Source organism: Phaseolus vulgaris, chromosome 11, assembly GCF_051622355.1.
Source record: "Phaseolus vulgaris cultivar YP4 chromosome 11, ASM5162235v1, whole genome shotgun sequence".
Classification (NCBI taxonomy): Eukaryota; Viridiplantae; Streptophyta; class Magnoliopsida; order Fabales; family Fabaceae; genus Phaseolus; species Phaseolus vulgaris.
The window spans coordinates 1,507,778-1,565,829 of NC_143508.1; the positions used below are offsets into that span (position 1 = coordinate 1,507,778).

General features: G+C 31.0%; 8 protein-coding genes across 14 annotated transcripts; 6 read left to right on the top strand and 2 right to left on the bottom strand.

The window, feature by feature from the left end:
* Nucleotides 1-578: 578 nt before the first annotated feature.
* Nucleotides 579-3,074, top strand: LOC137819255 (protein RGF1 INDUCIBLE TRANSCRIPTION FACTOR 1). Its single transcript, XM_068623050.2, has 4 exons — nt 579-986; nt 1,133-1,351; nt 1,780-1,995; nt 2,348-3,074. The coding sequence occupies exons 1-4, from the start codon at nt 984-986 to the stop codon at nt 2,585-2,587; spliced, it is 678 nt and encodes a 225-aa protein (XP_068479151.1). The 5' UTR covers nt 579-983; the 3' UTR covers nt 2,588-3,074.
* Nucleotides 3,075-10,652: 7,578 nt separating this feature from the next.
* Nucleotides 10,653-15,693, top strand: LOC137824381 (Zinc finger C-x8-C-x5-C-x3-H type family protein). Of its 2 annotated transcripts, none has more exons than XM_090297502.1 (10): nt 10,653-11,254; nt 11,564-11,804; nt 12,010-12,095; nt 12,669-12,764; nt 12,873-12,966; nt 13,214-13,434; nt 14,033-14,088; nt 14,186-14,336; nt 15,228-15,300; nt 15,453-15,693. In XM_090297502.1, the coding sequence occupies exons 5-10, from the start codon at nt 12,949-12,951 to the stop codon at nt 15,489-15,491; spliced, it is 558 nt and encodes a 185-aa protein (XP_090153628.1). In that variant the 5' UTR covers nt 10,653-11,254; nt 11,564-11,804; nt 12,010-12,095; nt 12,669-12,764; nt 12,873-12,948; the 3' UTR covers nt 15,492-15,693. The 2 variants fall into 2 exon arrangements, with proteins under 2 accessions (XP_090153628.1, XP_068486120.1); XM_068630019.2 differs by having other exon boundaries at nt 10,988-11,258.
* Nucleotides 15,694-16,165: 472 nt separating this feature from the next.
* On the bottom strand, nt 16,166-19,479 carry NARA5 (pfkB-like carbohydrate kinase family protein). The gene is made up of 5 exons (XM_068630008.2): nt 18,909-19,479; nt 18,140-18,402; nt 17,663-17,780; nt 16,959-17,167; nt 16,166-16,822 (listed from the first exon to the last, which is right to left on the bottom strand). Exons 1-5 carry the CDS (start codon nt 19,239-19,241, stop codon nt 16,369-16,371), a joined length of 1,377 nt encoding a protein of 458 aa, XP_068486109.2. The 5' UTR covers nt 19,242-19,479; the 3' UTR covers nt 16,166-16,368.
* An 858-nt stretch (nt 19,480-20,337) lies between these two features.
* ISI1 (binding protein) lies at nt 20,338-25,865 on the top strand. 3 transcript variants are annotated; one of them, XR_011083250.2, is made up of 6 exons: nt 20,360-20,882; nt 21,523-21,740; nt 22,431-22,529; nt 22,928-23,001; nt 24,107-24,398; nt 25,515-25,865. XR_011083250.2 is itself a non-coding variant. In XM_068630030.2 (5 exons), the coding sequence occupies exons 1-5, from the start codon at nt 20,549-20,551 to the stop codon at nt 24,330-24,332; spliced, it is 951 nt and encodes a 316-aa protein (XP_068486131.1). In that variant the 5' UTR covers nt 20,338-20,548; the 3' UTR covers nt 24,333-24,445. The 3 variants fall into 3 exon arrangements, 2 of the variants coding, with proteins under 2 accessions (XP_068486131.1, XP_068486142.1); XM_068630030.2 differs by lacking the exon at nt 25,515-25,865 and having other exon boundaries at nt 20,338-20,882; nt 24,107-24,445; XM_068630041.2 differs by lacking the exon at nt 24,107-24,398.
* A 1,511-nt stretch (nt 25,866-27,376) lies between these two features.
* On the top strand, nt 27,377-30,450 carry LOC137824411 (uncharacterized). The gene is made up of 5 exons (XM_068630053.2): nt 27,377-27,729; nt 27,939-27,989; nt 28,625-28,758; nt 29,408-29,508; nt 29,972-30,450. Exons 1-5 carry the CDS (start codon nt 27,436-27,438, stop codon nt 30,136-30,138), a joined length of 747 nt encoding a protein of 248 aa, XP_068486154.2. The 5' UTR covers nt 27,377-27,435; the 3' UTR covers nt 30,139-30,450.
* Nucleotides 30,451-32,249: 1,799 nt separating this feature from the next.
* On the top strand, nt 32,250-36,296 carry LOC137829892 (F-box only protein). Of its 2 annotated transcripts, XM_068636924.2 has the most exons (3): nt 32,250-32,515; nt 34,823-34,947; nt 36,098-36,296. In XM_068636924.2, the coding sequence occupies exons 1-2, from the start codon at nt 32,358-32,360 to the stop codon at nt 34,944-34,946; spliced, it is 282 nt and encodes a 93-aa protein (XP_068493025.1). In that variant the 5' UTR covers nt 32,250-32,357; the 3' UTR covers nt 34,947; nt 36,098-36,296. The 2 variants fall into 2 exon arrangements, with proteins under 2 accessions (XP_068493025.1, XP_068493018.1); XM_068636917.2 differs by lacking the exon at nt 36,098-36,296 and having other exon boundaries at nt 34,823-35,093.
* Nucleotides 36,297-42,184: 5,888 nt separating this feature from the next.
* Nucleotides 42,185-46,243, top strand: LOC137823780 (WEB family protein At3g02930, chloroplastic). The gene is made up of 3 exons (XM_068629087.2): nt 42,185-42,545; nt 43,103-43,307; nt 43,633-46,243. Exons 1-3 carry the CDS (start codon nt 42,529-42,531, stop codon nt 45,931-45,933), a joined length of 2,523 nt encoding a protein of 840 aa, XP_068485188.2. The 5' UTR covers nt 42,185-42,528; the 3' UTR covers nt 45,934-46,243.
* Nucleotides 46,244-50,317: 4,074 nt separating this feature from the next.
* MYB107 (myb domain protein 107) lies at nt 50,318-51,914 on the bottom strand. 3 transcript variants are annotated; one of them, XM_068629289.2, is made up of 4 exons: nt 51,864-51,914; nt 51,475-51,759; nt 50,626-51,327; nt 50,318-50,520 (listed from the first exon to the last, which is right to left on the bottom strand). In XM_068629289.2, the coding sequence occupies exons 2-4, from the start codon at nt 51,735-51,737 to the stop codon at nt 50,514-50,516; spliced, it is 972 nt and encodes a 323-aa protein (XP_068485390.2). In that variant the 5' UTR covers nt 51,738-51,759; nt 51,864-51,914; the 3' UTR covers nt 50,318-50,513. The 3 variants fall into 3 exon arrangements, with proteins under 3 accessions (XP_068485390.2, XP_068485307.2, XP_090154006.1); XM_068629206.2 differs by having other exon boundaries at nt 51,838-51,898; XM_090297880.1 differs by lacking the exon at nt 50,318-50,520 and having other exon boundaries at nt 50,622-51,327; nt 51,838-51,898.
* Nucleotides 51,915-58,052: the final 6,138 nt, after the last annotated feature.

The window sequence follows — 58,052 nt, forward strand, 5'->3', positions numbered from 1 at the left end:
AAATCATATATTAACAAAATCATAGATAAATAATTTATACATATTAATAAATAACTTTAAGAAAAGATTAGATGAAAGTTTATTATACTAATAAAAATACATTATATGAATAAAGTCTAGGTTAACAAGTTTATAAACACATGCATTCACTTCACGAAAAATGTGAGAAACCTATAAATATATATCTATTAATAGTTAATAAAGTTTATCAACACATATATTTTCTAAAAAAACTATAAATATAAATATATGTTTTAAGATAAGATAAATCACGTATTTTAAATTTTAATAATATTTAATATTTTAACCACGAATAATCGATAATTAACTTAAATGTTGAGTATTTTATGCAGAAACTCTCCCACTAAGACAAAAACCAAAATCTAAAAGACTAAAGATTAAGACATGAGAAAAATCAAAAATTCACAGAAAAAAAAAAATATCCACACAGCAGCAAGGAGAGTTTTTTTTTTTTCAAGTAATATAAGAACGATTTTAAATATTAATAAATAGGAAAATAATTTGATCACAAAAAAAAATTAAAGGAAGATATTAAGAAAAATGGTAATAATAAAATTAACGAATAAAACAGAAGGTCAGGTCACCACATGAAGCCGGGTGAGTTCCTTGAAGAAGACGCATCCTCGTAGGTTTGGGTTCGGAGGGAGGTTCGGTTTGGTTTGGTTTGGAGTTTGAAGAAGAAGAAGAAGAAGAAAAGAAAGATAATAAGCACTTGGCACTTGCTTAGCTTTACCTTCATCATCTGCCACTACAAAAGCATAACCCCACTTCCTTCTTTCAACCTTTTCCCTTCTCTTTCTCTCTCTCTCTCTCTCAACTCTTCAAAACTTCTCTTTTTCTCTTCTTCTTTTTACCTCCAAATTGTCACTTACTTCCCATGCTATGATTTGGGAACTCCTTCAAATCACCCCACCATAAGAGAAATCAACACAAACCCAAAGGGTCATCCACAACAATTATATATGGTTAGTGCAACACCACTCAATCAATGCAAAGATCAAATTTCCAACTACCCCTTTGGTGATTTTTTGTTATTCTGATGTTTTTTTCTTGAATTGTCCACCAATTTACAATCTTGCTTGTGTTTTTGCTTCTGGGTCTGTGGGATCAGAGAGGTTTCAATGAAGAACATGGTGTTGTGGGGGGAAAGGAAGGAGAGAACATGTGGCCTTCATGGCTGCGGCCACTTCTCAAGACGAGTTTTTTTGTTCAATGCAAAGTCCACGCAGATTCCCACAAGAATGAATGCAATATGTATTGCTTGGACTGTGTGAATGGAGCTCTTTGCTCTGCATGTCTTGCTTCCCATAAAGAACACAGAACAATCCAGGTACCATGTTCAACCTCAATTTGATCAAATTATGTTGGGGTTCATAGTCAAAATTCAAGGATTTGGGTGTGTTTAATCTGATTTTTGTAATTTGTTCCTGCATTTTTAGGACTTTGAATCCAACCCCTTTTGATCGGTCCAAAAAATATCTTTCTCATGTGCTGGTTTTGTATTGGTTTTATCGGTTACACGTGCCATTTAATGCTGAATTTGCAAACTTCCCAAGTCATTAAATCGCCATTTTCTTTCTCATGGAAAAATGGTTTATTATCACTCAATTATGTGGTCCGTTTATTCTGTTTAGATAGATAATTGTATCTATTTTATGAATTTTGGTCTTTTCTTTCAGCTAGAGTAATTCACTTGGTTATCATCATCTGATGAAGATTTTTTTCTTCTTTTCTTTTAAATTTTATTAATTTGCAAAGATAAGGAGGTCTTCATACCATGATGTGATAAGGGTATCTGAGATACAGAAATTTCTGGACATAACAGCCGTCCAAACTTACATTATTAACAGTGCCAAGATTGTGTTCTTGAATGAAAGGCCCCAACCAAGGCCTGGAAAAGGTGTCACCAATACCTGCCAAGTCTGTGACCGCAGCCTCCTTGATTCCTTCAGCTTCTGCTCTCTTGGTTGTAAGGTATACATACATATATATATATATATACATATCTATATATATATATATATACACACACAGATAAGTCCAAATTTTCATGTATTGAAATGGAACTCATAATCCTAATTACATCTTTGAGTTGCATTAGTTGTAATGAAGTATGATGAGTTGATTTCAAAAAAATGTAAGAAATGTTGTGTGTAAAGTAGTATAAACTTTGTAATTGTAACTACCTCCTACTTTTTTGCTGCATAAAGTATGTAACATTATAGATGTACCTTTTTATGCTTGCTTTGAAAAAGTAAGAAAAATGATGATGAGAACAGGTGGAGATGAATGAATGATCTCTTCAACTTTTGAATTTTCTTCTCAGATTGTTGGAACCTCCAAAAAGTTCCGGAAGAAGAAAATGTTAGGTGAGACAGATGGGTCTGATGGTGAAGAATCAGTGAACGGCATAAGCAATGTAAATGCTAGAAACAAAATCCATAGCTTTACACCTTCAACACCACCACCAACAGTGGCTAATTACAGAACTGCCAAGAGAAGGAAAGGAATTCCACATAGAGCTCCAATGGGTGGAGGGCTCATTATAGAATACAATGTTGTATAGTGGTTTTTGTGTCCATCACCAATCAATATTTATACCAAAAAGATACTGCAGTTGTTACCACTTCCTTAGTTGCCTCCATCACAAAAATATGTTCCATATCTTACTTAGTTAAGTGGGTGCAAACCTCATCTTATAAAACCACTGATTTTATAAAGTTGAGTTAGGCTTAAAGTCCACTTCTTGATATAGTTACTCGCAATACCTGATATAGTTACTCGCAATACCTGTGCCCTGTCACTGAGGCCGGTGTTGGAAACTACTGCTCTATCTTGTATAGGACAAAAAAAAAATAGGAAGAAAAAGTTATGTGAAAAAGCAAGTAATAATATAACATAGAGTGGAGAGTACTTTATGTTGGTGTAAGAATGGCATTTGGGTCTGGTATGTGATGCTAAATGTACATAGTGGCTTGTAAAAAGGAATTGTGTATAGCATCAAATTAGACAATAAAAAAATATTATGAACTCATGATGGTGGGTATTAATTATATTCTCTTGGTTTGGTGCATGGCCTTGTCCATGTCCTCTCAAAGTTCAAAGTTTATGTCTTGTTTGGCAGAGTGGCTAAAACTTTAAAAGTGCTGAACTTGGTTGCTTTTTGCTTCTCTTTTAGTATGATTTTGGTGCTTGGCTTCTTCTCAAAACAGTATTCTGCTGAACTGTGTTTGTTGCTTCACGGCTTCTCATTCTTAATTTTCAGATTTTCTACAATGGTATTTTTTTATGTCACTTTCTTCTTAAGATGCTAAAAATACACTCAGCATATTTTACTGTCAGAGGAAAAAGAAGCTCAGAATCAGCTGCATGTGTTGTCTTTTTCTGTACATAAATGCTCAATATCAGTTCACAAAATTTAAGATTGATCAATTCTTTAACACAAAGTTACTTTAGTCATATAAAAACTATTTGCCTTGTAATGTAGTTGTTCCCTTTGTAATAAAGACCCTTTATGATTATGGTTACTTTAAAAAAATATAAGTATTAAATTTGTTTTTTGTCCCAGTAATTTTAGTAATTTTATCTTTTCTGCTAATTTTACCTGAAATTGTTAGTATTCATCTTTAGTCTAAATTTTACTTTTATTTATAGGAATGAGTATTTGTCAAAAAAATTAATAAAAAATAATTTTTCATGTTGATGTTTCACTTACGTAAATATTATAATATTATAATAATTCACATTAAAAAATTGTTTATTATTTAAAAAATATTAGTAAAAATTTATTTCATTAGTAATCAGAAAAAAAAAATTACATTCGGAAACGAAAAATATATGTCAATCTCTTCTTCCCTTTTGATCGATTCACTACTTTGTGATATTCCCTAATCAAAATAGCAAGATGCTCGGATCTAAACTGCTTCAGAATACATCACATGGTTCATAAAGTGACACGTGGGGAATAGTACAGCATTTACGAATTCAGCACTGGAGAAAAATCTAAAGATTTTTCTAGAATGAGGATGAATTTAGAAAGGTAAAATGAGTTTATGTAAAATGTAATTACGTATTTAAAAGGCTTTGTGTATGATTCATCCTATTATTTCTCAATAAAGGATTATTAAAATTATATATCTTAAATGAAATTTAACTATAATATGTCTTTAGTTCATTAAAATTAAATAAGTTAGAAGTAAATATGTTTTCAATTGTTCAACCTAAACTCGCGTTAATTTCTTATGAAAATTTTCATTTTTTTCTTATCTCAAATTATTTTAGTATAAATTTGAATTTGCTCTTAATGTTTTTAATTTTTTTTTTGGATATGTAGCGTCACTTTTCCTCAGTGAAATATTGATGTAATTTTTATTTATATTGTATTTCTTCAAAAAAAACATTATTTAAATATTAATTTCTTAAATTTAACTGATTTTAAACTTTGTATTAGATTTACTAAATAACATGTATTATTGAATTAAGTGGAATAATGTATCTAAATTGGAATTAGTGTGTTGAAAATAATATTAAATGTCACTTTTAAATACTAGGTTGAAAGATAATTGATTAAAAAATGTAATATATATATTTTCAGATACGCGGTTTATGAGACATGTCAGTGAAATAAGTCTGCACTTCTCGTGTGGAATGAGCCAAATGCAAAACGGATCTATGCGAGACAGGTTAGCCTGCATTGCCACCTCTAATGAAATTTTTAACCATTTATTACATTTGAAGTTATTTGTTATTATATGATTTGAACAAGACCCAAACTATGGAAGATTTTATATTTAAATGATTTATGATAAGATAAAATTATATATATTTTATTCAATGATATTCTAGTAGTATTCATTGTTCCAATAGTAAGTTGAATAAGAATAAAAAGTTTACCAAAAAAGAGTTTGAATTCATAGCCAAAATCAATTATAGAGTAGCAAAACTCTTATACTAACCTCAATACTAGATAACTAATAGTGTAGATAACATCACATAATGCTTCCAAAGGATTGAACCAACAAAATTTATTTACTAAATATAGTAAACACCAAGCACAAATAGTAGGATTTGGTAGTGACCACCTTCTTTTTTTTTGACAATTTACTAACATCAATCATAGAGAAACAAATGAGTTGAGCTTAGAATTATTTTAGCAAGTAGGCATTGAATTCTTTTGCCCCAAGTGAGCAACAAAAAACCATTGGATTGATACTTGACTTCAAAAACCAAAAAGTAGTTTAGTGACCCCAACTGTTTGGGGGAAAATAAATACAATAAAGTTAACAAATTGTTGAACCATTTGAAAGGATCTCTCTATCATGATGATGTGATCCATCTATACCAAGAAATACATTACCTCTACCTTTACAAGTAATCAAACAGTGTTGCCCAATTGGATAAGAACATTATATCAAATCATTAAATAACTTTATTCAACTTACACTCTTTCTAGATAAGAAAATAATGTCACCGATGAAAACTTTTTTTTTCTTCAATTATTTGAATATAATTCAAATAATTCATCTGATTGTATATATTTTACGGTTTAAGGTTTAGGGTTCAAAATCTCAACGGTAAATAAAGATATTATATAGTATATAAGTGAATGCAAATCTCATTCTATAAGTCGATTTTATAAGTTGGTTTTATAAGTTTGAATTAGGTTTAAAGTAAACTTTTAGTATGGTATCAAAGTCATTTAGAGCATATCCTAATAAAAATTTGTTATTGGGTTTATCAAGTCACCTGCTATCGGACCACCAATAATATATAGTCTCACACACCAATTGACAAGACTCAGCATAAGAGACCAAAAATAAAGACATCGACGTAAGAGACTAAAATAAAGACATCGACATAAGAGACTAAAAATAAAAACATTGACATAAAAGACTAAAAATAAAAACATTATTATAAGTAAATGCAAATCTCACCTTATAAAATTTAGTTATACTTAAATACATTTCGTAGTAAAATTTGAAATAAATAAACTGTTGGAGATCTCACATCGACTAGAGATAAGAATATTTCATGGTATATAAGTGGGTGCAAACCTCATCCCAAGAGCCGGTTTTATGGGGTTGAGTTATGCTTAAAGTTCACTTTGTAATGTGGTATCAGAGTCATTTAAAATCCATCATAGCTAGTTTTTGTTGGGCCTATTGTGTCACCTGCTATTGAACCGTTATCAGACCACCCATAATATGTTGTCCTACGCACGAACTGTCACTCTCGGCGTGAGTTGGAGATCTCACGAACTGTCACTCTCGGTGTGACTTGGAGATCTCACATCGACTAAAGATAAGAATAGTTCATTATATATAAGTAGGTGTAAACCTCATCCCAATAGTCAATTTTATGGAGTTGAGTTACACTTAAAATTCACTTTGTAATCTCACATTATTATCAAAGAATAAGAATATTAGTATAATTGAGTGATAATATATTTTATTTTTATTATATTAGATTTGATGAAGATGTTGACATGAGACACATGATTTTTTTATATTGGTATTTAAACTAATACCTTCAATCTAGCATCCATGTTTTAACACCTACGTGGAATGTTACCCTATGTATGCACATGTCGACTAGTGTTATAATTTCTCATTTCTTATTAATTTTTGAATATTATAATACCCCATAAATATCACATTTAAGATGCCATGTGATGATTTATCGACACCAATAAATTAAAACATGAAATAAAATAATTCTTCATACTCTATAATTTGGTTGTTTTAAAAAAATGCAATATATGAAATCAATGCACATTTTAGATTCTGTAAAATGATCAACTTTTTTTTTTTTTTCACATAAGAAGTTCTCTTTACTTTAATCTTGTAAAATTATAAATAATTGTTTTGAACCTATATAGTAGAAAAGTGTTTGTTATTTTAGTTTTTATAAAATATTTTGAATCTTTACCTTTTAATTTCTTTCTCAAGTTGTTGTTTTTGTTAATAACATTGATTTTAAGATAAAGAAACGACATTTATTTTATAAAAAAATCTTTTTAAAATATAACAATAAATTTTCGATTTTATTTTCCATAAATTTCCTAAGAATTTAACAAGTTATTCAATTCATTATATTTAACAATACTTATATTGCTTATTTCAAAACATGTCTTAACACTTATTTGATTAATTTAAAATTATTTACTAATTTTAAAAATTGATTAAAATTAACTAAAACATATCTTCCATCAATTATCTATGCTAACAAAGTATTAAAGTCAATATTTCAATTCTTAAAATAAAATACTCTAACATTAATTTATTATATTTCATTTATTTATTTTAAAAAGAAGAAAAAACTAAATTAAAAAGAATTGGACTTTCTGGAAACTAAATTCTGACTGCAACAAAAATAGAACAAAGGTACAAATTCGGTCACATATTAATTGCAGCAAAATAAATGTACTATTTAGGTAATTGTAACTCTCGTAGTTACTAACTTTTTTTTAATTAATGGAGAATGTATTATTTTTTTATTGACAGATGTTGTTGGTATAGAAATAATTTTGTAATGTTTTTATTGGTTTAGTTTTTTTTTTAAATTACGAAACTTAGAAAAAAATAGCTAAATTTAAAAATAGAGTACACAATTAAAAATAAATGATTTTCATATTAAAAAATATTAAATATAACAAATTTTCTCGTTAATGATAAAACGGTTTTAAGAACAATAGAAATACTACTATTAGAAAAAAAGTAAATAGTTATAAAAAATATAAATATGTGAAATTATAAATGAGGTTATACTTCATCTAAAATAATTTAAAATTTTGAAAAGAAATTAAATAAACTTTTCATAGCTAATATGAAATTGTGAGGAGAAAAATATGAAGATAGAGGAGAATTTGGATAAGTGAAAATGTGAAATTGGGGTATTATTTATTGGGTGAGTGGTTTTGAAAAGAGAAAAAAGAAAAACACTTTCCTTTGTGCTTCTGAATTTAACATCAAATTAATTTGTACCACGTGCCTCCAATTATTGCACATTCCTTTGTTTTTTCAACCATAAATTCATTTCTAAATGAATCAAAACAACATTTGCGCCGTACTTACTTCAAGACAAAATCAAACATCAATTATAATCATATGGATTATGGAATATGATGCGAGTCAAAGGATTAGGTTCTATGCTACTTTCTCTCTTTTATTTCAAATATTTTACAAAATTTAAGATAACAATTTTTTAATTATACTTTTTATTCTAGTTTTATTATGTATTAAAAATTGTTTAGAAATAAAAATATGAGAAAAGTATAATAAATAAATTACTTAAACTTATATTATCAATAAACAAATTAAATATTTAGGTCACCTTAGTCTAGTCTACACTACAAGAAAATCATGAAATAGAAACCAATTTTTAGAGACCAAAATAATTAGTTGCAATAGTAACTAAATTAGAGACCATTTTAAAAATTAAAAAAAAAGTTAGTTTCTAAATTAATTTCTATTATTGTTAAATAGTTTATCAATTGGTATCTAATTAGCCACTAAAGTTTTTCTACCAAATTTAGAAATTAAATAATTGGTAGTTAAAACATTGATTGCTAATTAGATACCAATTTAGAAACTACTTAACAATAATATAAACTAATTTAAAAACCAAAATTGTTTTTAGTTTCTAAAATGATATATAATTCAGTTACTATTGCAACTAATTATTTTGGTCTCTAAAAATTTGTTTCTATTTCATGATTTTCATGTCGTTTTATAGATTTTCTAACTTTTCAAATTCAATCTATTTTCACAATTCTAAGTAAAATATATTAATAAAAATATAGAATCTGAAAATACAAAATTATTTTTCCATAGCCAGCCTCTTAATCAAGTTTTTTTTATTTTTTATAAGTTTCTAAAGTTCATGGTTTATACGAATATCCACAAAAATACTTCCAATTTTTTATATCCCTTTACACAATAATAATAATTTTGTAAGTTTTAGACTATACTTATTTTAGAGGTAATTCATAATCCATAAATCCTATAAATAAAGCTCCTTTAAATTAAAGATTATACCTACTAAATATAAAAAAAAATCATATTCAAAATTTTAGCAAGAAAAAATATAAACCCCTACTTGCAAGGTACAGCGTGGCATACCTAAGGTATAGTATGTGTGGAATATCAAATCTAAATTAAAAAAATCAAAAATTTAATTACGTTTTAAAATCTATGTAAATTTCAATATTTTTAATTGAATTCTTATTAATTTTTTTATATATAAATTAAGCATTTTTTTTAATATTCTTTAATTGAGTATCTATTAGCTATTTTTAAAAAAAATATAAAATATGGGTTTGTTATCTTGCTCTATATTTTTTTAAATAAATATGAGATTTTATAGTTAATATGATATGATATTGAAATTAATGTAAAATAACGAGTAATTTTTATTATTTTTGTTAAAAAATTATTGGATAACAAAAACAATAGTGAAGTAAGATTGTAGAACAAGATAACATTTACGTCACATAATTATTAGAAAAATTAAACTACAATAACTAATTAAAGAATATATTTTAATAACAATTTTTTTAATAAAAACTTAATTAAAAATATTATTGTAAACTCGAAAGTTAATTAAACTAAGATTAATAACGAAACCTATCTACCAAAAATAAAGGGGCGCGAAAAATGACCAAAATAACATCACTTGTATGGTAAGAGACAAACTTGAAAAGGATAATTTAATGTACATTTTTTCCATTATTGTTGCATTCATCTTTCGATAATCTCTAGTATATGATTGTGATAGTAATATATTTACAGGTAGATGTAGACATTTACCTAACAAAATTACTAAAAGCTTCTCAAAAATTACATGAAGTGAAATTATCTACTCCAAGATTTGGTTGATAAATATTTTGAAGAAATTTGTCTCAACTTTTATCTTTCAATATTTGTTTAATTTCAATAATACATTTTTGAGTATGAACAAAAATATGGTCATTTTTAATTAATGATGGTGGTTTGCGGTGGTTATTTATGGTGGTTGTCTATAGTGATTGTTTGTGGTGGCTGGTGATAAAAGTTGATGGTTGAGATAAATTTTGTAATATTTTTCCTGATAGTGAGTGTGTTTTCATTTGTTTATTTATTTTTTAGAAGTTCAAAATCTAACAAAAATGAACAACGATGTAAAAGCAGAGTATAAAACTAAAATAAAAATTATCTTTCGCACTGAGAAACATCAAACACAACGAATTTTTTCACCGCATGTTCAAATGATGAAATTACTTTCTCAATCACCGAGAAGAATGAAAATGTTGCACAATTAGAAGGGAGCTATGGAGTGTGAGGATGCAATTGAAGTTATTTAAAAATATGATATTATACTTCATTTAAAATTACAGACTAAACACAAATTATTTTTAATATTTTTCACACTTGAGTGGTGCAAGAAGAAAGAGCCCAAGTTAGACCCTAAAGTTAATACGAAGGCCCAAAACTTCAAGTTTTGAGCCCAAAAGGCATGGTTTTTAGTCCAAAGAACGGGTTTTCGAAGGCAATTACTTTCTGCATGATGCACCCAATTTCAGTGTAGAAAGACTAAAATGCCCTTTATTAGAAAAATGAGGATACATTTACACTTACATTCCGAACCCCTTTTCAGAATATATTTCTGGATTTTTTTAAACGAATTTTTGTATTGCGAATTTTTTCTTCAGAATAGGATTATGATTTAAAATTTTTATTTTCGAAATACAATAATCTTTTACGAATCTACTTTCTTGAAAGGTATTGTTTCCAATTTTAGATTTTTATATCTAGAATAAAAGGTATTTTGAAAAAGAAAAATATTTTTTTTACACATTTTCACTCTACACTTCCAATAAATATTAATATTTTAATTATTTATAATTTTTTTAATTTTGAAACTATTTAGGATTTAAGGTAGAATTTAGGGGTCATGGTTATAAAAGATTAAAGAATTTGCCGTTTTCGAAAGGGAAAAACATGTGATTACGGATCAAAGGAATAAAAACAAAACCCACCAATTTTCATGTATTATTTGTTTTTGCAAGTTTCAACAATAGAGTGGAACGAGAAGTGAATGAGAAATTGAATTTCCATGAGCGGAGCGTTGATTGGGAGAGAAGAGAAGCGATTTTGACGAATCGAAGTTAGGGTTTGTGTTTTCTTCAGAATCGTGAGAGTTTAACGATATCAAAGCTCCAAAACGATGAGAGATATTTGTCGAAACTTCCAGCGAGGCAGGTTATTGTTCTTCATCTTCTTCATTGCTTTACTTGCACTTCAATTTTCGATGATTCATCAAGATTCTGTTGTTTCTGTGTAATTCCATGCGCAATTGTTTCTTTTCATTTTCACTGTTTGTGTGCATATCATGTTGCGGCGTGATTGGACTTTTTGATTTTCAGGTTCTGGTAGTAGTATATAACGATAGAAATCTGAGCATTTACGTGTTATATCACAATATTAATCTATGTATGTTGAATTTGTTCGTCCGTTCATTAGAAGTTTTGAGAATGTGTTTTAAGTTGTTGTTGTTCATCTTTCAGTTGTCAATATGGAGAAAGGTGTAGATATTCACACGTCACCCAACAGAGAAAACCTAACGATCAAGGGTTTGGCGGACAAAACGGTTCTCACCAACAGCGAAGTACAAATCCCTTCGGATTTGGGTCTGGTTCTGGTTCACAACAACAACAACAGAAGTCTAAGCCTTTTGGTTTTGGCGCGCAGAACAGCTCCCAGTTAAACGGGGGGCCTCGTCCTGAGTATAAACCGAACCAATACAAGGTTCTCACTCTTTTCCTGTGCTTATACATGATGTAAAGGTTTATTTTTATTTTATGTTTTTATATTGTTAGTGATTATAATAAATTAATTCGACGTTGAAGCTTTTTAATATTTGTGGACTATTTTTGAGGGGTTATCCATGCTATGTCGGCTTCATCTTCACTTTTAGTAAAATAATCTGGTATTTGCTTTTGGTATTGATCAGCCTTTTGAAAACAAATGGAATCGACAGCCGTCCAAACCCCAGAATGGTGTGAAATCTGATAACAACCCCCAACCAGTCGAGCATAGGTGAGTATTTATCAATCCATTCTCCATGTCATGAATTATGAATATTTTTGTTGATGTTGTATCTATTCAACATGTGCATAATTGCCACCTGTTGGACATGCACCCTTGTGCTTCAGAACGAGAAACATAAAAAATACAGGTCTAAATGTCTAGAAAGTGCATAAACACTGACTAATGGTGCTTGAAAGTACGAAACAAACTCTGTAATCTTTGATTGGATCACTGGAGGGCTTTGCCTTTGATCAATTTTGAAAATGCAATTTTTTTGTTGCATAGGCACTACTGGTTCTCTTTGTTTTTGGCTGAAGTGTCCAGTCCTCTACATATTTGTCTTTAAAGAATTTGCTATGTGTTATATAAATAAGCAAAGGAAAATTGAGTACCATTGTTTTGCTTTCGTTGGGTTATGTGATTTCTTTGGAGAATACCTGATCATCTCTTGTACTTTTTCCTTGCTATCTAGTCAATATTTTTCTATAGAAAAAGGGTCTCTGTTGTATTTTTTCCTTGTGCCTTCTATTGTATTTTGCATAAGATTATTTGATATACTTTACATGGTTGATGTAATTAAAGATGCACAGATCCTGACAACTGCAAGCGCCAGATTGCAGAAGATTTCGAGAAAGAGAAACCAATTTGGATACTTACATGCTACAGTCATTGCAAAGGGTATATTTCTTTGAAATTGTCAATCTTGAAAGAGAAATTGCTCTAAAGAATCCTAACCATTGCACTAATAAGAAAACTAAATACAGACTTTGACCTCCTTTTGTGCAGTGCTCCATGTGACATTGTTGGTGATATTAGCTATGAAGAATTGCGAGCATCAGCTTACGAGGATGCAAAGCGTGGGATGAGCTTGCAATCAATAGTAAGAAATCTGATGTAACATGCTTTTAACCCCTTTCTCTCTGCTCCCCCCTGCCCATTTTTGGAAGATACCCTATTCTCTATCTAGTTGTAATTGCTCTATTTTTTATTAATGAAATTTCATTTTTACAATTTTGTATTAAAGAAGAGCCTCCGTTAATGTATCTTTTCTATTGACATTTGTAACTACAAGGTTACAGCTATGCTCAAATGTATTATGTTTCTAACCTGAAAATATGACATTGCAGGTTGAGAAAGAGAGAAATATACTGAAATCCAAGATGCTTGAGTTTGAGAAACTACTTTCTGAACCTTACCAAAAACCAGTAAGTTCTTCTCTTGACAGTCAAAGACCCCAATCCATTGGAGCCAATGCAAATCAGTTTTCAGGAACTTCTCAAAGTAATGGTCCTTTGTCAGTCTCAAGCTTTAGCCAACTTGGTTCTTCAATGAATATGGGTTTTGGAAGGTAAGAATTGCAGGCTAGATAATATTTTCCTCATTTTCAGTTGTTTGGTGTTGGAAAACAATTAGAGAAAATCCAAAATAAACTACTTGAGAGTTCAATGAGCTCCACTGGAGTGTGGTTTGTACCCTATAAGGTATTGATGAGACCTGATAGTTTGTCCATTTTGCATTAGACCTTACTGACACCCTTTTTTCCAGAACTCCAGTCTACTGTGAGTTTTTGTTTAGGATTGTGTTGTAATTGTCAAGGGAATGGAGAAATGCACAAGAGCTTTTATTATTGTCGTATAAGGTTATAGTTTCGTAGAGGCTATTTCAGGCTAGTTGGATATCAGTTTTTAAGAACACTAGAAGGACCTAGGTCTTCAAAATTTGGTTCCTGTAAAATTTCCTACAGTGGCTGTGTGGTTACATAGGCATTACTTGTGGAATTAGGTGATTCAAAGAATGGATTGTGGTAGGTATAGAATGGATAAGATGCAGGCCTGCAATCATTGCTTCCCATACAATGACTACTCCTCATTTTGTACTTTCCTTGTCTTTACTCTGCAAATATTTTTTCCCTGCTTTTGGTCTAATCTGTTTGGAACTATTGTTAGGCCATCTGCACCACCAACAAACACTCTGGCACAGCCTAGTTTCTTTGGAGTTGGAGGTATATATTGGATGTATTTTGTTTAGTGTTATGAATATATGTCTTTTGTTTTTCTTGCTCGTATATGTCTGACTGTCAATGTTGTAATAAATACCAGTAACCAGTGGCAACTTCGGTGTTCAAAGCAACCCCCATTCTACACAAGTGGATTTGACAATGTTTCCGGGTTCAACTCAGCCAACATCAACCACATTCAATAACTCTGGTCCCAATACAATGTTTCAAACAACATCGGATGTCCAGCTGTCGTAAGTTCATGGCATATTAGAAAGTTTTGAAAGACAGTTGTCACAGTTTAATCACTTTATGATCTCATTCTGAAAAATAGTCAAACTGTTTACCATATTTCTAGGTACATTGTTTCAGATAATGTGGAATTAATAAATGACAGATTGATTATAATCTAGCCAGTCAATCATTATTGTTTTCATTGAAAACTCTTCAGCCTGTTGCATTTTCAGCTTAGTTATGCATTTTTAGTTTCTAAAAAATTGTGAGCTTGAAAATTTCAATTTTATCCATTTGATTTAATAAAGTAGCAACAGTAATTTTTTGTGACAAGACTCCCATAATGTTATCTAATATTTTAATTTTGAAATGTTTATGATATACTTTTTTGTCATTTAAGTAAAACTATTCAAGATTTCATCTGTCAATATGCCTTCTACTTTCATAACTATTTTTATGAAGAGATGGATAGGAAGTCTTTTTTGAGTGTTTGGGTTCAGCAAAGGACTAAGAAATTGAATGTACCAAGCACCCAATTGCCTCAGGAGGTCACTACAACTATTATGATTTTTCTTAAAACAGACTATGTTGCATCTATTGTAATTGTTATAATTTGGATGAAGTTGACTGCATAACTCGATGATAAAATATATTTTGTTAAGCCATATGTTACAGTTTATAGATTAGAAAGATTTTAATGTCAGTAGTGGTGCTTGTATCGGTTGGATCTTCCTTTATCTTTATTAAACAATGCCCCAGTTTATACTAGCATGAGTGTTCTTGGTAACTTCACCTTTATTGATGCAATTTTCTGAGGTTGTCTCTATGTAGAATTTGAAGAAATATTTGGTTCAAATGCAAGTTACCAAGACTTTTGTTTGAATTTTTATGGTCGTTCTTTATTCTTGCAGAAACAAGTTACAAGCGGAGAATGTGTCAGGAGATATCAGTATTTGGTTAAAAGATAAATGGAATCCGGGAGAGGTAACACTCTTTTGCTTTGCTCAAACTGATAAAACTTGTCTTGAATACATTTTGTTTCAATTTCCATAAGCAGGACAAAATCCTCCTTGGAACAGATACATTGATAAGTGCTTTAGGTGCTAACATTTGTTCGTTTTCATTTTGTTTGACAGATCCCAGAAGAAGCTCCTCCTGATTCATTGGTACGGTAGACATTTGTGAATTGGCATATGAAACATAGGTTGAACTAAAAAGATCGATAGCATATTTTAGATCAATGTTAGGAATTCATTTGATACGGATTTCTCTTTCTTTCCTGTTCTGTATCTTTTAATGCATGGCGATGCCATTACCTTTTTCTCTTTTAACACTTTTTTTCAAATGAAAAAGAATTCAAATACTTTCCTTTTACAACAGGAGTCCACAACACATGATTAATTAAAAAATTTATTGCAACTATGAAATCACGAGACAATCATTAATGGCATTAATGGTTTGTTTGATAGATAAGAAGGTGAAGGAAGGAGAGAGGAAGAAAGTTAATTTTGTTAAATTGGTTAGAATTAATTTTAGAAACATGGTATTATAATTAATGCAGTTATAAGTTAAAAAAACTGAAGTAACAGAATAAAAAGAAAAGATTGAAAACAAAATTCGAAGCAAACGTTTTGTTTTATAGAAATCACCACTGACCATAGAAAAAAAGGTAACCAAAATCTGTCATCTCCAACTAAGGAAAATTGATCACTAAATAAAACAATTCCTTCCTTGACCATCTTTTGATAACGTATACTTCTAACAAATTCAATATTAGTCACAGTAATCATTATGATAATTATGAATGTAAAACTAATCAGATAAAAATAATTATGACTCGACAGTGATATAACATATCTATGCGCCCTCATCTTGGCCTAAGTAATTAAATTGCTAACACAGCTAATCTTTTTACAATGAGAGTATTTACAGGGCTATTCTTTTGAAACATATTGATCAAAGGAATACATTAATTTCGTGGAAAAAATTGTAATTAAATTCAAAGTGCCAGCTCTGATTAGACGCTGGAAATATAATCAGTGCCAACTCTGCTTAGAAGCTGGAAATATGATCAGTGCCAACCGAAGAGGAAGAGGAAGAGGAATCAAGTTGAAATTCAAAAGATTCAGCCAATTTGACTGCATCTGAAATTCTAAGGCGTGTTCCCTGTTGTGCAACAACCGTGGCAGCAACACTAGCTGCAAATGTGCCTGTACTTCTCAAATCTGATATGCCTCTTAGAAGACCATATAGTATGCCAGATGCATATGCATCTCCAGCACCACAAGTATCTACTGGAACACATGGAGAAGGAGGGATATATACAGCTTCTCCTTTTACACCTATGTAAGACCCTCTAAGACCATCTGTAACGGACACTAGAGGAACAAAATGGCTCAGATACCTTGCAGCTGAAGCAGCACTTTCCTTTGGTTCAAAATTACAAAGAGCTCTGGCCTCATCACCATTTGCAAACACCAAATCCACACTGTTCCCAATAAATTCCCTGATGAATGGAAAAATACACCAGTTATCCAAACATACAAGTGCATATCATTCCTAGGAACCAACTTCACTTTTGGTACGGTAATTACATGATAAAAACTATTATATAAAAAACCAAAATTAAGTGATGGTCTTACCAAAAATCATCGAAGTGTCTCTCAATGCAGGAAACATCTGAAGCTGTTATTGCAACCAAGGCACCATTCCTCCGAGCTTTCTCACATGCTTTGGTTATTGTTTTAATAGTATCAGGAAGTTCAAATAAATACCCTTCAACAACAAGTATGTTGGTTTTGGAAACTGCACTAGCCAAGGATGCATCATAGTTAACAGTTGAAGATGTGCCCTGACACCAGAATACAGAAATATTTTAGCAACTTTACTATTTGTATAACAGTAGCAAATAATCAAAGCTTAGAATTAGGCAATAAAGGTAAAAGAATAACCACTGTGCTTTGTATAATCAGCAAGGAAGTATTACTTGAAAAATAGACAATACTATATGGTGAATACTGTCCATGCTCATTGCATATTAGTTGATAAACTTACATATGTTTATGAAATGACAGTGTTTTCTTCAGTTTATGCAATTAACATAAATTACACAATTAAACTTCAGAATAGAACTCAAGAAACTTTTGAGCAACTCTTGTAATTGACTAATTCAAACAGCCAATTATATATGTAAATGTGCGTTAGAGGTGGGGGACGGGTGAAGAATAAACACTACATAAATTGTTGTTAATATATTTACTTATAAACATATTGCTATAGAATCCTCAAATTGCAAGATGGAAGCAGCAGATGTATCTATCTTAATATTCAATCTATAGCACTGAACCTGATATGCAAGCATTGTTCGCTGGGCATCTGGAGTTGTGAGAACTATAACTGTTCCAGTTGTCCCATCCTTGATAGGCTCTGAAAGAAATTGCACATTTGCTCGTCGCAATTTTTCCCTGTAGAATTAAAAGAAGATGTAAACAAACAATACAAGTAACTTCATCCAACCTCACTTGCCAAAACAAAACTGGTGGAATCATCAAGTAACACAATACAATGGTGTTATGTGTTCAAATAGTACTTCAAAAACCTGATCTACACTTTTCCAATCACTATATCAATTAAATGCAGTTAACAGTAAAAAGAATATTTTCTGGACACAATACTGAAACGCTGCACAACAGCCATGGGCCACTCCACACAACAATAATGGTGCTTTTGCACACTATTAACTACACTGAAGATAAGACAAAATGCACTACCCAGAACTGGAATGAAACAGTATGTTAAAACAGAGCAAACAATAAAGACAAACCTGTAGAAACCCCCCAACAGATCACTCCCTACACTACCAGTCATTGCCACATTTATAGCAGGAGCTTTAGCAGAGCGACTTCCAAGCCTTGCAAGAGCAACTAAGGTATTAGAAAGAGACCCACCAGCAGCAGCTTTATAGCTGCACCCATCCATAGCCTGCAAAACTCTACCTCTTTCCTCATGATTTACTACTTTCCGTGTCCCCTTCTCTAACCCCAAATTCTCCAGAAAATTATCATCAACCATGCCAGAGAAGTCCACCTACAAGAATCCAAAAGCACGCCTTCAACATTCATAGTTGTTCTCAGAGAAAAAGAAGAAGAAAGAAACGTGTCCATAGCAACAAGACGATGAAGGTAAAAACCACATGAGCCAAACTAAAACTTCGTGTTATTTTTTAATCAGAATTGAAGTTTCACATTGATAATGACTTCAATACAAATACTGATTAATTTTTACACTGACTTGTAATGTTAGTCACGCTTACGCAGATCATATCGCAAAACTCCAATTCTGATTCAACAGCATAAGGAAAACACCTAGGAATAATAGCATACGATACCCCTCAGCATAACCCATCACAAAACAAGAACAAGGAAGGCTCTGAAATGTTAGCAGTTTGAAAAAAATCTTACAAGGGAACAACACAGAGCACTGGGCATACACGAAACAATTCTGAAATACAAGTAGCATAAACACAGGGTATGCAAATTCGTGCGAGTTTAACATGAAGGGTGAATGGAGGAGGAGGAAGAAGAAGGAATCACCATGGCCTGACCGAGACCCAAGACATCCCATCTTTCAGGCAAAACCAAGGAGCTAAGAGTCTCTTGGCCTTCTTCTTCTTCGTCGTCGTCGCAACTAGCCTTCATGGGTTGTTCATCATCTTCTTCGATACCACTGTGATGTTGTGCACCCTCAGGGACTCCAGGCCCACATCGGGTGGAAAATGAAGCGTTCCTGCGGCAGCATAGTATAAAGTGGGGAGTGGGGGAGTTTGATAATTTGGGGAAGCAAAGGAAAGAAAGGTGTGGTGTGGGAAAGGAAAGAGAGGGGGAGAGGTGAGGTGAAGAGTATAGAGGAAGAAGAGAGAGAGACATGGAAAATGAATTGGTTGCTTTGTTTCTGTGCCTGAACTCTGAAGAGAGGGAGAGACACAAAGACAAAGGAACCACGGTGTGGATGTGGTGGAAGTGTTGTTGAAGAGAGACACGACAGGAAGATAAGGAGAAGAAACCAACCAAACCAAAGAGAAGAAGGAAAGAGAAGGAGTGAAGAACTCAAATTACGGAACCACCCCTCACCTTACTCTCTTCCCACTAATTCTAGAAACTCCAGGTCCCACATCTTCTTCTCCATTCTTTTATATATTCTTTTTAATTTTATTTTTTATTTATTTTTTAATCATAATGAAAATTTATATGTTTGAGTTTTTAAAAAATTAATATTTTTTTTATTTAAAATTAATAAGTGTTGTTGGAGCACATGTCGGATGCAGACACATCTCGTAAGAGGTACGAGATATGTGCAACACATATGGTAAGAGGTATGTCTGAGTCTCATTAATATAGACTAACACTCATGCTACAATATAAAGACACATCATGTAAGAGGTATGTCTGAATCTCTTTAATATAGACTAACACTCATGTTACAACACGAATACAAACATAGAGATACATATAAACTAGTGTAATATCTAAAATATAACTACTATACATGTAAACTACAATATAAATACAAATATATATAGTAGAGATATGTGTAATATCTAAAATATAACTACTATATATGTAAATTACAATATAAATACAAACATAATAGAGATACGTGTAATATCTAAAATATAACTACAAAGGATACGAGATACAAACATAATAGAGATATAATATATAAAATCTAACTATAACATGAATACAAATATAGAAATACGTGTAATATATAAAATGTAAATATAGAAATACGTGTAATATATAAAATGTAAAATTTATATTATATAATATATTTTTCATTTTTAAAATTGTATTAAAAATTTAATAAATATTTTTTAAAATATATTAAAATATATTCCTAAAAATATCGTATGTGTTGGTCTCGATTGATATTATATGTCATTTAAGAGACACGTCTTAGGCTGCAAGAATAAAACACTAAAAAGTCACATTATTAATAAATAGTTATGAAAAAGTATAAATTATGTTATTTCATGAATATATTTATAATTTTAAACTTCAAAATACTAAACAAGCTGGTGAGGAATGATAGCTGGAAATGAAAATTTGTTTTGACCTCTCTCATTAGGAACCCTAACTCGGAATTTGATTCACATTACAGGGATCTGAAACGACGTGGTTCCAATACAATCCACTGCATTGGTGGCTCAATTGTTGAAATGCGAGTATGAATTATGATGGAGATTGAGAAATTTCTCTCGTCTGAGCGAAGCAAGACAGAGATGTACCTGAAGAAGCCGTTGTGGAGTGAAACCGGGAAAAGGGACGGAAGTGCAAAGATAGAGGATGACGGTGCGGTGAGCGAGGTCGGAAAGTCGCTGCAGCAGCAGAGAGTGTATAGAGAAGTCACTCTCGCTCTCAGAACGGGGCTCAGAGACGCGCGTGCCGAATTCTCCTTTCTCCGTGTTCGCGCTCTCCGTTCCATTCTCAAGTTCCTCCGTTCCGTTGCGGAGGCTGAATCAACCGTTGACCTCTTTAATCAAACGCAATCCATTCCCCATCTCCAAGGTCTGTTTTGTTCTTTTAAACATTTTTTTTTATGAGAGCAAAGTGTCATTGATCGATGTATCAGTTTATATAGAAATGTTTATATAGTAACAGACAAATCAGTATCAAGTAGATTTTATCCAGATTTTGGCTCCCAAAAAGGTAATTGATGATAAAAAATATCTCCTTTTCTTCCTTGGTTATGAGCATAACAAACTCATCCGAACACTCTCAAGTGTTTAATTGACAGTACTTGGTCATGCAATACTTCATATAGGGTTTTCCCATTTAACAAATTAGATGGGGTACGATTTATCAAATAACTTACACTTGAAAGTTAAAACACATTTTCTCACCAAAAACCAGTTGGAAGATCACCTTGAAAACACAAAGCACGGGCCACATTCAAACTATGATGTTCTCTTTTTTTCAACCATTCCATTTTGTTGTGATGTTCTTGTGCAAGATGTTTGAAAAGTAATTCCATGTTCAACAAAATAACACCTCATGCAACTGATTCCTGATTCAACCCAAATCAGTATCAAACAGATACAAATCAATTTCAGCTAAAGTCTAGGTTGAAAATCTTTATCGGTCACTTAATAATAATAATAATCTAATCAATATGTTTTTGTTCAATGCCATGTGGTGGTGTTTGCAGTGGTTCCGGTTTTGTTTCAGCACTCGCTCAAAGAGAGTGGGGATGATTACAATGAGAGTAAGTTAGGTGACTTGAGCCATATATTTGGTGTGGAACCAATGAAGGTGACGAGTCCATCCACTGATGCTGAAGTTGCACTTGCTCTTAGAGTCTTAGAAGGGTGTTGTCTGCTTCATCCAGAGAGTACGGCACTTGCCCATCAAAACAACGCCATTCAGGTCACTTTCATTGCTTTAGAATTGTCATGTTTTCCATTTTATGACTATTGATATTGTGACAAGTGACTTTTCCATACGAGGTTTATGGTTTTTTACTTTAGTATTTTCAGTTCTCTAATTTATTGAAAAGAAAGACTCTGAATTCAAAGATGGCAGATGTGATGTTTGCCTCAAGGAAAGGCACACACAATCTAAAAAGAGAACAACCAAATTGATACCGTAATCCCCTCCTTTCCTGCTTGTGGATGGTCTTGTGCTGATTACTTACATCATCAGCACATAGCATAAACACAAGCTCGGTTACTATTGCCAACATGATTTCTTTTTATTGTGTTTCAATGTCTTAATGGGAGAAGCACTTATCCCCTTCTTATATATAACCCTCACTTTTTAAAAAAAGAACAATTATCCCTTCAATTTCTTTGCACATTCATTGCTACACCCTGATAGCATTAGCTAGAATGGAATGCCAAATAACAACTCTTTCTTGAATCATATCCAAAGGCAAAATGAAGTTTTTATTCTTTGATTTAATCATTGCACTGCAATCCTATGCAAACAAACTGTGGTTCATAAGTAGCTCACATGCACAAGACAATCCTTCTATCTCCCACCGAGGTCTCCATTCTTGAGAAGATATGAACGTTTAGATGCAGAGTTATATATTTAAAAAATTGCTCTTCTTTGCAGGTTTTAATGAATATATTATCCACTCGTGGAGTACTGGAGCAAGGTGCATGCTTAGATGCTTTAATCTCGTTGATGGTGGATTCATCATCCAATCAAATGGTAGCCTGACACTTGCCTTCGCAGTATTTACAAATTTGTATCACTTTTCTATCATTTGAGTTTTAACATCTAGTTTCTTTTGTCTTCAATTTATGTTTTAAGAACTGAGTTATTGCTTCGACAATATTTTGTTTTTAAGTGAGGAAAAGTTGCAAAATAATTTGTCAGCTGTCATTGGCAATAAAAAAGGAAAAGAGTTGTGCTGCAGGAGTCTGCTCCTTCCTTTTCTCCTCCATTCTTTTTCAATTTATAAAAACTTTAGATATATGAGAGTCTTGGCTTAGCTGATAGGATTTACTGATTGATGTTTCACTGGATGTTTAGCAGAGTTTGCTGCTAAATAATATTTCTTTTGTTATTCCTTTTTTAATACATTTCTCTTGATAATTACCTAATAGGATTTCGAGAAATGTAATGGTATCATGGAAGTTGCTGACCTTCTAAGAGACAAACAAGTGGATGAAAATCTCAGGTACTGCTTCTTCATACATCAGTCTTGTTCATTTTAACGCTGTATTCTTCTGATGGCCATGCTTGTTAGTTAGTCCTGTAAAATTGTATTGCATTTATCCTTGTTAGTCAGTCCTTATTTCTTCAAGCTATTTGGCAGAGACTTGTTACATGGTATCAGAACAGGGCATCAAAATCTCTAATTTAGAGTGATTCGATCATATAGCATTTATCTTATTTCATTTCTTAAATGTAAAGAATATTCGGAGTGGACATGACATGTCAAAATTTTATGGAGTAGAGAAGTTCGGCAGTTAGAAAGCAAGACTGTGGCATAGAAGAGATGAAGGGAGAAACTTCCAAGTAAAATTTCTGTCCTTAACACCATGGAAATGCCACAAATTTTGATCAGAAGGGATAAATAAATTATCCATCTAACTTCCAAAATATCAGACTTAGTTAGCAAAGTATAACTCTAAATGAGGCAGACAAATTGAGTGTTCGAAAAACAGCTCAAGCATGTTACTCAAAACTGCTGATCTATCTCACAAGGAGAAAGAGGTGACTATTGGTTACATAGCCTTTATTGCACCTAGAGAAATTTTGTGGAAGGTTTTTCTGGGGCCTTCTCACAAGTAACCAGCACTGTTATATATCCTATTAAGTATAGCCTTGTCCAAATAAAACTTCCTGAACATTTCAAAACAATTGAAACTTAGGGAGAGAGGTTGCCAATAAGAAATTGGGAAACACATTTTCTGATGAAAACTCCTGAAGGATCTAAAGTCCAAGTGCAGGCATCTCCGGAGTATTAAATATAATGGAAATGGAAGGAAACAAGACTCAAGAATTCCATGCAAATATGTTACCCCACAGCACATTAGAAGTCTTTTTCTTCTCTTCTGACTGCTTAGTTTATATTAATGAATTTTTGTAAGTTAGAATGCACTGTAAATTTGTAAACCTTGAAGTATTTAAGCTTTCTGGGCCATACTTTTACTGGAAATGGATGAAAAATTGTTTGGTTTTTTTCATGTTTCAGTATTTTGTTTGTCATGTGGTGGCTCACAGTCTTGAGGTAACTCGATTGAAATAATTAAAATAATGAAGGAGATTTTGTATCTTAGGTTAAAATGTGGAGAGTTTTTGCTGCTTCTCATTGGACATGTGAATGGAAGAGACTCGCCTCCTTTGGCAACTATACATGAAGATACAAGGCGTCTTCTAGGGGAGAAATCAGCCTCCTTGATATGGGCAGCCAGTCAGTTTGGCTCAACACTAGATCCAGAGCAGAGACTAACAGCCCTCCAGATCCAGGCTCGCAGGGTTCTTGAATCATTAGACTTGTACTGAATGTTAAGGAATAACACCTTCAGTTTTAGGCAATTGAGAAAATGCTCCTTTTTGCTTGCAAGTTTTGTATGTATATTCTCCTTTTTAATTGCAATAATCAATTGTTTTCACAATGTGGTTATGCTTTTCATATACCTTTTCTTAAGCTTCATGATTTTCTTCTACATCAACTAATCAATGAAAGAAAAAAAGGGTGTGAATTATACTAAATTTGTGTTGCTTTACCTTCTTATTCTTCAAGCTATTAGGTAGAGACTTGTTATATGCTATCAGAATAGGGCATTAAAATTTCTAATTTAGTGAGCTTCGATCATATAGCATTTACCTTATTTCATTTCTTAGATATAAAGAATATTCTGAGTGCACATGACATGTGTCAAAATTTGATGGAGTAGAGCAGTTCGGCAGTTAGAAAGCAAGCCTGTGGCATAGAAGAGATGAAGGGAGAAACTTCCAAGTAAAATTTCTGTCCTTAACACCATGGAAATGCCACAAACCTGATCACAAGTGGATAAATTATCCATCTAACTTCCAAAATATCATACTTAGTTAGCAAAGTACACCTTTAAATCAGGCAGACAAATTGAGTGTTCGAAAAACAGCACAAGCATGTTACTCAAAACTGCCAATTTATCTCACAAGGAGGAAGAGGTGACTATTGGTTACAGAGCCTTTATTGCACCTAGAGAAATTTCGTGGAAGATTTTTCTGGGGCCTTCTCACAAGTAACCAGCATTAGTGTATATCCTCTTAAGTATAGCCCTGTCCAAATAAAGCATCCTAAACATTTCAAAACAATTGAAATTTAGCGATAAAGGTTGCCAATATGAAATTGGAAAGCATATTTACTGATGAAAACCCCTGAAGGATCTAAAGTCCAAGTGCAGGCATCTCTGGAGTATTAAATATATGGGAGGAAACAAGAAGCAAGAATGCCATGCAAATATGTTAGCACACGGCACAATAGAAGTCTTTTTCTTCTCTTTTGACTGCTTAGTTTATATAAATGAATTTTGGAAGTTAGAATGCACTTCATGTATTTAAGCTTTTTGTGCCATACTTTTTCCGTGGAAAGGGATGAAAAATTGTATGGTTTTTATTCATGTTTGAAGTATTTGTCTGTCATGTGGTGGCTCAGTCTCGAGATAACTAGATTAAAATAATGGAGATTTTGTATCTTAGGTTAAAATGTGGAGAGTTTCTGCTGCTGCTCACTGGACATGTGAATGGAAGAGATTCGGCTCCTTTGGGAACTATACATGAAGATACAAGGCGTCTTCTGGGGGAGAATTCAGCCTCCTTGATATGGGCAGCCAGTCAGTTTGACTCAACACTGAATCCAGAGCAGAGACTAACATTCCTCCAGAACCAGGCTCGCAGGGTCCTTGAGTCCTTAGACTTGCACTGAATGTTAAGGACAACAAGACCTTCAATTTTAGGCAATTGGGAATCTGCCCCCTTTTTGTTTCCAAGTTTTCTATGTATATTCTCCTTTTTTTATTGCAATAATAACTGTTTTTACATTGTGGTTAAGCTGTTCATCCTTTTCTTTTTTAAGTTTTATGATTTTCTTCCACAGCAACTATTCGATGAAGGAAAGAAGGTGCAAACTATACTAAATTTTTAATAGGAAAATAGGAAAATGATAGTTTGACAATCTTTATTGTGATTTGTAATAACAAATAATAGTATTGTGAGTTGTATAAAAAATGTGGGTTATTTATCATTATCCATTAGAATTCTCCATATTAGTTCTCCGAAGGATTAATAGTTTACTCTGTCATTATCACTGAGGTTTGTTTAACATCCGTTCCCCATTATCTTGAAAACAATTAAAGGAAATAAGATTATTATTTCTTGAATAATAAAATAAATGTTTTTTCTTCTACAACCAATACAAATTTTACAAGTTTACTTCAAAATTTGTTAATTTGTTCTAGTATCATGGTTCAATTATAAATGCTATAAATAAAATGCATCAGCTAATTCTGACGGGGAGAGGCAAATTTTGATTTTTCTACATGAATACCTAATTCTGATGGGGTGAGGCAAATTGATTGAAATGTGTATAAATTAATTCGAATACTAACCAGATGTAATTAAACAATAGTCAATAAGTAAAGGGGTCTTGAAAAAGTAAGAAGAACATTGATCGTTTAAAAAAATAATTTAACCTAAGTTTTATTATGTTTAATGTGTATTTTTATTGTTAGTGAATAATAGTTCATATTTTAAGAGGCAAGCATGAACCATATGATTTAAGATACGCATTCAACATAAAATTTAAAACTCAATATCATTCATTACAATTTTGTTTATCGATACGATATTCATATGATTATTTTTGTGTTTCATATAAGTTTTCCATATCCAGAAATGAGTTATGAGTTTTAGATTTTTCATGTTTGGAATTGTGTGCTGACTGTAAATGGTGTTGAGAATTAAGATCCAACATTCATTTACGTTTTTTTTCCACTAAACGGAAATTAATTCTAATTCCCACATGATGAAAATAGTAAAATGTCTCGAGAAGAAAATGTTTTTAGTTGACCACTATATCAGAAAATATAATAATTTAGATTCTCGATTAACTGGCTGACCGATAAGGTAGCTAACATAGTGATAAATATCGTTAATAGAAAGATTAATAAAAAGAGTCCATCTATTCTGAATCTCCAATAAAAATAAAAAAGGATCCATTTATAATTTATTTTCAATTTAATTAGTGGATCATCCAATTCCTAACAAAATGCATAAGCTATTAGGAGATCTATGCAATAACTACACCATTTAATTGTTTTATTTTTATGTTGTTGAGGGGATAATTAAATCCAAAAATAACATATTAATTTTAAATTTGCATATTTAATTTTTTTTATTTAATTTATAGATATGAATATCCAAACAATTTTTTTTTTAAGTCATTAAAAACAAAACGCACATTTCATGTGTTTGAATTAATCTGGTAGGGAAAATCAGCCATTTTAAGATAGATTTGGACTTAACAATTTAATGAATGGTTTTGAAATCAGTGATTGATATAAAAGTGCATTCTTTGTGAGTGAATAGTGACACATTTCCCTTCTTCCCCAAATCGAGAGCCATGAACTCTGTTCTTGCAAGCTCCCATGCTTATTCTCCCAAAACCTTCAATCTTCTTTTCACACTCCCAAAACCCTATTTCCACCCTCTTCTCTTCCTCTCTTCCACTCCCAATTTCTCTCCCATGGTTCTCACACGTTGCTCCTCTGCACCATCACCCACTGGATCCACCCCTTCTCACCAAACCCTACACTCTCAACTCACGATCCCCCAAACCCCTCCATTTCTCTCTCCCCTTCCCAAACTCACCTTCTCCGACCAAGCCTTCTTCCTCCTCGCATTCATCGCTTCCACGGTATGATCCTCTTTTTTTTTTTTTTTTTTTTCCGTTTTCGGTTAAACTTTTTCGGTTTAGGTTTTCCTCGTTCTGAATATTCTCATAACTTTTAATGCGGTAATCTGAGTTGAGTGTTTCAGCAACTCGAAGTGACGTTCCAGATTCTTTTATTAATCGTTGTATTTTTCTCGCTCCGATTTGAATTAAAATTGTAATCGTTTTTGCAGACCTCAGTGGCATTCGCTAGCCTTGTTTTTGCTGCTGTTCCCACTCTATTTGTAAGTTGTCTATCACGTTGCTTATAATTGTAAATGCAGTGTATATAACCGTTTGTTATGATTGGTTGCATTTGGTTCTCTAAAATGAATTGATAGATTGAGATTTTGCTGTTTAAACTTCAAATTGAGAGGAATTCAAGTTGAACGCAACTGTTCAAACAATGGATTTTTATTCCTTTGATGGAGCTTTGGATTTTAGATCGTTTTGCCAAGGAGGAACCATCAGCTGTTTGCTGAGTTTGTTAAACACCTAAAGAGGATTTGGAATCTGCATATGATATCACATCGACTGCAGAGCATGCTAGGGTCGCTCGTATTCCAATTTAGATACCCATTTTACGTGACTTATGTGTCAATTGATGAATGTTAATGTAAATTGATCTTGGTTTTTGTTTTTATTTTTATTCTCTGGTGTAAGATCTTTAACTTCTGTTTCATTCAATAGGAACTTAAAACTTGCCTTATTGGCTACGCCTAGACTTCTCTCTTCAACATTGTATTTTCTTCGTGTTGTTTTGTTTTTATCACTCTATGTTTTGATGCCTAGACATATCATACCCTTATTTGTCTTCTTTGGATAATTGTTAAGCATAAACAGAATCAAACTACTCATACCCTTTTTCTGTGTTCCTCAGGCGATGAGAAATGCTGCAATATCCCTTTCAAAGCTGGCTGATACTGCTCGTGAGGAGCTCCCTAGTACCATGGCTGCTATTAGGCTTTCTGGGATGGAAATAAGTGATCTAACTCTAGAACTAAGTGATCTAAGGTAACAATGTTTACTTTGCTTTGACTCCATTGTTGCTGTATTTCTTTCCATCTTTTTTTTTCTAAATGTTGGTTATCTTTTCAATTATTAACTGTATATTGGGTGTGTTGGGAAAAAAATTCAGTTGTACATAACCAATGCTTTTCTAAATTCATCAATATTGTAGCTTCACAATTTTGTGCAGTGGAATGTATTAATGAACATTTAGTGCCTGTGAAATGGCAATTCAAACATACACATAGTAGTTCTTTTTTGTGCTACTTTTGTACTGCCGCTGTCCTAGAGTATCCTAAACCTGTATTGAAACCGTTCTTACAGAATCATTCAAGCAGAAATGGAAGTGACATATATATTCATTAAAAGGGTTTCTCTCTTATTCTAGATTTCTACTTTGTTTGATTTACTTTACTGGGTGTTGTAAACTCGTTCTGAAGATAGACTGTGTTGTTTGCTGTGACAATCTGTTCACCTTAAGCATTTCGTATTTCTACATGAAAGACTTGTAAATTGTAATGAAGTATGGACCAAGAGGTTTCCATGCCAGTGATTTGAACAATTTTATAAGATTGTTTCATTCATGGTTGCTTTGAAACAGCAAGACCTGGATATTATGAACTTTTGATCTAATCATATGTTTTTTGGCAATTAGCCAGGAAATAGGAGATGGATTCAACAAGTCATCTCAAGCTTTGCAAGCAGCAGAAGCTGGAATCCGACGAATGGGTTCAATGGCAAAACAACAAACCGTGTGTATGTATACTGTATTTGCTGGGATTTCTTCAAATTTTTTTCTTTTGCATTTTCCCCACTTAATCTTAACTACAACACTTAGCTGCTTGTTATTTATCTATACCACCATTCCGAGAAATAAAAAAGGGGTAGGCAAACACACTTGAATTTTTCCAAATCTTCCTATTGTGGGTCGAAACGCTGTGTTTCATTTTTCAGAGGATGATTTCTGTAAGAACACTCAGGTGTTGGCAATTGAATAGTACACTCCCACACAAATCAATAATCAATCTCTTCCCACACTGGAAGTTTGAATTCCATTTAACAGCTTAAAACATTGAATTATCAAGTAGTCAATTTTCTTTCGAGCAAGCAAAAGCGATCCAGTATTGAAGCACTTGTTCAATGGGGATACATGGGGTGATATCATAGCAGTCATGTCTTTTCTTCTTTGTTAGTCTAATTATAGTTTGGTTCAATACAGCCATGATCCAAGAGAGGGCGAATTTGCCCATAATTTCTTTGAAACCTGCTGTTGCTGGAGCTGCTAAAAAGACTACTAGAGCAGTTGGCCGAGCCACCAAGAACTTGTTCAATATCATTTCAGGAAGGCAGGACACAACAGAATATGATGACGGAACTTACACATGACAAATCTGGTTAGTTCAACTGAAATGGTTCTACTGTGTGAATATTCCATTTGCTCAATGCACACGACCCAGGTATAGTGTAGGAGGAGGATACTGTAAATTCAACCGAAAATTATGTGAACATCTTCTGTCATGATATTTAGGCATGTCCTTGTTAAACACAACTTACTAATACTAGTATTACCTCATAAACGTGCAGTAATTGCACTTAGTTGGCATTTACAAACTCCATGCCATACAAATTGTCTTGCTGAGGACCAATTTACGTTGAAAATGATCTTGTAGTATAGAGGCGCCAGTGTTTTCTTTTGAAGCATCTCTGATATTATGTTTAAATCCCCAGTAAACTTAGAGAACATGGTATCTAAGTAACTACATTATTTAGTTGAATATTTTTTTAAAATGATCAGAATTTATAGGCTTAAACAAATTTTAATTCTTCATAAATTTTGTAAATTTTGCTTATGGTTCTCCAATAAATTTCTTACCGTTTACTTGCAATCTTTAAATGAAAGTCGTTGGCTTAGTTAAACTGATACATGTATTTTTGTTTTGATCTTCAATAAAAAAATCCATTTTGGTTTTCTATTTTATTTATGTTTTAGTCATATTTCTTTATTTATATCTTTAAAGTGATGAGTTGTTTATTAAGCAATAAAGTCAATGATTGGATGGAATTAATATGTTTTTTGAAGAAAAAAATATTCAATATGACGTAAATAATGTCATTCTCTTTCATTTAGATTTTGTATTCTTGATTTCTTTAAGTATTTCATGTTCAAAATTAATACCAAGAAGAGGATTGATGAGTAATGGTTTTATTATGTGATTCTTCATTATTTTGGGGCTTTAGTCTCAGTATTTAAAGAAAAAAATTATCCATTGTTTGTATTATTAATTATTTTTTTCTTCAAAGAAAACAACATTAGAAATATACATGTGCTAGTTTTACTCGTATTTATTTTGAATTTTACCATTGAAATGGGAAAATTTAATGATATAAGAGATGCCAACCTTAAAAAGGAAGAGAAATGACATTGTATCACAATAATTAATATTTTCTTTTAGCAAAATAATTTTTAAGAAAATATGTGTCAATTGTACAATTTTATTGACATTTTCACTTAACAAATAACAAAATATAAAATGGGGGAAAAATTATTGAGGATCAATAATAAAATATAAAAAGTTATTTAGAACCAAAAGCAAAAATATATACTTCTGTCACTTCTTGTTTGTAAAAAAAAAAAATATATTAAGAAGATTTGATACAAGTTATGAACAAATTTATATAAGAGAACAAAACAATCATCTTTAACCTAAGATCTTTTGGTAATGATTTTAATACCATTTATTGGGTTATTCGATGGAAACATCACAATTTTTTTTATCAATGAATTATAAATAAACTCATATAAGAGGAATAAACATTACTCTCTACCATAAACTTTAAGCCTTAGGAAGGAAGAAAAAATTAAAATTTATTTTTAGTTATCACCAACACTATTCAACCACATGATTTGAGAAATGGCTCACCATTTAACGGATGTTATTATATGATAAAGATCAAACACAAAAGTAATTTTAAAAATATTAAATATATTAATAGAATATTTAATGAAAATGGAAAATCAGTTTGAGTGTTGAACCATAAATTCAAATATTTCCTACAAAAGATAACTCTTGTAACTTCATATTACTTACATTGTTCCTTAAAAACATGAAAAGATTTGATAACTATATCCTAAATTACAAATTTACCCCTTTCAATTCTTAATCCCAAATTTTAGTCTCTATTATTCAGATTTTGCAAAATTCGCCTTTTTTATTCAATCATAAATTTATATGCATATATTTAAATTAATTTTACATATTTCTTGATAAATATGTTAGCAATAAAGAAATAAAAATATCAAAATTGAAGTTTGAAGTGTGAATGTTAAATACTATGAAGATTACGATGCAGATTATAAAATTAGGGAACCAAAATTATGAAATAAAAGTACAGTTTAATCTAAATTTAAATAAATTATCATAAAAAAAATTCTCCTCATGAAAAGTTTTATTCTTCAAGAAACTTTAATATTTCAGCAACCATTTTTATTGTTTTTTTTTCTCAAATGCAAAATATTTACAAGTGCAGAAGGGAATAAAACTCTTCATCTTCGTTCTGAATGTTCGCAAATTGTTAAGGTTGTGAAATTGCGGTGTGTGAGGAAGATGGAGAAGGAGAAGGAGAAGCAGAAAGAATGGATATTATCAAATTCAAAGGTTTGTAAAAGGTGCAAACAGAGCTATGATCCAAATTCCAACACTTCAACCTCTTGCCGTTTCCACCCTTCTTTCTTCGTTTGTCGCCGTCACGACGATCAAAAGAGGTACCCTACCCTCTTTCCATCAAATTCTTTAATCTACCCATTTAGCTTCTCTTTTTCAGACCTTCAATTTTTATTCATAATCCTATTAAAAATTCCTTTTTTCCCTCTTTCTTCTGAAAAAAAGTGGTTAATTCTCGTTATGACCATCATGTTCTTTTATCAGTCTTTTAGGATTTTGATGTAATGTCATGTTTTGTCACCTTTTTTCATGATTGCTTATTTATCATCTTTAAATGGCTTGCCATTTTTCGTTTTCTGCAACTCGTGTTCTTCTTCCCAACATAGGACATGCAGAAGCTTTTCACTTCATCGTAGTTTGAGAACAAGGCTTAAGATATTATACCTAAGTTTGTTCATTTTTTTGCTGAGAAAGAAATTACATTGAAAATACATCAATTCAGGTATCAACATGGATACTTTAGTTTCCTTTGTTGATTCTTCCTCTTCCATCGGTTTAAAGATTCAACATTGCAATGGCCCCTCAAGCCCCTACGAAGTTTTTTTACCACTTGAACAGCCTCTTGAGTGTCCCTTCACTCATTTTTGACATAAAAATACTTCTAGAGGAGAAAAAAAGATAAACTTGTTTACCAAATAGGGTTGATGAACTAGTCATGCAGCACTCACAACTTGCATAATGTTTTTAGAGGAAAAACTCTGGGCAAAGTAGTGGCTATAACTTATAAGCCACAATTTAAGCAAAACAATGTAATGGAAATTTCTGGATTTAGTAGTGGCCTGATTTTTTGAGACCATAAATTTTGAGAAGGATGGAATAGTTTCATCTGTGGTTGTTGCATTTATTTTGGTTAGAAAGAACTTTTTTTGTTTCTGGCAGTAGTATGTTGATGATGGATAGAGCTCAAGTTAGAAGAGTAGTTTTGATGAAGGATAGCCTTATCACGAGATGTAGATAGAGATAACAAAAAAGTTTTAGTCAAAACCATGAAACTTATTAAGGACTTCGGGGTAAAAGGTTTGTCTGTGAACATGATTCATAATAAACTTCTAAAGCATCACTTTATACATGTAACTGACTCCATCTAGAAAGAAAAGGCCTAGTTGTTCTTGTATTGTTGTTGTACAAAGGCTTTAAGATTTCATTTAGCTGTAAGAAACTAAGAATGTTTAGTTCACTACTTTCCTAGTTTCCTTCTTTTATTACAATTTACAACAGTCAATACTGAGTTTGACTCAAACCTTCCAACATTGAGAATGTTTCTGATGTATCTTCCTTTCTTGATTATTTCTAAAACTTTCACCAGATTGGTATATTCACTAACCAAAAGTCATGGCAAGTTTTCTGACAAAAGGGATAATCTGTCCCAGAACATAGCCATTGTGTAACAAATTCTTGGATCCTGTTTGTTGTTGGAGTTCCAAGGGCCGTCTGGGTAAGGTGTTTCTTTAGTAGTCAAAATCTGTTGATCTCCACAAATTTCCCACTTATAACCTCAAATTTCTACTAGGACACAGGAGGATTCACATGTCAGACATGCCATTCACAGTACAACTTTTTATGGTAATTTGCAAACCACACTTAACAGGATGAAGTTTTGTAAATGTTTGTACTTTCTCTGTTCCAAAGGCTGGAGTTTTGTTACTCGTTCATTTTGTTTATCATATTCTCATTTGAGTGTTTAAGCTCTGGCACTTAAAAATCAGGATTGTGGGTAGAGAAATAAAATATTCTAAATCTTGCAGCAAAATAATCTTAAAGGACAACTAAAATTGAAAGATTTTTACGTGTAATTTACAGAGGTAATATAAATGAGGAACTGTGGATATTATTGATGTTGTTTTTTTCTTCAAAGGCAATGGGATAGACAGCCTGCTACGTTTTAAGCTGACCAGACACGGTAAGAAAATCATTAAATAAAAACTAGTTTTAAAGACTAAAAAATTATTGGTATCTAAATTAGTTTCTATTATTAATAAATAATTTCTAAATTGGTATCTAATTAGATACCAACTTTAGAATCTAAATAATTGGTTGCTAAAACTTAGGTAACTAATTAGATATCAATTCAGAAACTATTTATCAATAATAGAAACTAATTTAGATACCATTAATCTTTTTAGTCTCTAAAATAGTATCTAATTTAGTCACTATAGAAACTAATAATTTATTGTCTCTAAAATTGATTTCTATTTAATGATTTTCTAGTAGTGAGATCTTAGACTTGAGTTCACCTTATCAGTGAATGTGAATGCCAGGCTGTTGACCTGGACATTTATATATATTTTCATGTTCAAATATCAATCCATTCCCATATTCTGTGATTTATTTTTTTGTTAATTATGAAGGTACTATGAATTGGGCCCAGATGATCCACCTTATGCTGCAAAGTTCTATGACTGTTGTGGGGCTGAAGACCCTGAAGCTTCTGGTTGCACAACCAGTTTTCATGTCTCTTATGATGAAGAGTGATGTAATTTCTCACTCTTATAAGTTAGTATTGGATAATCTACTATCATACTTGTCTCTTTTTTACCATTGTATTTTTCCAGATTCTTCATCTGTACTTTTTGGTATGAAACAAACTGAGTCTGATGATAATCTTTTCTTCATTTCTAATTTTTGATCTGCATAACTGCTGCATGCATTCCTTGTAATCATTTTCAAATTACTTTTGACCATCACTAGTGGCCTCCTTTCATGGGATAATTGGGACCTCACAAAGTGACTTGCCTTACCTTTTGGGACTTTTTTAAATTTTTTTTATGGTAGTCTACAATTTTTTTTGAATAAATTACACTTGCCTTTTTTTTGTCCTTTTTTCTTATTTAGTTTGATATTTCTTACTTGTTTTAGTATTACATTGACAAAATATATATATATATATATATATATAAATATGTATGTATGTATATAAATGTATGTATGTGTGTAAAAACCTTAGTTGTTTGGAAAATATTATAATTGGAAATCTTTTAATGCTACGATTGGATTAGATAGGGAATTTGAGAGGGAAAAAGATGTTTGAATTAAAAAAAATAGAAAGTGAAAAAAAATGAAGAAAAAGATTATAAAAGTTTGTAAATAATTTGATTGATATAATAAATTATAAAAAGTTATAAAATAATATATTTTACAAAATGATCAAATTATTCTTATTATTAGTTAATTTTAATGAAAAAACTTTAATTTTATTATTAATATTATTTACTTTTATTACAAATATTATTATTATATAAAAAATATTAATTATTTAATATTTTTTTTATTAATATTTCAATATTATTATTATTATATATAACTTTATTTTATTATTCTATTATGTTATATAATAATCAATTATATTAATTGATTATATTTATGTATTCCTTCATGGCATATCATGTTTCTTGAAACAAACATAGCATTTGATGTTATAAACATAAAAAAACAATGAGGATTATGTGCAAGCAATCCCAGAAATCCGCAGGAAGTATCATTGTAAAAATATTAGTTTCTATAATTTAGTTTTCTCTATTCCTGTCTTATTATAACATGATATGATTTGTTTTAAACATGATATATGATTTATATAATCTATTATATCTATATATTTTCTCTGTTATCTGTTTCTCTCTCCACAGGCCATGTAGATGCCAACTACCATTTTTCTTGCAGTCAAATGCTAGAGGACCCCATCTACACTGTTAGGTCTTCTGCTTCTTTGAGTTTCTTTAATGACATGGTTTAAATTTGATGCTACCAAAATTATAAAAAAAGCCTAAAAATGCAGGGAACTATTTTAAGTAATCATCAATAATAGCAGAAAACTTCATGGGTCAATAATGCAGGAAACTGTTTACTATCTTTATTTTGAACTTGGCTAGCATTCATTTCTATAGAACTACTCATAAAAATGTGTTGGTAATTGAAATTTACATCTTAAGTGATCTATGATTGCAAATCTCATCTTATTATTCATAATTATAAAAATGAAAAAAATATTTTTTTTAGTATTTAATTAAATACAATCTTTCAAATTGATTTAAAAATCAATGAACATATATGTATATTTGAATGTGTAAGATAATTCATGATCTATTTCAAATAAAAGTACATTTACTTTAAGTGCACTCAAACCACTGTCACATGAAGCAGTCTACTTTTAGTCTCAAGACTTTTTGGTTTTTCCATCTGGGAAAAGTTATTGTATATTATGACAATGTGTGTATCTATATATCCTAATCATTTTCTATGTTACATTACACAGTTAGAATCTATTAACTTTTTCTCATCAATTGAAAAATTTGAAGTCACAAAGTCTATCAGTAGGGAATAATAATGGTGGAAACATGCTGTGATTTCTGACTGAAGAGGTGGAGATCATGGTAAGACAAATCTTCAAAATTGTGATTTGAAGGAGTAGATTCTTGGCATTTCATATAACTAATCTTAATCTATTTTGCATCATTTTTCACTTTTTATCACTATCATAAGTTCATAACCAACCCTTGAATTATGTCTGCATAATTGAGAATACACTGTGAGGAATTTCAGTTCACACAGAACTTCAAGACCCAATAAATAAAGAACAACATGAAATCCCCAACTACTATTCAAATGCATGGAATTTTGACAACTACCAAAGTGAATTTTTCTTCTGAAAATTTGTGATGAAAGCAGGAAGAATAAAAGAGGAACTGGTCTGACATTTTGCATGTTACAAAATGATTATTAATGAAAGGAACTGCAGTTGCAGAAAAACAACCAACGAACGTGTTTGTTTGTCATGAGTGGCGTTGGCGTGGTGTATTTAATTAAAGTGAAAATGAGGGTTGTTTGGGATGGTGGCAAAAGAAACAATATTGAGTATTCTGTGGTTGATTAATTCATGAAAAAAAAGGATTTGGGTGGGAGAAACCAAACAAAGAATATTAGTTATAGAACATATGCTCCCCCACCTCAGAATGATGATGTTACATGTTTGCTGTCTGTCTTTGTGCCTATCTGAATCTTCAATCTCCAATGGCCAATAACAAAGCTCATCAATTTTTCCCATTTTTATTTTTGATTCCTCTTCCCATGTGCATGCCAGTTGTCTCAAACTCCCCAGCTTTCTATCTATGCTATTACCTTCTCACACACTACACATACTGTATAATTAGGGTCAAATATTTATACTTTATGCAAAATTTGACATGTGATTCAGTTAAAATATACTGTTCATGGGATTTGTATGATATTTATCAGAAAAAAGTGCAATTTTTTTTCACATTTTGGGTAAAAAAATCATTTTATAAAAGTTGGTAAATCTTACATCATCGGGATGACTTTGTCACTACAAAAAAATCATTAAATAGAAACCAATTTCAGAGATAAAAAATATTTAGTTGTTATAGTGATTAAATTAGAAATCATTAAATATAAATTAATTTAGAGACAAAAAATAATTAGTTGCTATAGTGATTAAATTATAGGTCATTTTAAAGACTAAAAAAATTATTGGTCTCTAAATTAGCTTTTATTGTTGATAAATAATTTTTAAATTGATATCTAATTAGCTACCAATGTTTTAACTATCAATTATTTATATTCTAAATTTGGTAGCAAAAACCTTGGTTGCTAATTAAATACCAATTTAGAAACTATTTATCAATAATATAAACTAATTTAGAAACTATTTTTTTTTTGTCACTTAATGGTCTCTAATATAGTCATTATAATGACTAATTATTTGTACAGTCTAACATTAGTTTCTATTTAATGATTTTCTTGTAGTGTATAGTGAAAATCGTACCCTATCGATATGATTTTAGGTGGAAAGAGACTCCATGTAGAAGTCTTATCCCCCACCAGGATGATTTTGTCGACCTTGTTAAATAGAAGTTATATGACATCCTGACAACTTTGATTAAATCTAAAATCAACTTTAAATGAAGTCATATATGACATATACGATTTTTGTATAAATAATACAATTGAAGTTGTCTCACTTTTTACGACTTCAGTTCTATTATTTTACACTAAATCATACAGATCATGTATGACTTTCACTCGAAAGTAGTCCAAAAGAAGTACAACTTACTCACTTTCGTAATTTATTGAAAAAAATTTACAATACTTTCTTGCAACAAGGAGAACTTTTTCAATGTTAATGATGTCTAACCAGACTGCAAAAAATAGTTGTTGTATTCTTAGATTTATGACATTTTAATTATAGTGTTTAAATAATAATGCGTTGCTTTTATGGTTTATGAAGAGAGAAGTTACTGCATAACGCAATTAACATTATTGGTTGAGACATGTCATGTGAGTGATCATGTGGATGGTATACAAACAATGACTACTAACCTAATATCAATATTTATTTTGTCACCAGTCAATCCCTAATAAATTTTTGTGCCCTATTCTTACCAAATCTATTCAAATTAATTCATCAAGATCAAATATTATAACTATTTTTAACGAAACAAATAATGTTTTGGATAATATTTAATTAGTTTTGGATTAATTACTTAATCTGTTATAGTGATTGCTATAAAGTTGAGTGAAGATGGGGTTAAACCTAAACCAGTGTTTAAGTTGAGTAAACAATATTCAACCAAACATGATGCTGCTATTTTGTCAGATTTGCTACAGAATCCCAACAACTAATTAGCATGTTTTTTGCATTTTCTTAAAAAAAATGAATGTTTATGTAAATTGTGAGTTGACCCTAATCTGAAGTTGCACTCAAAATGGACATGTGTTGGGATGCATGCTTATGTGTAAAGTCAAACATGCTTATGTGTAAATTGAAGAACAACCCTGAAATTGATGAAAGACTTTAATTTATGTAATGCAAAACAAATTAAAATCCAATGTTCTTTGCATATATATATGAGAGGAAAAGTGTGAATTTTATTTTTATGTGAAAATTTTATTTTAGCTGATAAGGTATGTATTTTGAAAGACCATAAAAAATTACCAACTTCAATTGAGATTATAATAAAATTTACATTTTTTTAACAATCATATTATTAATATAAAGTATGTTGAAAAAATCTTCTCAATTCCATTCTCATATAATAAAATCTAAATCATAACTAATATATTTTTTTATCGACAATAAAAAATAAATAATTGATAACCATTTCAAGGGTGATCCAACTCTTATACAGAAATTACATTATCATCGGCCTAACTAAAGACACCTACCAGAAATTCAAACGGTCTTAATGAATCATCATCATACAATCCAAATGATTCAACACCGAGATAGAGTGAGAAAAGAAAGCACAACTAATATATAGTTGAGGATTATGGTGAATTCCTCCTATTCTCCACATTTTGTTATTACTAAGTACTATTAACTCTCTTTTTAAAAAAATTATATACTATTGATGAAAAATATTGAAATGTGTTAGATCGATTAGAAATCCGAACATCTTATAATATATAAATGATTGTAAAACTTATCTTATGAATTATTTTATAAGATTCAATTAGAATTAAAGTTCATATTCTTAATATGATATCAGAGTCATTTATACTTATCTTAACAAAAGTTTATTATACATATCAGGTTATTTATTATCAGACCACTATCAAACTATCCATAATATATGATCTAAGACACGAGTTAACAGGTATCAAAGTGAAAAAGTTAGTACGTTGAATATATAATGACATTTCATAATATATAATAAATCTTATTTTACAACCACGAATAGACTTAATTTTCTAAAAAAATGTCATTATCGAAAATTGTGAATAAATAGTAACTAAATAAAAATTATGACCTTTAATTTAATATCGTCATCAATTTTTGTTCATATAAAAAACGTATTATTGGAATCATCACCGACAAAATGAAAAAAAAAGGTAATTTGTAACGAAATAATAAGGAATTGGATATATAAATATGTGGAGTGAAGTTAGCATGATGAGTGATTCAATTTAAAGTTGTACCTAATTTTTTGATTTTAAAAATGAGAAATTGAAATGAGTTTTGGCAGATCCATACGATAGATAGATGGATAAAGGATTGTTGGTTGCTAGTCAGTTTCTTACCCTCCATACCAAAGTTCATCTCATGACAACTTTTTTTTTATTTTTTATTTTATATAATATAATAAAAAATTATAACTTTATATCAAAAAATTATAACTTTATATTAAAAATTAATTTTTTAATACAATCATTAAATTATAATGTTACTATTGTTGTTGGAGATCTCACATCGAATAGAGATGAGGACAATTCATTGTATATAAGTGGGGTAAACCTTAACCTCATGAACCTAATTTTATAGAATTGGGATTGAATTAGACTTAATTCCATGGTATCAGAACTATTTCGAGCCTATTATTATTTATATTAAAACAGCTATTTTTTTTTAAACTTATTTATCACTCAAAACCAACCGTAACATGGAGAAAGGAGATTATTGGAATGAACATCTAAATCTAAAATTAATCTAATTGATTACAAAACCCCATTTTGTCACTTATATCTACATTCAATATATTATCATATTCAAAAGATAGTAATCATTATGTTCCCTTTTTAGTGATAACATTTTTGACAAAAAAAAACTGTTTTTATGTGTTATTTTTTAAAATATAAAAATAGAAAAATAGTTATGATAACCTTGAGAGAAAATGTAATAATATATAATATTTATTACAATAATAAAAAATTATTTATGTTGGTCAAATCTCAAAATTTTAAACCAGAAAAAATAAGTTTTTAAACAATGAAAAATAAAGAGAGAATAAAAACATTACTTTTTTTTAATATCAAATTTAATTTATTAACTACTTTTTTTAAGATACACTAGCAACTTGATTGAGTGGAACAAGATAGAATCCACATTAAGATGTTAATATTCTCTCATCATTGATGGTGATACACATGGACTCTAGGAGCTAACAAACACTTATATATATGTCATCATAATAGACCAAAGTTTTTCTTATAATAGTATTTTTTTTACAAATTATTTATTATCCAAAGTAATTATTAAAGTACACATATTATTCTTTTTAAGATTTATTTTATATATAATCAGACTAATTTAACAATGCTTAATCTCTATTTTAAGAACTGTTTTAAAATCTAATAACCTCAAAATTAAGTGCAAAAACCAGTAATCTCTTTACAAGTTCAACATCATTAATTTGAAAAAGGAAAATGTTATTTCAATTTTTTTTTAATTCTCAAACGTATTAGTCAGAACAACTGAATAGAAATCTAATGTTCGGTCAAAATCGACCGATATCACCATACTTTAAGAAGATTAGCAAGACTAATCAACTAAACATTAAGTAATATGTTTTTAACTACAGTCCATATCTTTAATCCGATCCAATAACAAAGTATTCATGATAACTCATAATTATACATTGAATACAACAAGTACCGAAATTTGACTTAACATTGAAGTACCTTTTGTAAGTACCATCAAACTTGTAATTCACGAGAATGAGAAATAACAAAACAAGAGAAATACGTGGAGTTCATACGAAAAAAAAACAAATGAACCGACTGAAAAAGAAGAATAATCATTTTCTTAATTCCAACCATATCACTGTATACAACATTATTTAGAAAAAAAATCTAATTGAATTTTGAATTTTAGGAATTATTTTAAAATTGTAATGAAAAGTGAGTGAGTAGCATAGGTGTTTTTTTTTTGCTTTTACCTCTGACAAAGTTACTGATAAAGAGAGTTCATAATGGTAATAGTTGCAGTAACAGGAACTGCATCCCACATCAGAAGAAGAGATGAGAGAGGAAAAAACGGTTAACAATAAATGAATGAATGAGAGAGAGAGAGAGAAAAGAGAGTGTGTGTGTGTGGACACTCTGGACTAAAGAGAAGCATCTCAAATAATTTGGTTTCTGCTCTGTAAATTCCCTCTGCATCTTCTCCTCACTCTCTCTCACTCACCAACTCAAACTCTTCAACTCACACTCAACAAACATTATTTCTTCTTTTTCCTCTTTCCTACAATGTCAGAAATCTGCCATTTTTAGCTCTGCAAACGCACCCCTTTTGCCTTTTCTTCTCACTCACACAACTGCCGCCATCATGGCTTCAAAATCAAGGTCAGCTAAACTTTCTGGGTTCTCACTACAAAGATCTGGTTTTCAGCTCTGTTTTTTTTTTTTCAGCTCTGTTTTTTTTTTGTGTGAAGTGTGATTGCTGTCTGCTTTATGAGGTTTGATCTGGTAATTATGACTTGCAATTATGGGGTTTTCTCCATTTTTTCTCTCTGACTTTCATTTCTGCAGTGTTCATCTCATGGAATTTCAGTGTTTTTCTATGAACTCTGTGTCTGCGGTTCGAAGTTGGGTTTCACTTCTTTTTCGCTGCTGCTTCTTATTTTGGCTCCATTTTGTACAATTGTGTTGGTTCAGGGTTATTGCAGATCATTGTTTGTGTCACTACCTCTGTTCTCGCCTTAATCTTTGTTTTTTCATGGAGTTTGGCTTGGCACTGATTCTGGATGCTGAATTTGGCGTTCGAGTTGCTTTATTATTGCGTGGATAGTTAGATCCATCTATTTGATTGGATGCACCCACATGATTATGCTTATTTGATCTTTTACTGCATGTCCCATTGAAAGCATTATTGATCTGGTGTTTTCATTGTAAATTCGTAGACCCAATCTATCTGAAAATCCCAGCAAAGGATCAATGGCAGCTCCTAGAATCAGTAAAGCTAGCAAAGTGGTGTCTAAATCAGAATCTGAGTCACCATCCCCTTTGCAAAATTCGCGACTTTCTGTGGAACGATCTCCACGATCTGTTAATTCAAAGCCAACGATTGAGCGGAAATCACCAAGACCCTCTGCCACCCCACCTGATGTAAGTTCCAGATTGCACTTATGTTATGGTCCTCTCTTTCTTCTAGACTTCGATCATGTTACTAAATGGTTGCATGTGAATTGCGTTCTTTGTTTTCATCTCGAATTTTCTTAAGAAGCAATTGAACTTCCTAACATCTCAATTTGCGTTGAATATTTTTGCTCGAGGATGCATTTCAATTCGCCCTGTTTTTTGTTGGAAAATGATGGAGATGTTTCTTCCATTATTCCTTAAAATTGATTAAGAAAAGTATTTTACTTAATCCAGTTTTCCTTTTGAGAGTATCTGCACTCTGATCTGTGCTTGTGTATCCTTGGTATGTCAGAAACAACCCCCCAGAGCTGCAAAGGGTTCAGAGTTGCAGAACCAATTGAATCTTGCTCAAGAAGACCTAAAGAAAGCAAAGGAGCTGCTCATTCAAGCTGAGAAGGAGAAGCTAAAAGCAATTGATGAGTTGAAAGAGGCACAGAGAGTGGCTGAGGATGCAAATGACAAACTCAGGGAAGCATTGGTGGCTCAAAAACGTGCTGAGGAGAATTCTGAGATTGAGAGATTCCGAGCTGTGGAATTGGAGCAGGCTGGTATTGAAAGTGTGAAGAAGAAGGAAGAAGAATGGCAGAACGAGATCGAAAGTGTCAAGAACCAACATGCTTTGGACATGGCTGCTCTTCTCTCCACCACGCAGGAGCTTCAGCGGGTTAAACAAGAACTTGCCATGACTTGTGATGCAAAGAACCAGGCATTGAATCATGCTGATGATGCAACTAAAATTGCCGAGATTCAGGCAGAGAAAGCAGAGTTTTTATCAGCTGAATTGATGCGATTGAAGACCTTACTAGATGCAAAACTCGAAACGGAGGGTGGTGAAAATCAGGTTATATCGAAACTGAAAACAGAGATATCAGCTCTCAATGATGAACTTGAAAAAGCAAAGGGTTACAGCGATAAGTTGTCAGAGAAAGAAACTTTTATTGAACAGCTTAATGTGGAGCTTGAAGCTTCAAAAATGGCTGAATCTTATGCCCGTAGCCTGCTAGAGGAGTGGAATAAGAAGGTTGAGGAACTGGAAATGAGAATTGAAGAAGCAAACAAACTGGAGAGATCAGCATCAGAGTCTTTGGAATCTGTAATGAAACAGCTAGAAGGAAGCAATGATTTGTTGCATGAAGCAGAATCTGAAGTTACTACTCTTAAAGAGAAGGTAGGATTATTAGAAATGACAATTGGGAGACAGAGAGCTGATGTTGAGGATTCAGAACGCCAACTTCGCACGGCCAAGGAAGAAAGTCTTGAAAAGTCAAAGGAAGTTGAGGCTCTGAAGTCTGAAATTGAGAAGGTTAACGAAGAGAAAGCCCAGGCTTTGAACGATGAAAAGCTTGCTGCTTCTAGTGTGCAGACCTTATTAGAAGAGAAAAACAAACTTATCAGTGAATTGGAGAATTCTAGAGACGAAGAAGAAAAGAGTAAAAAGGCAATGGAAAGCTTAGCTTCTGCATTACATGAAGTATCTGCAGAAGCCAGAGAAGCTAAGGAAAATCTACTAAACACCCAAGCTGAACGTGAAAGCTATGAGGCTCAGATTGAAGATTTGAAGTTAGTATTAAAAGCCACCAATGAAAAATATGAGTCCATGCTTGATGAGGCACGACATGAGATTGATGTTCTTGTATGTAGTATTGAAAATTCCAAGAGTGTCTTTAAGAACTCCAAGGTTGAGTGGGAGCAGAGAGAGCTTCATCTGGTCAGCTGCATAAAGAAAAATGAAGAAGAGAAGGTATCTCTGGAAAAAGAAATAAAAAGATTGCTTTACTTGCTTAAAGAAACCGAAGAAGAAGCTAATATCAACAGGGAGGAAGAAGCCCAGTTGAAGGAAAATTTGAAGGAAGTTGAGGCTGAGGCAATTCAGCTGCAGGAAGCTCTGAAGGAATCAACAGCTGAGAACATGAAATTGAAGGAGAATTTATTGGATAAAGAAAATGAGTTGCAGAGTATGTTTGAAGAAAATGATGAACTTCGGATCAGGGAATCTGAATCTATCAAGAAGGTGGAGGAGTTATCCAAGTTGTTGGAAGAAGCTACAACCATAAACCACCCTGAGGAAAATGGGGATCTCACTGACAGTGAGAAAGACTATGATTTGCTTCCTAAAGTAGTTGAATTTTCTGAAGAGAATGGTCATGTAGGAGAGGACATTTCAAAGGTAGAGCTGCCATTGAATCAGGAGGAACTCCAACAAAACACACCAGAAGAAAGCATTCTGTCGAACGACAAGGCTGCAAATATTGCAGCTCCCAAACCTGAGGAAGTGAGTGAAAAAGTGAAGGAAGAAGAGACCAAAGAAAAGGAGGATTCAGTAGAAGTTGAATTTAAAATGTGGGAGAGCTGCAAGATAGAGAAAAAGGAGTTCTCTCCGGAGAGAGAAGCAGAACCTGAATCACTTGAAGAGGAAGTTGACTCAAAGCTAGAACCTGAATCACTTGAGAGCTTTGATAAGATAAATGGAAATGCTGTAACAGAGAACATTGATGAACCAAAACAACAACAATTGAAGAAGAAGAAAAAGCCTTTACTTGGCAAGTTTGGAAGCCTGCTCAAGAAAAAGGGTGCTGCTGGGAACCAGAAATAGAACACTATTCAACAATGGTAATGGTTGGTACATTGAACACTCAGTTGTTTGAACATGTTTGTATGATTTTTGCTTCTCAGAATAGAATTTTTATGGGATCACGAGGCTTGTAATATTGTTTAGGATTTTTCAGTGTTTCTTCTTTTGGATTGTGGTTCTCCATGTTAGTGACAAATTGTATGTTATGAACACCCCTTCTCCTCTTTTCCTCCCACTTCTGTTCCTACCTTGCCAATGTTTCTATGGCAAGTTGGATTGTATTTTTACATCATCCCAAATTCAAATCAAAGTTCACAAAGTTTGATATTTCCCTTTTTGTGTTCTTTCCATTTCTTTCCATTTCTTTCCCAAACATTCAACTTGTAATTAATTTTCTTCTTCAAAAACTTTTGATTGATTTTACCAATACACTTACATTTATAGAATTTGACATTTCCACTTTAACAATGTGTTGGTTGTGGTTGCCTTTCTTGTTACTCATGAAATGTTTTTCTTAGATAAATAATAAAATGCAAAAATTAAAAATTAAAAATAAAAACAAATATATAAGTATATATGTATATCACTTCTCTAATTAAAACACAAAAAATAAAGAAATGAAGGTCTAAAAATCAAATATTCTACTCATTAAAATTTCCTTTACAAATTCTTAGTAAAAACCATATAAAAGAGTTGTTTAAAAAAAAGTAAACTAACAAAATAAATTAAACCAAATTAAAGTGTTTAATGTAAATAATTAGTTGCAATAGTTTCTAAATAAATAAAAAATTGGTTTCTAAATTTGTTTCTATTATGTTAAATAGTTTCTAAATTGGTATCTTATTAGTTTTAACTACTAATTATTTAGTTTCTAAATTTGGTCTCTAAAACTTTGGTTGCTAATTAGATACCAATTTAGAAACTATTTAACAATAATAAAAACTAATTTAGAAATCAATTTTTTTTAGTTTATAAAATGGTCTCTAATTTAGTTACTATTGCAACTAATTATTTTGGTTTCTAAAACTTGGTTTCTATTTCATGATTTTCTTGTAGTGTGTATAGAGATTAAATTATGTGATTAGAAAGAAAAGTCAAAATTTGAAAGTCAAACAAATTATTATTTTATGCAAAGTTAAGAAACTCGACTTCTTTGAAATAAAAGATATAAATGGATTAAGAGTTTTAATTTTAATAGGTGCATTTATAAAAAAAATTCTCAAATAATAGTATCAAAACACATATTAAATTTATTTGTAAACATTCTATGGATAAATTAATTTGGAGACTTAGGGATTGAAAAACGTAGAATTCAAATTCATAAACACAACATAAACTAAAAATAAAAAATGGAAAATGATGAAAACGTCAATTTTCATATTTAAGAACTAAACAAATTTTCAATTAATTAATAGGACCAAACAATTCCTCAATTAATTAATTAAACCAACTATACTAATCAAATAATAATATCATTCAATGTAATTTGTAATTAATTACAAATCAATATTAAATTGATTTCTAAAACACAAATTGTGATCCCAATGTGAAAAATCAAATTTAGAGAGAAAAAAAATAAAATTCGAAACGTTCAACGATCACTGCAGAACTCATTTGTGCTTGTTTAATCTTAATTATGTAAATTGTTTTTACAAAATTTGTTCTCTGATGAAGAAAAAAAAAACAAAAGTGAATGAAAACAGAAAAGACAATTTTGTAAATTGAGTAAAAGAGATTAATACCATTCCTAAAATTACAAAACTAAAAACTAATAATTTCAATGAAGAGATGAAGAGCACATTTAAAATATATATATATATATATATATATATATATATATATATATAATTTGAAATCTAAAGTAAATATGAAGTTAAATATGTGTTCTAATTAGGTCTATAAATTTAATTATAAAAAGTTTAAGCTAAACCAAAGGAAAACGAATTTGTATGGTTTTTTAATAAAAAATTAGCAAACCATATGAAATGAAAATGTATATTAAATCCAATTTATTACTTTAAAAAATAGTTTCACTATAGTAGTCTCCTCAAGTTTATCTAAAATATAAAAAACTAAACAAGGGTAAAGTAAAAATAAAATAAAAAATATAAATATATTAGACACATTGCTCTACTTAAAAGTGTAATATACGAAATTAAGATAAAAGTTAATATTTGTACTTGAATTCTATTACAATAGTGATATTAAATAATTTGATAAATGATTTATCATTGATATTAAAACAATATATATTAATGAGTTGTTTCTCTTTGCTTTAGATGAAGATTAGTAAAAGTAGTGTCACCTAACGGATAAGAAAGCTATCTTTGTTAAGGTTTTCACAAATTTGACTTTAATTTATCTCCTTTTTATGTTTAAAAACTTCTTTATGTTTGAACTTTATTGTAAAAATTATTTTTATAAGATCTTTAAAGTCTCCATTCAGTTTTATTACTTTGTTTCTGTCTTTTGACTCTTGTTCTATGCTTTAATTTCAAGTTCATTAAAGATGAAAAGATGATTAAGTTTACGTATGCAAAGTTTAATTTTCTTCTATTTTCAAAATTGATGAAACATTTATCCAATACACAGTTTTACTAAATATTCTGATATTATTATTAGTTTAATGTTCATTTGAATATTATTCAATTATGAATAATTGTAGGTATGAATTTTAAAATAATTAATAATATCTTTCGACATGATATATTTATTGTTAAGTAAACATATTTACCATACATAATTAAAAGAAGAAAAACTTATCATACATAAGTCACGAAATAAAAATCAATTTTAGAAAAAAATAATAATTAGTTGTAATAGTTAGAGACTATTTTAGGGACTAAATAAATTTTTAATTTCTAAATTAGTTTATATTATTGATAAATGATTTTTAAATTGGTATCTAATTAGAAATTAATGTTTTTGTTACCAAATTTAGAATATAAATAATTGGTAGTTAAAACATTGGTTGCTAATTAGATACTAATTTAAAAACCATTTAACAATAATAGAAACTAATCTATAAACTATTTTTTTTTTAATTTTTAAAATAGTTTCTAATTTAGTTACTATTGTAACTAATTATTTTGGTATCTAAAAATTGATTTATATTTGATGATTTTTTGTTATAGTGAGTTTTTGTTAAAAAACAGTTTAAAACTATTTTATTTGGATAAAATTATTCTATATTATTCGTAAATATTTTTTTTTCTTGTTTTAATGAAGATTCAATATGAGATAATCCTAATAAATTTATGAATTGATTTTGTAATATTAAATTATATTTAAAATTTAACTTTTAATATAATATCAAAGTTGATAATGAGTGTAGAATATTATTTTATAAACCCATTTTTTAAAGTTGACTTTTTCAGTTCTTAATACTAACTATGATTATTACTATTGAACAAGTCAAATTATTAATATTAAAAAATTATAATTGGTGAAAAACTTTTGAAATATACTTCAAAAGTGAAAACAGCAGTCTCTAACAAAGTTCACAATTTGAATAAAATAACGTATTGTTTATAAAATATACATTTTGGATGAAAGAATTAATGTACTAAAATGTTTTAAATATTAATATATGGAGTTGAGAGACTTACGAAATTAAGTTAAATACTTATTTTAATTGAATATTAGTTTTTGTGTAAAGTATTAGTTCTTTGATAGTATTGTAAAAACACACATAAACAACTTTGTGAATACAGTGCATGATCAAATATAATTGTAAAAACAGTGATAATATTTTCACATTTCAAACGGTAAATACATCCACTTAATAATCAAATAAATTAATATTTTAATAATATTCATTTTATTTTTTAATTTAAAATATTATATTATTATAAAGATTGTAAATAAATGTTTTTACTAAACAAATTTTTTCTTGTAAAAATAGACTAGACTTTAAGAAAAAGTTGATGCCTCACGTCATAACAGCAATCTTCCACCCTTATTTCTGTGTTTAATTTTCAACCATTCAATGCATAAGACTCTTCTTCTTTTTTACTAAATAAACTAGCCATTAAAAAACTCAAAATAATTTAAATAGTTAACTAATTTATGATTTATTTTTAAATAATATTTTATTCGTATAATAAGTTTTTATCTATTATATTCTTAAATTTTTTTATAAATAACTATAGTCTAACTATATGTTTTTTTTTTTAACGTATGAGTTTTAATATAATTTTTTATATTTTTTAATAATATTTTTTCATGTGATCACATATAATTAATATTATTCGATATGTTTGACCTCGATATGTTTGACCTAACTGAGATTAAAAACATGAAAGTTTTTAAAAGTATAAAGATTTTTTATTTTTCTATTGTTCAAGAAAGAATATATATATATATATATATATATATATATATAATGAAATGAAACAATATATATGAGAGTATATATTATTATTCTACAAAATAAATTACAATCTCCATGCTACATGAGCCTATATACGATACAATGGAACCTTGTATAAAGATGAATCCATCTTCAATTTCATAGGAACCAACCAACTATTTCTAAATGAACCATGTTTTCATCATAGAGATCAATGATAATTCCTATTATCGCAGTTGGATTCTACTGGTTATTGCCTGCAAAAAGGTATGAAAAAATCAGCAAAAAATAAAAAAATTCATAAGAGAAAAATAGAATAAGCACAAGTGGAGCTAAAAAACAGTGACATAAAAGTTACTTACTCCATGAGATCTTTCCAATAAGCATCAGTTACTTCTTCATACATGAAATCTCCCCACATTTCAAAGGTGGTTGAAGTGGAAGAAGGCTCACAAAACTCATTTGGGTTTACCTTGTTTTCCATTTCCTTCCCAGTTGAACATTCTGGTGATGCTGAAACTAGATTTGGAAGAGAATCTAATAATGGTGTTGGAAGAGAATATGAGGCACCAAGTTGTTCATCAACCTTTTCTGATTTCATGTGGTTAGGTAGACCTTGCTGCTGAGAAGGGGCTTCAGAGCTTTGGAAGTTTGGCTGATTCTGAGAAACAAAACCAGTTGAAGTATTGTAAAGGTTTTGGAGCTTGGACTGATCCAATCCCAAAACTTCATTCAGTGATGGTCCAAAGGGATTGAGCAAGTCCATGTTTGAGGAAGGATTGGCCCCAAGGACTTGAAGTATGTTGTGCAGCAATTGGAGTTTGGCTAGTTCTGTGGCATCTGATTGCAGCCTTGCAACATTAATGTCCCAACTGTTTGTGAAAATGTCTGTAGCAGCCAGCAACTGTTGAAGACTGGATAGAAGATCAAGGTGGTCTGATCTTGGACGATGAGTCACTGGATCCAACCCCATTTGTAGAAGCTTTTTCTTTAAATGAGTGTTCCACAAGTTCTTGATTTCATTATCAGTCCTACCTGGAAGATGCCCTGCTATAGCTGACCACCTAATCATGGAAATAATGCACATATATACAATCACTTTTTTTTCATCTATGAAGAAATAAACACAGCATGTTTCATTCTAATGATGCATCAGTTTAAGATTTCCATTTAGTAATGAATGAGATGAGATGAAATGAATAGTAATTTACTTGTTGCCAAGAACAGCATGTAAATTGATGATGAGTTGCTCTTCTTCCTGAGAGAACTTTCCTCTTTTGATGTCAGGCCTCAAATAGTTTGTCCACCTTAGCCTGCAACTTTTGCCACACCTGTTCAATCCTGCAAGCTTTGGAAGTGCTCTCCAACTGCCATGGCCATGTTTGTGAATGTATTCCACCAATATATTATCCTCTTCTGGGGTCCAAGGCCCCTTCTTCAAGCCACTTTCATCACTGGATGGTGCTCTCCCCATAATCACCACCTACTCAAACAAACTGCAGAAAAATGTTGAGAATAAAACAGCACAAGAATTCATTTCCTTGAAAACTAAATGAGAGCAAAAGAATCCAAACCTTGGATGGAGTAATGAAAGACTTACAAGGTAGTCTTGGAAGTTGGATATTCACCAGAGAGAGGTGATTGCTGTATATATATAGAACAGATAGATATATCAAATGCTTTCAAAACTTATTTACTATGCTATGATACAAAATTACAAGTTTGTCCCGCTAAAGGGCATCAAAAGACACTCCTCAGAGTAATATTGCTTCTAATCATAATGCTTAATTTCAAAGGTAGACTGTCATAATTTTCATTTTTTTAATAAAAAGGTTGATGAAATGCCTTTTCTTTTGAAAACTAACCAAAAAGAAAATTATTAAATAAAAATTAATTTTAAAAATCAAAATAATTAATTATTATATTAACTAAATTAAAAATTATTTTATAAATTAAACAAGTCATTGACATTAAAGTAGTTTTTATTACTAATAAAAATATATACTATTTTAGTATCTAAATTATTATTTAACGATTAGCTATTAAAATTTTAGATAAAACTATTTTATATTTTAAATTTAGTTTCTATTAGCCTTGATATTAATTTAAAATTTAAAATATTAGTAGCTAAAAAACTGATAATTAATTTAAATATGATTTTAAATTTATTTTATAAATATTTATTTAATAATATTAATATTTTTTAGTATTTAAAATAATAAATGGATGTTAGTTTCTTCGTCAATCTAACCGAAAAAGGAAAGTTTCGTAATTATATATATTATTATTAACTTTTTAAAAAATGGAGGAAAATAATATGGTATGCATTTATTATTATTCCACCTTGCCTAAGACAAACAGCATTAGCATGCATATTCTTCTTTGCTTTATCTTGTTTCCTTTCTACTTTGTCTTTACCTTAATTACATCGAGGAAGTCAACTCTGAACTTTGACTCCATGACATATTCTTCATATATGCAGAAAACACACGAAATTAAAGCATGAAGTTGAAGGAAGAAAAGTGATGAAATCTATAAGGTTGATACACTTCTCTCGACACATATATCAAACACCAACACTTGTAGGACATGTATTGGTAAAATGTCTAATTCAAAAATATTTGTTGGATTTTTGACAATTTTAATATAATTTTAAAAAAATATTAATTTTTAAAAATTTAAATTTATTGTAAAAGATTTTAGTATGATTATAAAAATAAAAAAGAAATTATTTTGAACCAATTATGAAAAACATTTTTTTACTAAAAAAATAAAATATACTTGTGGACATAAATTTTTATTGTCAATTTATATAATTTATAATTATATAATATATAGACGTGTCGTATTAATATGAATGTAGGATAAAATTGTATGAGGAGAGATGCAGATTTTCAACGTGAGCTTGGCTTGTCCAACAAGAACAAGGCACAGTCTGGCACATACGTATAACAATGGCCACCTTCTCCATGGGAAGCAACAAACTTAAACTACCAACGAGGGTAGGTAGCCACGTGGCAGCGTCTCAGCAACTTTCAACCTCACTTTTCATGTCCCATATTGAAAAGAAACCTTCCTCTGAAAATATCGACCATCTATGAATAACATAACAAAACATGAAAATTAGTTTCTTCGTTTCATCTTGTACGCTAGTTTATTAAATCAAATGCAGTTCTTCCCTCGGACCCCAACAAAGCCCTAACGAATTCACTATTTCGTATCACTACAAACAAGAATAATGTATAAACAAAGCAAAAACATATCTTAAATCGTTAGGATTGTTAAATTTTTTATTTTAAACAAAATCAAACTGTTAGTTGTGGTGTACTTGACTTTTAATAAGATTTTGTATAACTTAGTGAAAAAAGTAATGATATATAGTATATTTAAGTTTATAATTTATCCTCCACCAAAACTTTTGAAATTTTTTCATACTTTCTGCAATTTTATTCTGGATTCGTATTGTGTTGAAAAAAATTCACACAAGTACTTTCATATGTTGTTTGCGCCTAGATAAGGAGGCAGATCAATAAACAAACAAATCACAAAAAGAAGATATGAGGAAGAAAAGACAGGACGTTTTGTTTTCGGAAAACCAGTTTTGTTCATTCTTAATATGAGACTTACTCAGCCTTACTACTTAGGTATTTTGGTCTGAAATTTTTACCAGACATTCGTCATTGTGTCTATTGAGTTTTGACTGAGATTTGAGCCCTACATTCGTCCCACCAGATTTGCAATAAATTTTTTATTCATCACTGCCAGGGCTGAGAGGAGACTTGTTTGTGTGTGAAACTGTTTTATTTTTTTCTCAGGTGAATACTCATCCGTTTTACTTGAAATTTGTTGCGTTTTGTCCCAAATTCAGTCGAGATTCTTACTTGGAGTTTCAGGAAAAAACTATTTCGGGACTTTTCAGAAATTTTGTGCAAACCAAGGCTATTCTATACCGAAACATGCGAAATTTTCCCCTACTTTTTGTAATTTTTTTCTGGGTCAATATTGCGTTGAAAAAATTCACAAATACTTTCATATGTTGTTTGCACCCAGGTAAGGAGGTAGGTCCATAAACAAACAAATCACAAAAAGAAGACACGAGAAAGAAAAGCGATGACGTTTTTGTTTTCGGAAAACCAGTTTTGTTTACTCTAGGTTTGGGACTTACTGCGCCTTATTCCTGGGATATTTTGGTCTGAAATTTTTACCACACATTCGTCATTTTGTCTATTGAGTTTAGGCTGAGATTTGAGCCCCAAATTCGTCCCCCAAGATTTGCAATAAATTTTTTATTCATTACTGTTAGGGCTGATAGGAATGTTCGTTTGTGTGTGAAACTGTTTTATTTTTTTCCCAGGTGAATACTCATCCGTTTGACCTGAAATTTATTGCGTTTTGTCCAAAATTCAGTCGAGATTCTTACTTGGAGTTTCAAGAAAAAACTATTTCGGGAGAATTTTTCAGAAATTTTGTGCAAACTAAGGCTATCCTCTACCGAAATTTGTGAAATTTTGTCATACTTTATGTAATTTTTTTCTGGGTCAGTATTGCGTTGAAACAATTCACCCAAGTACTTTCAAATGTTGTTTGCACCCAGGTAAGAAGGCAGGTTCATAAACAAACAAATCACAAAAAGAAGACACGGAGAAGAAAAGCGAAGACGTTTTTGTTTCCAGAAGACCAGTTTTGTTCACTCTCGGTTTGGGACTTACTGCACCTTACTCCTTGGGTATTTTTGTCTGAAATTTTTACCACACATTCGTCATTTTTTCTATTGAGTTTTGGATGAGATTTGAGCCTCAAATTTGTCCCACAAGATTTGCAAAAAAAATTTTATTCATCACTGTCAGGGGTGAAAGGAAGGTTCGTTTGTGTGCGAAACTGTTTTATTTTTTTCTCAGGTGAATACTCATCCGTTTGACCTGAAATTTGTTACGTTTTGTCCCAAATTCAGTCAAGATTCTTACCTAGAGTTTCAAGAAAAAACTATTTCGGGAGAATTTTTCAGAAATTTTGTGCAAACCAATGCCGAAACTTGCGAAATTTTGCCATACTTTCTGTATATTTTTTCTGGGTCAGTATTGCGTTGAAAAAATTCACACAAGTACTTTCATATCTTGTTTGCACCCAGGTAAGGAGGCAGGTCCATAAACAAACAAATCAAAAAAAGAAGACACGGGGAAGAAAAGCTAGGACGTTTTTGTTTTCGGAAAACCAGTTTTGTTTACTCTAGGTCTGGGACTTACTGCATCTTACTCCTAGGATATTTTGGTCTGAAATTTTTACCACACATTCGTCATTTTGTCTATTGAGTTTTGGCTGAGATTTGAGCCCCAAATTTGTCCCACAAGAATTGCAATAAATTTTTTATTCATCACTGTCACAGCTGAAAGGAAGGTTCGTTTGTGTGCGAAACTGTTTTATTTTTTTCCCAGGTGAATATTCACCTGTTTGACTTGAAATTTGTTTCGTTTTGTCCCAAATTCAGTCGAGATTCTTACCTAGAGTTTCAAGAAGAAACTATTTCGGGAGAATTTTTCAGAAATTTTGTGTAAACCAAGGTTATCCTCTACCGAAATTGCGAAATTTTGCCATACTTTCTGTAATTTTTTTCTGGGTCAGTATTGCGTTGAAAAAATTCACACAAGTACTTTCATATGTTGTTTGCACACAGATAAGGAGGCAGGTCCATAAACAAACAAATCATATAAAGAAGACACGGGGAAGAAAAGCGATGACGTTTTTGTTTTCGGAAAACCAGTTTTGTTCACTCTCGGTCTGGGACTTACTGCACCTTACTCCTTGAGTATTTTGGTATGAAATTTTTACCACACAGTCGTCATTTTCTCTATTGAGTTTTGGCTGAGATTTGAGCCCCAAATTCGTTCCACAAGATTTTCAATAAATTTTTTATTCATCACTGCCAGGGTTGAAAGTAAGGTTCGTTTGTGTGTGAAACTGTTTTATTTTATTCCTAGGTGAATACTCATCCGTTTGACCTGAAATTTGTTGGGTTTTGTCCCAAATTTAGTCGAGATTCTTACCTGGAGTTTCAAGAAAAAACTATTTCGGGAGAATTTTTCAGAAATTTTGTGCAAAATAAGGCTATCATCTACCGAAACTTGCGAAATTTTGCCATACTTTCTGTATATTTTTTCTGGGTCAGTATTGCGTTGAAAAAATTCACACAAGTACTTTCATATCTTGTTTGCACCCAGGTAAGGAGGCAGGTCCATAAACAAACAAATCACAAAAAGAAGACACGGGGAAGAAAAGCTAGGACGTTTTTGTTTTCGGAAAACCAGTTTTGTTTACTCTAGGTCTGGGACTTACTGCATCTTACTCCTAGGATATTTTGGTCTGAAATTTTTACCACACATTCGTCATTTTGTCTATTGAGTTTTGGCTGAGATTTGAGCCCTACATTCGTCCCACAAGAATTGCAATAAATTTTTTATTCATCACTGTCACAGGTGAAAGGAAGGTTCGTTTGTGTGCGAAACTGTTTTATTTTTTTCCCAGGTGAATATTCATCCGTTTGACTTGAAATTTGTTTCGTTTTGTCCCAAATTCAGCCGAGATTCTTACCTAGGGTTTCAAGAAGAAACAATTTCGGGAGAATTTTTCAGAAATTTTGTGTAAACCAAGGCTATCCTCTACCGAAATTGCAAAATTTTGCCATACTTTCTGTAATTTTTTTCTGGGTCAGTATTGCGTTGAAAAAATTCACACAAGTACTTTCATATGTTGTTCACTCTCGGTCTGGGACTTACTGCACCTTACTCCTTGAGTATTTTGGTCTGAAATTTTTACCACACAGTCGTCATTTTCTCTATTGAGTTTTGGCTGAGATTTGAGCCCCAAATTCGTTCCACAAGATTTTCAATAAATTTTTTATTCATCACTGCCAGGGCTGAAAGTAAGGTTCGTTTGTGTGTGAAACTGTTTTATTTTTTTCCTAGGTGAATACTCATCCGTTTGACCTGAAATTTGTTGGGTTTTGTCCCAAATTTAGTCGAGATTCTTACCTGGAGTTTCAAGAAAAAACTATTTCGGGAGAATTTTTCAGAAATTTTGTGCAAAATAAGGCTATCCTCTGCCGGAACTTGCGAAATTTTGCCACACTTTATGTAATTATTTTCTGAGTGAGTATTTCGTTGAAAAAATTCACACAAATACTTTCATATGTTGTTTGCACTCAGGTAAGGAGGCAGGACCATAAACAAACAAATCACAAAAAGAAGACACGGGGAAGAAAAGCGAGGACGTTTTTGTTTCCGGAAGACCAGTTTTGTTCACTCTCGGTTGGGGCTTACTGCACCTTACTCCTTGGGTATTTTTGTCTGAAATTTTTACCAAACATTCGTCATTTTTTCTATTGAGTTTTGGATAAGATTTGATCCCCAAATTTGTCCCACAAGATTTGCAATAAATTTTTTATTCATCATTGTTAGGGGTGAAAGGAAGGTTCGTTTGTGTGCGAAACTGTTTTATATTTTTCTAGGTGAATACTCATCCGTTTTACCTGAAATTTGTTGCGTTTTATCCCAAATTCAGTCGAGATTCTTACCTAGAGTTTCAACAAAAAACTATTTCGGGAGAATTTTTCAGAAATTTTGTGCAAACCAATGCCGAAACTTGCGAAATTTTGCCATACTTTATGTAATTTTTTTCTGGGTCAGTATTGCGTTGAAAAAATTCACACAAATACTTTCATATGTTGTTTGCACCCAGGTAAGGAGGTAGGTCTATAAACAAACAAATCACAAAAAGAAGACACGGGGAAGAAAAG

What these genes read in the sequence shown, in the direction of transcription:
- LOC137819255 (XM_068623050.2), top strand. An exon ending in AAGAACACAGAACAATCCAG is followed by an intron (nt 1,352 to 1,779) that starts GTACCATGTTCA and finishes TAATTTGCAAAG; the next exon opens with ATAAGGAGGTCTTCATACCA. An exon ending in TCTGCTCTCTTGGTTGTAAG is followed by an intron (nt 1,996 to 2,347) that starts GTATACATACAT and finishes TTTTCTTCTCAG; the next exon opens with ATTGTTGGAACCTCCAAAAA.
- LOC137824381 (XM_068630019.2), top strand. Translation starts at nt 11,224, where the DNA reads ATGAGAGATATTTGTCGAAACTTCCAGCGAGGCAG. An exon ending in ATGAATATGGGTTTTGGAAG is followed by an intron (nt 13,435 to 14,032) that starts GTAAGAATTGCA and finishes AACTATTGTTAG; the next exon opens with GCCATCTGCACCACCAACAA. An exon ending in ACATCGGATGTCCAGCTGTC is followed by an intron (nt 14,337 to 15,227) that starts GTAAGTTCATGG and finishes TTATTCTTGCAG; the next exon opens with AAACAAGTTACAAGCGGAGA.
- NARA5 (XM_068630008.2), bottom strand. Translation starts at nt 19,241, where the DNA reads ATGTCTCTCTCTCTTCTTCCTCTATACTCTTCACCTCACCTCTCCCCC. An exon ending in TGGGTCTCGGTCAGGCCATG is followed by an intron (nt 18,403 to 18,908) that starts GTGATTCCTTCT and finishes GGATTCTTGTAG; the next exon opens with GTGGACTTCTCTGGCATGGT. An exon ending in CTGTTGGGGGGTTTCTACAG is followed by an intron (nt 17,781 to 18,139) that starts GTTTGTCTTTAT and finishes TTAATTCTACAG; the next exon opens with GGAAAAATTGCGACGAGCAA.
- ISI1 (XM_068630030.2), top strand. Translation starts at nt 20,549, where the DNA reads ATGATGGAGATTGAGAAATTTCTCTCGTCTGAGCGAAGCAAGACAGAG. An exon ending in ATCAAAACAACGCCATTCAG is followed by an intron (nt 21,741 to 22,430) that starts GTCACTTTCATT and finishes TCTTCTTTGCAG; the next exon opens with GTTTTAATGAATATATTATC. An exon ending in ATTCATCATCCAATCAAATG is followed by an intron (nt 22,530 to 22,927) that starts GTAGCCTGACAC and finishes ATTACCTAATAG; the next exon opens with GATTTCGAGAAATGTAATGG.
- LOC137824411 (XM_068630053.2), top strand. Translation starts at nt 27,436, where the DNA reads ATGAACTCTGTTCTTGCAAGCTCCCATGCTTATTCTCCCAAAACCTTC. An exon ending in TCGCATTCATCGCTTCCACG is followed by an intron (nt 27,730 to 27,938) that starts GTATGATCCTCT and finishes TCGTTTTTGCAG; the next exon opens with ACCTCAGTGGCATTCGCTAG. An exon ending in GGCAAAACAACAAACCGTGT is followed by an intron (nt 29,509 to 29,971) that starts GTATGTATACTG and finishes GGTTCAATACAG; the next exon opens with CCATGATCCAAGAGAGGGCG.
- LOC137829892 (XM_068636924.2), top strand. Translation starts at nt 32,358, where the DNA reads ATGGAGAAGGAGAAGGAGAAGCAGAAAGAATGGATATTATCAAATTCA. An exon ending in CGTCACGACGATCAAAAGAG is followed by an intron (nt 32,516 to 34,822) that starts GTACCCTACCCT and finishes TTAATTATGAAG; the next exon opens with GTACTATGAATTGGGCCCAG.
- LOC137823780 (XM_068629087.2), top strand. An exon ending in CCTCTGCCACCCCACCTGAT is followed by an intron (nt 43,308 to 43,632) that starts GTAAGTTCCAGA and finishes TTGGTATGTCAG; the next exon opens with AAACAACCCCCCAGAGCTGC.
- MYB107 (XM_068629289.2), bottom strand. Translation starts at nt 51,737, where the DNA reads ATGGGGAGAGCACCATCCAGTGATGAAAGTGGCTTGAAGAAGGGGCCT. An exon ending in CATGCTGTTCTTGGCAACAA is followed by an intron (nt 51,328 to 51,474) that starts GTAAATTACTAT and finishes TTCCATGATTAG; the next exon opens with GTGGTCAGCTATAGCAGGGC.